This window comes from Aegilops tauschii, chromosome 7 (assembly GCF_002575655.3).
Source record: "Aegilops tauschii subsp. strangulata cultivar AL8/78 chromosome 7, Aet v6.0, whole genome shotgun sequence".
In the NCBI taxonomy this organism is placed as follows: Eukaryota; Viridiplantae; Streptophyta; class Magnoliopsida; order Poales; family Poaceae; genus Aegilops; species Aegilops tauschii.
Window position 1 is genome coordinate 384552981 of NC_053041.3, and position 71208 is coordinate 384624188.

At 43.8% G+C, this 71208-nt stretch overlaps 5 protein-coding genes and 1 pseudogene across 5 annotated transcripts; 2 read left to right on the forward strand and 4 right to left on the reverse strand.

Moving 5' to 3' along the window:
• Positions 1-8832: 8832 nt before the first annotated feature.
• LOC109750808 (uncharacterized) lies at positions 8833-9998 on the forward strand. Its single transcript, XM_020309755.3, has 2 exons — positions 8833-9068; positions 9234-9998. Exons 1-2 carry the CDS (start codon positions 8907-8909, stop codon positions 9831-9833), a joined length of 762 nt encoding a protein of 253 aa, XP_020165344.1. The 5' UTR covers positions 8833-8906; the 3' UTR covers positions 9834-9998.
• Positions 9999-14119: 4121 nt separating this feature from the next.
• On the forward strand, positions 14120-25250 carry LOC141026597 (uncharacterized; annotated as a pseudogene).
• On the reverse strand, positions 14356-17173 carry LOC141026595 (ABC transporter B family member 14-like). Its single transcript, XM_073503400.1, has one exon. It carries the CDS (start codon positions 16847-16849, stop codon positions 15455-15457), a length of 1395 nt encoding a protein of 464 aa, XP_073359501.1. The 5' UTR covers positions 16850-17173; the 3' UTR covers positions 14356-15454.
• LOC109750807 (ABC transporter B family member 19-like) lies at positions 16915-21422 on the reverse strand. The gene is made up of 10 exons (XM_073504168.1): positions 21114-21422; positions 20919-20973; positions 20075-20250; positions 19789-19917; positions 19427-19686; positions 19030-19343; positions 18592-18815; positions 17664-18016; positions 17071-17446; positions 16915-16935 (listed from the first exon to the last, which is right to left on the reverse strand). Exons 1-10 carry the CDS (start codon positions 21420-21422, stop codon positions 16915-16917), a joined length of 2217 nt encoding a protein of 738 aa, XP_073360269.1.
• Positions 25251-26899: 1649 nt separating the features above from the next.
• LOC109750810 (ABC transporter B family member 14-like) lies at positions 26900-31083 on the reverse strand. Its single transcript, XM_073503401.1, has 3 exons — positions 30572-31083; positions 29663-30087; positions 26900-29559 (listed from the first exon to the last, which is right to left on the reverse strand). The coding sequence occupies exons 1-3, from the start codon at positions 31081-31083 to the stop codon at positions 28082-28084; spliced, it is 2415 nt and encodes an 804-aa protein (XP_073359502.1). The 3' UTR covers positions 26900-28081.
• A 572-nt stretch (positions 31084-31655) lies between these two features.
• LOC141027189 (ABC transporter B family member 1-like) lies at positions 31656-34543 on the reverse strand. The gene is made up of 8 exons (XM_073504169.1): positions 34253-34543; positions 34113-34167; positions 33371-33546; positions 33083-33283; positions 32695-32954; positions 32222-32535; positions 31818-32041; positions 31656-31703 (listed from the first exon to the last, which is right to left on the reverse strand). Exons 1-8 carry the CDS (start codon positions 34541-34543, stop codon positions 31656-31658), a joined length of 1569 nt encoding a protein of 522 aa, XP_073360270.1.
• Positions 34544-71208: the final 36665 nt, after the last annotated feature.

The window sequence follows — 71208 nt, forward strand, 5'->3', positions numbered from 1 at the left end:
AAAGTCAAACGGCGAAAGAAACAATCTTCGTTTACTAATCTGGACCTAAGTCAAATTTTACAGTAGCAAAAACTTGTTTGAGTTGGTTAAACGGAAAAAGGTTTCGAGACGAAACTCTAGGCGCTTGAATCGCCTGATTCCGATAAACGAGCGAAAAGTTATACTAGAACGAAAAACAGATCGGAAATCGCGATCAGAAATAATCGCAGAAAATCCAAGAAAAAGAAAACGGACGAACAGGCTAACGAACGAACGTTCGCTGTCTGCGAAAAAATGAAAACCGTTCATTAAAACGAACGAACGAACGAGTGTTCGCTAAATAAACTAAACCGAAAAAACAGATCTAGGTTTTTTTTAAAACCGAACGAAAAACCGGACAGAAAACCGAACGGTTTTCTCGAGGAAAACCGCCGGCGGCGGGGTGGTGGTCAACCTCGGCGGGGCGACGGGCGACTCCAGTGGGGCGGCGGGGTCGGCGGCGGCGGGGTCGGCGGCGGGACGGCGGCGGGGCTCCGGCGTCGCGCGGCGGGACGACGGGCGGCTGCGGCTCGGGCGACGGCGGCGGATCGGGCTAGGGTTAGGGTTTTCGGCGGCGGGGGCGACTTGGGCTGACGGGGCCTCGGGGGCGCGCCTTATAAAGGCCTGGCCGGGCGGAGTCCTTGCCGAATACGGCCCAAGGTCGGTTCGCGTTTTTTTTAATAATTTCGCGCAGAAAAACAAATAAAAGAAATACTAAACATACTCCAAAAATCCTGAAATAAATTTTCCCCGACTTCTAAAATCAAGCTGGACAAGATGAACATTTATTTGGGGCCTAAATGCAATTTTGAAAAATGCGTATTTTTCCTAATTCAAATAATAATCAAATAAAATCCAAATAAAATCAAATATTTGTTTTTAATATTTTTCCTCCAATATTTCATTATTTGTGGAGAAGTCATTTTATCCCCTTTCATATATTTTGATATGAAATATTTTCAGAGAGAAAAATAATTAAAACAAATGATCCTATTTTCAAAATTTGAGAAAACCCAAAATATGAAAATAATGAAATCCCCAACTCTCTCCGTGGGTCCTCGAGTTGCGTAGAATTTCTAGGATCGCAAAACAAAATGCAATAAAATATGTTATGCATGATGATCTAATGTATAATATTCCAAATTGAAAATTTGGGATGTTACAAATACCCCTTTTCTTTGGAGTTGGCTTAGGAGTTGGTTCAGGAAGTGTCCAATCATTTTCATTACCCAACATATTATTCAATAGGAATTCAGCTTGATCAACAGTTCTTTCCCTGAAAACACAACCAGCACAACTATCCAGGTGGTCTCTGGAAGCATCGGTTAGTCTATTATAAAAGATATCAAGTATTTCATTTTTCTTGAGAGGATGATCAGGCAAAGCATTAAGTAATTGAAGAAGCCTCCCCCAAGCTTGTGGGAGACTCTCTTTTTCAATTTGCACAAAATTATATATTTCCCTTAAGGCAGCTTTCTTATGAGCGGGGAAATATTTAGCAGAGAAGTAATAAATCATATCCTGGGGACTACGCACACAACCATGATCAAGAGAATTAAACCATGTTTTAGCATCACCCTTTAATGAGAATGGAAATAACTTAAGGATATAATAGTAACGAATTTTTTCCTCATGAGTGAATAGGGTGTTATATCATTTAATTTAGTAAGATGTGCCACAACAGTTTCAGATTCATAGCCATAGAAAGGATCAGATTCAACCAAAGTAATTATTTCAGGTTCGACAGAGAAATCATAATCCTTATCGGAAATACAGATAGGTGAAGTAGCAAAAGCAGGGTCATATTTCATTCTAGCATTCAAAGATTTTTCTTTCAGCTTAGCTAATAATTTCTTAAGATCATATCTATCATTGCAAGCAAGAAAGTCTCTAGCAGTTTCTTCATCCATAACATAACCCTCAGGCACAATAGGAAATTCATATCTAGGGGGAGAATCTTCATCATCACTTTCATCAATATTATCAGTTTCAAGAATTTCATTCTCTCTAGCCCTAGCAAGTTGTTCATCCAGAAATTCACCTAATGGCACAGTAGTATCAAGCATAGAAGTAGTTTCATCATAAGTATCATGTATAGTAGAAGTGGCATCATCAATAACATGCGACATATTAGAATTAATAGCAGAAGCAGGTTTAGGTGTCGCAAGTTTACTCAAAACAGAAGGTGAATCAAGTGCAGAGCTAGATGGCAGTTCCTTACCTCCCCTCGTAGTTGAGGGATAAATCTTGGTTTTTTCGTCTTTCAAGTTCCTCATAGTGATCAGCAGATATAAATCCCAAGTGACTCAAAGAATAGAGCTATGCTCCCCGGCAACAGCGCCAGAAAATAGTCTTGATAACCCACAAGTATAGGGGATCGCAACAGTTTTCGAGGGTAGAGTATTCAACCCAAATTTATTGATTCGACACAAGGGGAGCCAAAGAATATTCTCAAGTATTAGCAGTTGAGTTGTCAATTCAACCACACCTGGAAAACTTAATATCTGTAGCAAAGTATTTAGTAGCAAAGTAATATGGAAGTAATGGTAACGGTGGCAAAAGTAATAGTAGCAGTTTTGCAGTAATTGTAACAGTGGCAACGGTAAAGTAACTAAGCAAAGATCAATATGTGAAAAGCTCGTAGGCATTGGATCAGTGATGGATAATTATGTCGGATGTGATTCCTCATGCAACAGTTATAACATAGGGTGACACAGAACTAGCTCCAGTTCATCAATATAATGTAGGCATGTATTCCGAATATAGTCATACATGCTTATAGAAAAGAACTTGCATGACATCTTTCGTCCTACCCTCCCGTGGCAGCGGGGTCCTATTGGAAACTAAGGGATATTAAGGCCTCCTTTTAATAGAGTATCGGACCAAAGCATTAACACTTAGTGAATACATGAATTCCTCAAACTACGGTCAACACCGGGAGTGGTCCAGATTATTGTCACTTCGGGGTTACCGGATCATAACACATAGTAGGTGACTATTGACTTGCAAGATAGGATCAAGAACTCACATATATTCATGAAAACATAATAGGTTCAGATCTGAAATCATGGCACTCGGGCCCTAGTGACAAGCATTAAGAATAGCAAAGTCATAGCAACATCAATCTCAGAACATAATGGATACTAGGGATCAAACCCTAACAAAACTAACTCGATTACACGGTAAATCTCATCCAACCCATCACCGTCCAGCAAGCCTACGATGGAATTAATCACGCACGATGGTGAGCATCATGAAATTGGTGATGGAGGAAGATTGATGATGACGACAGCGACGGATTCCCCTCTCCGGAGCCCCGAACGAACTCTAGATCAGCCCTCCCGAGAGAGATTAGGGCTTGGCGGCGGCTCCGTATCGTAAAACGCGATGAATCCTTCTCTCTAATTTTTTTCTCCCCAAACGTGAATATATAGAGTTGGAGTTGAGGTCGGTGGAGCTCCAGGGAGCCCACGAGACAGGGGGCGCGCCCAGGGGGTAGGCGCCTACCCCCTGGGCGCGCCCCCCACCCTCATGGACAGGGTGTGGGCCCCCTGGTCTTGATTCTTTTGCCAGTATTTTTTATATATTCCAAAAATATTCTCCGTGAAGTTTCAGGTCATTCCGAGAACTTTTATTTCTGCACAAAAATAATACCATGGTAATTATGCTGAAAACAGCGTCAGTCCGGGTTAGTTCGATACAAATCATGCAAGTTAGAGTCCAAAACAAGGGCAAAAGTGTTTGGAAAAGTAGATACGATGGAGATGTATCAGGAAGCAGCATCTACATTATGACATAGAGATTTGCAAAGTACACACGGATCTGAGTGTTGCAGCCCCGTTGACTAAAACCTATCTCATAAGCAAAACATGATCAAACCCCAGAACTCATTGGGTGTTACTCACATGACGATGTGAACTAGATTATTGACTCTAGTGCAAGTGGGAGACTGTTGTAAATATGCCCTAGAGGCGATAATAAAACGGTTATTATCATATTTCTTGTTCTTGATAAATGTTTATTATTCATGCTATAATTGTATTGACCGGAAACTTAAATACATGTGTGAATACATAAACTACATTGTGTCCTTAGTAAGCCTCTACTAGACTAGCTCGTTGATCAAAGATGGTTATGGTTTCCTAACCATAGACATGAGTTGTCATTTAATAATGGGATCACATCATTAGGAGAATGATGTGATGGACAGACCCAACCGTAAGCTTAGCATCAGATCCTTTAGTTATTTGCTATAGCTTTCTTCATGTCAAGTATCTGTTCCTTCGACCATGAGATCATGCCACTCCTGGATACTGGAGGAATGCCTTGTGTGCTATCAAACGTCACTTCATAACTGGGTGATCATGAAGGTGCTCTATAGGTATCTCCGAAGGTGTCTGTTGGGTTGCATGGATCAAGACTGGGATTTGTCGCTCCGTGTGACAGAGAGATATCTCTGGGCCCTCTCAGTAATAGAACATCATAAGAAGCTGCATGTGACTAATGAGTTTAATCATGGGATCTTGTATTATGGAACGAGTAAAGAGACTTGTCGGTAACAAGATTGAACTAGGTATGGAGATATCGACGATATTATCTCGGGAAAGTAACATATCGCTGGACAAAGAGAATTGCATATGGGATTGACTGAATCCTTGACATCATGGTTCAACCGATAAAGATCTTCATGGAATATGTAGGAATCAATATGGGCATCTAGGTCCCGCTATTGGTTATTGACCGGAGAGGAGTCTCGATCATGTCTACATGATTCTCGAACCCATAGGGTCCACGCTTAACGTTCGGTAGCGCTAGGGTAGTATTGAGATATTAATAGTGGAAAGACCGAACGTTACTCAGAGTCCCGGATGGGATCTGAGACATCATGAGGAGCTTCGAAATAGTCTGGAGGTAAAGATTAATATATGGAAAGTTGTTATCGAGGTTCCGGAAAAAGTTCAAGTTTTTTCGGTATTATACCGGGAAGGTTCTAGAAGTTTCTGGAGTGGGGCCCACCTGCATGGGGGACCCACGTGAACATGGGTAGTGGGGAAAGTCCCGACAACGCTGGTCTAGGCGCACCAAGATCCTCCCTTAAAAAGGAATAGTATCATATCCCAAAGGGATAAGATCAGGATCTGCAAAAAGGAGGGATGGCGATCGGTGGGGAAGGAAAGGAGGGATTTCCTTCCACCCCCTTTGACCAACGACCCTAGGGCCTTGGAGGGCAAGTCACCAGCCCCCTCCACGCCTATATAAAGGCGGGGAGGCGTTGGGGGCAGCCCCCCTTCGACCCTTGCCCGTTACCTCTCCCACGTTTCACCGGTACGCGCTTGGCGAAGCCCTGCCGGAGTATCGATGCCACCACCACCACCACGCCGCCGTGTTGGTCCCGATCTCATCTACCTCCTCTCCCTCGCTTGCTGGATCAAGAAGGAGAGGACGCCGCCGAGCCGCACGTGTGCTAAACTCGAGGTGTCGTCCGTTCGGCACTAGATCAGATTGGATCACGATAGGATCGTGAAGAGTATGACTACATCAACCACGTTATGACGCTAATGCTTTTGGTCTACAATGGTATGTAGACACACCCCCTCTCGTAGTTATACATCTCCTAGATTGGATCTTGGGTGTTTCGTTTTTTTGATTTTCATGCAACATTACCCATCATATCTCTCATACTTTGAACATTGTGGATGGATTGTTATGTATTCATGAGAAGTTTTATGATAATTCCTTGATGTTATAATAATGATCATGATGCTACCATGCCCGTATTTTGTTTTTCTCGATGCCTCTCTTCATAAACATGTGGTCATGATTATCGAGTTCGGTATTTGCTTGAGGACAAGCGAGGTCTAAGCTTGGGGGAGTTGATACGTCCATTTTGCATCATGTTTTCCTACTGTTTTTATAGTGTTTTTTATCATTATTTCACTTCATGAAGAAACTCTAATGCCTTTTCTCTCTTAATTTGCAAGTTTCACATGAAGAGGGAGATGTCGGCAGCTGGAGTTCTGGACTTGAAAAGGCTACAACAGAGATAGATATTCTCCAAAGCTCCAAATGATCGAAAAATATACGAATAATTATTTTGGAACTAATAAATAATATTGGAAGAACAAGACTTTCGTGACGAAGTACCATCGTCTTGAGGCGGAACCTTGGCAGGAGCACTTTTGCTCTCCGTCGGAGTGATTCCGCTGGGGATACTTCCCTTCGGGTGGGGGAAATCGAAGCCAATGACATCACCGACGTTCCTCTCATCATGGGAGGACCAATTTTTGTCAACATCTTCGCTAGCACCATCTCATCTCAAACCCTAGTTCATCTCTTGTATTCAATCTTTGCTCCAAAACCTCAGATGGTACGTGTAGATTGCTAGTACTGTTGATTATATCTTGTAGTTGATGCTAGTTGGTTTATTCATGTTCAAGATCAGAGGTGTATTCAATATGCTTGAGTACATGGGAGAAGTATTGTTATAAGTAATCATGTGAAGTTGGTATTCATTTGATATTTTGATGATATGTATGTTGTCTTCCTTTAGTGGTGTCATGTGAACGTCAACTACGTGACACTTCGCCATACTTGGGCCTAAGGGAAGTCATTGGGGAGTAATAAGTAGATGATGGGTTGCGAGAGTGACAGAAGCTTAAACCCGTTTATGTGTTATTCCGCAAGGGGCTGATTTGGATCCATATACTTCATGTTATGATTAGATTTATCTTAATTCTTCTTTCGTACTTGCGGATGCTTGTGAGAGGGGTAATCATAAGAGGGTTGTTTGTTCAAGTAAGAACAACACCGTAGCACCGGTCCACCTGCATATCAAATTATCAAAGTAGCAAACATGAATCAACTAAACATGATGAACGTGACTAGACGAGAATTCCCATGTGTCCCCGAGAATGTTTTGCTTATTATAGGAAAATGTTCCGGCTTGTCCTTTGCTATAAAGAGGATTGGGCCACCTTGCTACACTTTGTTACTATTGCTACTTGCTACTTGTTACGAATCACCTCGCTACAAAACTATATATTACCGCTACTTTCAGTACTTGCAGAGAACACATTGCTGAAACCCACTTGTCATTTCCTTCTGCTCCTTGTTGGGTTCGACACTCTTACTTATCGAAAGGACTACGATTGATCCCCTATACTTGTGGGTCATCAGGGCGTCATCTCGGCTGCTGAGGGTGCTCCTCCTCTGCGGTGCTGCAGCACTTGACGAATCCACGGCGAGGTGCAGCGACTGGCAGGAGGTGGCCATGGTGGGCCGACATCGGGTGTGTCCATGGGCGCCAACATGCTCGGTAACCCAGTGCGGGCACACAAGGGATTGGCAGGCACAGATCTGCCGTGTGGAGGTCGCGCAGTGGCGTCGGGAGGTGTTGCAACTCTGGAGCAGCCTTATGGTGATGGAGCAGGAAGGCATATTTGTCTGTCGGATCTGCTGTCTTCGTCCTTAGGTGGGCTCGCGTGATGCGTGTGCCCGTATGGAGCATGGTTGTGGCTGGGAACTGAGGTGTTTCTTGGCCTTGGGTTGACATCTCCGGTCCCTTGTCGGTATGGTGCTTGGCAAGGTTTGGTGGTTCGTATTGCATTCGCTGGCCCAGCTTTGACAACTAGTGCTAGTAGGTGGCTGCCACCGGCCTCTACAAGGTGCAGTTGGCTACTTGGCTTCTTTGACTGTGAGCTGGCTCGGTGGTGGTGCTTGGTGGACTTGCCGACGACGGTGCGGGTTGTGTGTTTGGGAGCTTGGGTGAAGACACTGTCTCTTCCTTTGGCCTGTGGCCGGTGATGGCGACGACAGCAGACGTCGTAGACCTTATTGGAGGCATCATCATATTGTTGCCACACTCCTCCTGCATGGATCCGACTCTGCGGAGAACCTAGATCATTTGCGATCGGACGATGGGGGCGCCTTGGCATCATTTCCCCTCTTGAGCGCTTAGTCCTTGGAGCTTGCCATCGGCAAGAGGGACCAGTGGATGGAGTTGGTGTTGGTGTCGACACTTCTATGGCAATGATGATGTGGGAGGGGGTTTTGGTTGAGGTAGTCATCCCTGGTGTGTCTGCAGGATTGCATCAGCTGGTTTGTTGTTGTGAAAGTCGAAACTGCGGTGGCGGGGTCCCAGTAGGGTACGATGACGCGCAGGAAGTGGCTCGTTCGTTGATCTTCTAGGGCGTCAACGGTGCCTAATTCTCCGTTGTAGTACTCCATCAGAGTCGTAACAACGTTTTCTGGTCGCAAGTGGTTGAGTGGCATGGAACGTCGTACAACTCCATATGGTCTCTACAGTGTGGGTTGAGTCGACGATTGCTTATGGCGAATTCAAAGTCGTTTGCTCAGGATTTAGGTATGATGATGACACGTGTGTGCTGTCTCGGCGAAGGCCTCTTTGAAGTGGCATGCGAAGTATCTTGTACTCCCTCCGTTCGGAATTACTTGTCTCGGAAATGGATGTATCTAGAACTAAAATACGTCTAGATACATCTATTTCCGCGATAAGTAATTCCGAACGGAGGGAGTATGTGTTGCTCGGCGACTGTGATAGTTTTGGTCTGGTTTTTTATAATTATTTGGGCAATCTAGCTTTTGCTCGGCCATTTTGAAGAAAGAAAATGTGACGCAACACCTTGAGCAAGCGCTTGCTCCTTTTTTTTTCTTTCTCTGACTTTTCGTTTTCTAAATCAGTTTTACTTTTTTTTTGTTTTACTGAAAAACGCAAAATTCATTTATTTTTATTTATGAAAACGGTAAATATGAAAAGCCCAAAAGGGACTAAAGTTGGGATTTAGAGTTGTGTGTGGCCCATTTGGCTCCTCACTGCGTCGTCATTTTCTTCCTTGGGAGGAACAGGGGAGAGGGAGAGGGGGAGAGAGATGGGGAAGGAGGCGCTGGACTACGTGCTGGTGCCTCTGGGGCTGGTGCTGATGCTGGGATACCACGGGTGGCTTCTCCTCCGTATCCAGCGTCGCCCGGCGACCACCGTCATCGGTGTCAACGCCATCAACCGCCGCATCTGGGTCCGCCACATCATGGAGGTCCGTCCGCCGTTAAGCATGCACCCACCCATTTCCTGCGATCGATCCATCATCGCGTTCATCCTCTACTCGCAGAGCCATTGTTTCTCCGGAGTTTTCTTTCACCGATTCACCTTCGAAATTTCGGTTTTTATTCAACTGATCAAGATCGATGGGTGCATGCAGGAGCCGTCCGGGAAGCACGCGGTGCTGGCGGTGCAGACGATCCGGAACAACATCATGGCGTCGACGCTGCTGGCGTCCACGGCCATCACACTCAGCTCGCTCATCGCCGTGCTCATGTCCGGCGGCGGCGGGGGAGGGCCAGGAGCTGGCGGCGGGGGCCTCCTCCCGGACGCGCCGCTGGTGGTGGGCGCCACGGGGGAGGCGGCTCTGTCGGCCAAGTTCTTCGCCATCCTCGTCTGCTTCCTGGTGGCCTTCCTCCTCAACGTGCAGTCGATCCGGTACTACAGCCACACCAGCACCCTGGTGAACGTCCCGATCCGAGCACACCGCCTCCGCCGCCCGGGCCTTGCCGTGGACTACGTCACCGGCACGCTCAATCGCGGCAGCTACTTCTGGTCGCTTGGCGTCCGGGCATTCTACTTCTCCTGCCCGGTCTTCCTCTGGCTCTTCGGGCCCATCCCCATGTTCGCCGCCTGCGTCGTCATGGTCTGCGTGCTCTATTTCCTCGACGTGTGCGAGGACTGGGAGGAAGAAGAGGGCGTGAGTGGTGGTGATGAGACGTCGGAACGAGGGAAGGATGTAGGAGACACGCAAGTTTAGGTAGGTGGCTAGCTGGAAATGCAAACTGAAGAAATTAATGGGCAGTCAGGTAAACTGGTTATAGATGGCTAGTGTCCTTTATAAATTACTCCCTCCGTCTCATAATGTAAACGTCTAGCATTATGGGACAGAGAGAGTATAAGATAACTAATGATAATTTGATGAGTTCGAATTGTCACTTAAGAAATTAAAAAATTTGGCGTCTGATTATTAAGCATGGCAAAACTGATGTCCAGGATTATGTTATTGCGAGCAGGATTTTCTTCAGCAACCATACAAAGATTTGTCATGCTTGCTGAAGAAAACTTCCGTGCTCGCAACAACATAATTTGCCATCCCGGACGTCAAATTTGTCATGTTTTAAAAATCTGACTTTGGCGTAAATGCACATCATTCGCTTCTTCTTCCTCCTCCGTCCACGCCCGTCGACACAATGACGACGACCAGCAGCGCGCTGTGGAAGCGGCTCTCGTCGGCGCAGAAGCACGAGATGGCAGACCCGGTGTGCGCGACACATGTTCAACGAGCTTGAAGGACGACGACCGCACGATGGAGGAGGCGCCCGACGGCAAGGCCGAGCCCTCACCCGCTCCAGTTTCTAGCTTCACCATGGCGCAAGCCCAGGCGCACTATGAGGCCGTCATGGCGGAGGAGAAGCAGCCGACGTGGCTTGCGCCACCGATGTCCGAGTTCCAGACGCTGCAGGAGGAGTACTGGTACAACCTCCTACTCCTTGAGTATGTCGCCGCATCCATGGTCACAGAGAATCCGGGCTTCCTGTATGAGCAACGAGCGTTGTGCCAGTCCATGCACAACGCCCGTGACATCCGCTGAGAGCGATGGTGTATGCACGTTCTGTTGGCGGACACCAAAGCCATGTTCGGGGGGATTGATGCGGAGGCGGACGTAGAGGCGGAGCAGATGATCGCGGACAGGAACGCCTACGTCGACAACTTCATGTCTGTCGTGACCGGCTGCAACAACCTCAGGGCTGGCCCATCAACCTAGATCTTGGAGCTCACCTTGACCGACGACGTCTTGGCGGTGGACTATGAAAGGAAGGATAGAGCATGAGAGACAGAGATGTTTGTGTGCCATGTGGGCACATATGTGTCCCATGTCTTACTCTTCCACAACAGCGACCCACAACTTAACTTTCCGGAGCTCAAGACCGGCAAAGATGCTGGACATGGGGAACAATAAGGACTTAGGACACGGACACCGGCGAAGAAGACTAGGTTTATTTTTGCTAAGTTATAAAATGCCTTGCCAGTTTCTGTTTAATGAAATATGTTGAAAAAGCCATGAATTTGGTTTGGTTTGCATGAAAATCATTCAGTTTATTTAAATTTTGTTTGAGATGTGTCCAGATATTTAAGGTACACAGTTGGATGGCCGTGTCATTTATCCATGTCTACCGACGGATATGATTTGAAGATGCCCTAACTTCTCGAAGTTGCAAATGTGTACGGCCAGAATGTGAATATCTTGTACTCCCTCTATTTTTGTATACAGGCCATTCGTCTTTTGTGTCAATCTTTGACTTATAATTTTGATCAATAAATATGAATTATATGTCATCAAAAATTTATCATTGGGAAATTCTTCGAAACATGAATTTAATGAAATACTCCCTCTGTTCGAAAATAAGTGTCCATTTTAGTTGCCACACTTATTTTCCATCGGAGGAAGTTCTTTTTATGGCATACAACTCACTTTTTTATTGATAAAATATTAAGATCGGTGTTATATAATACTTCCTTTCCTCCATTCTAAAATAACTATCTCAGGCTTAGTATTTGGGACGGAGGGAGTATTAGATAAAAACTAGATGAATACCCCGCGCGTTGCGGCGGGACATCTAGTAGGCTTCTAAATGCTTAATGGATTGGTCTCAACAACCATTGAATGGTTGTTTTATTTTTTACTAATGGGCCACTGATCTCCTTTTGGTTGTTTGCAAGAAGTCGGCATGCAGTTAAGTACATGCTAAATAGGATAGAGGATTTGCAATTAGTATTTTGAATATTAGTCATACTTCCATATAGCTTTTAACACTGGTTCTCATATACAAAAATACGAAAAATGATTTGATGAAGATGAGTATTTGTCAAAGGCAGATGTATTTTTGGGACTCAAAGGCAGATGTTGGTTAGGTGATTTAGTTTTGCAAGTTGAAGATTGAAGTAACACAGAGATGGAGTTTGTTCAACAAATAGTGCAGAACTGCAGATACAGCAAGCAAATGAAGTTAGTTTTCAGCAGCAGGTCAACTCCTTAATATTGCTTCAAAAAGTATTATTGCAAGTAGGCACTGACATAAGCCAAACGAAGCTACTAATTCTAGATTGTGAGTTTTGAGTAAAAATATATATATTATTATGGAACCTTATTCACGACAATCACTCCATTGACGGCGACAGCCTATAGAGATTTATTTCAGCCTCTGCTTTATGATGAATAAAAAATTTAAAATAGATCGACGCCTTAGGAAAGACAAATAAAATAAACTTCAATGGGACCGGCAAAATTCACAGAATTGTTCACACCTTGTTAAACCGAGCTCCGCTGCAATTCACAGAATAGTGGATATACTGATTCCCACTTTGGTTGAATGCTTGAGAAAATTTGGAGACCAGATTGGAGGTGACAGGACTGACAAACATGCTAGCGTTACTCTTCGGCAATATGGACTACAAAGACGTGCGGGTAGACAGCTTTTGTCACCTTGATCGGGTTGCCTGCATGTGCCCAGTGCCAGTGGTAAGGAGCAGGAAGCAGTAGGAAGATGCCACCTATAGCTCCTGCAATGGTATCTATATATAAACGATAGGGAGTTAAAATGCATCCATATGAAATGTAAAGGAAATTACCAACTTGCAAATTCTTGAGTTAGGCTATGCACACCGTATGGAGTAATTAAGTTGGAGCCTAGTTGAACAATACAAATATATAATCTGCAAGAAAACATAATCAAAATGGACTAAACAGTAAGCATTACAGATTCTATAATTTTCTCAACAAAGTATGTTGAAAGATGCGACGTGCCAATAAAATTAGTTAAATAGAATATGCAAGCAAACAACAAACTATGGACTTCAAATTTTGGCATCAGGTCACTATAAGCCTACAAAGTAGAAGGTACCTGTGATTTTCTTCTGGTTTTGCATTGATCTGAACTGCAGCACCAGAGTCCTAGGAGCAGCTACACGGGATGGACCCACCGTAATTTTCAGCGCCTTTCAGCAGCATAAACTGAGAGATGAACATGTCTGTGTCCACGACCCCGCCGTCCGCAGCATCCAACGACGCCGCAAGCCAAGATATACGGTCCCTATCGGGCGGACGACAAAGCCCCCGACTACTGTTGTGCATGTTCTCGGCAGAGTGCTCGTGTCTCTGGGCGTGAACTGGCACCGTGTGTTGTCTCAGAACTGCACCCACATGTCAACAAACACCCTGTGTCAAGTGCAGCCGCAACACGCGTCGGGGTTGGAAGTCAAGTTGACCATAGGTAGATGGCCATGTCCTGAGCGTCGGACGGCATGGTCAGGTTCTATCTGAGCGCATCTCCACCGAGGCTGAGCAGCACCTTGACGTGATTGGCTGGTGTCTCGTACTCTCGTGTCACCGTGAGTACGCGTTCTCCGCCGAGGCTGAGCAGCACCTTGACGTGATTGGCTGGAGTCTCGTAGTCTCCGCACCTGACGGGACTCCGAGGCTGAGTGAGGAACTGAGGATGACACGAGCCGCCACTGATCCCAAACCTCGTGCCACCGTGAGCGCAGCACGCCGGTGTGGATAGCTGACTTGCGGCAACAGGCTCAGGATCTGCATCTGCGGCATGTTGGGGAGCTCCGAGATGCAGACCTCACATCGCCTGCACACGCGCGGCACGGTGCCATTCTCTCTTTGTTCTGCCTCTCCGTATTGGATTCAAGGTGGATGATGATACGACCTGAAGGCGCTGGCCAAGTTCAGATTAAAGGTTTCGAGATGCCACAATTTGGTAAATAAAGGTGGGTCATGTCTATTTGGATGCCTTCGTTGGTTCCGGAAACTGAGTCGATGCGACGGAGGATCTTTAATCCCAACTAAGCGTTCGGCTGGAAGATCAAGAGTCAAAGGACGCGAGGTGCAACGTTTGGGACAAAGTTTTCCCGATGCAAAAAAAAAGATGACATCAGCAGATGATGTGGCTTGACCACAGCTAGTCAACCAGTGGTGGGTTCACCCTGTAAGCCTATAAAGAAAAGATGATGTGGCTGGGCTGCTGACGTGGATAGCTTGCATGTTTAGAGAAATAGGATAGCGGGGTGAACTATAGATATAGATATGTCTCTAAATTAAAAGACCGTGGAAAAGGGTCGATAGAATATATAGAAGGATCTATGTGCGCATTCCCTCTGATGTTCCGCCGCCGCATTTCCGAACTCCGGCGACGGCGCCGCTCTGGGCCGTTCCGAACAAGTAAGGGGGCGAAACGGAGGAAGGCGGAAGCGACAGCGCAGCTGGTGAGTTCAATCGCGTCATCCCGCACTTCTCGAGGGCACGGGTTTCCAAATTCATATCCTACCACTATAGCATATGCATCATGTGGGGGCGAAATCTTCTCGGAAGTTTTCCAAAGCTAGATTCGGGTATGCAAATTGGCAAAACATGCATCTTCTGGAGAATTGCATCCCAGGACAGGGTTTTCGTTGGCGAATTGGGGGTGGACATACACCAGGAGTCTCAAGGACTTATAATTCGAGTGCGAACGAATTTGTTTATAACGCTCGGTGCTACATTTCGCCTCGCCTGTAAACTGGACTCATATTAACAACTCCATATATCCTTGGATTGTATCTGCTGTATGTCAGTGGTGTGGCACCAGTGCCAAACAATCATTTCCCTTCGATTTGGTCGTGAATGCAATTATGGACAATAATAACCCACTGTCCGTAGTTCCTCGCAAACTCAAGACTAGGATATGCATAATGTGGATGAGAAATCTTGGTGGAATTTTCAAAAAAAGAGAAGGGGGGAATTTTTCGTGGCTATGGATTATAGGTTTGGATTTTCTGGTGATGTTTTAGTTTCTCTATCGATAGTTGCGGTACATCATTGACTTACCAAATGGTTTCTATACTTTGTTGAAGATTTGGATATGTAAATAAGCAAAACATGCGTCTGCCGGAGAAATGTATGTGTTGGAACATGGGGGGTTACACATTCCCAAAAGCTTTTTATTCAAGTAGAAATGAATTTACAAAGCTAAGATTGGTAAAAGAACTGGAAAATAGTTTTATGGCACTGGCGCTACATTGCACCTTGCCTAGAAATTTGACTCAAAGCAATAACTCCATTGCACGTTGAAGGATCGCATCTGTCACATTTACAGTGTTCCGCTGGTGCCTTATTATTTTCCTTAGATCTGGTTTGTGAAAACGCAGTTATATAAACATTAGTACAGTGACTTATAGCTAACAACTTTCATATATTATAGCATTTGCCCTATTTGGAATAACCAACTTATTCAGTAGGCACAAAAACAGTCAAACTCTGTCTTTACATTTTCCCCCCATCTGGCATCAAATGCTTGAAAAATGATGCTACCAGCAAAAGGACTGATCATGAGATCAGTCTTTCCCTGCTTTGATTTGCATATTGTACAGTCTCGAGTAAACACCATTGCTTGCTGAGACTAATGTTGCGTGGCTACCCGTCTCTACCACCTCACCTTTGTCCATCACGACAATTACATCTGCGTTTGTGACTGTGGACAGCCTGTGGGCAATCGTGATACTTGTGATCTTGCTTGAGAGCTCACCCTTGTTTTTCCACCCTTTTGCACCGAGGGTGTTCATTACCACCCTCTCAGATTCACCATCTAGAGCACTTGTCGCCTCATCTAGTAGCAGTATGACGGGCTTCTTCAGTATAGTTCTTGCCACAGCTATCCTCTGCTTTTGTCCTCCGGAAAGTTGGCCTCCTTTGTCCCCGACCACGGTATCATACCCTTTTGACAGGCTGCTTATGAAGTCATGGATGTTTGCCTCCATTGCGGCCTCCACTATTTCTGTTTCTGATGCGCCTTCATTTCCATAGCTGATATTCTGTCTTATAGACAGGTTGAACAAGATTGGCTCTTGCTGCACCAGTCCTATCTGCTTTCTCAGGCTCTTGAGGTTGTAGCCTCTGATGTCCTTCCCGTCTATAAGTACTCGGCCGCTGCAAGGATTGTAGAATCTTAGCAGCAGAGCCAACACTGTGGATTTTCCCGAACCACTTGGCCCAACCAATGCGACCCTTTGACCTGATTCGATAGCTAGACTGAATCCATCTAGTATGATCACTTCTGGTCTCGAGGGATAGCTGAAACTGACATCTTCGAACTCAACATTACCTACAATTCTGTCCTCACAGTTCAATTTTGGTTCATCCGGCACAATCTGTGTTTCTCTGTCGAGAATGTCTAGTGCAGGATCCAATATCGCAATGGCGGACATGACCATAGGGATCAAGGACCATAGCTCTGTGATGGAAGGTATTGTCATTGCAAATGCTTGGTATGATCGTACACAGTTTTCAAATGTTGCTAGTTTCCTGTCAAGTAGCACAATGGTATAACTCAATGCAATAGCATGTGTCATATGCCACAAGCAGAGGGAAATCCCCTGTACCACACCATACTTGATACTCTCAATCCTGCTTATCCGCATCGGTTCTTGCAATGCCAAATCTGCTTTCCTGAGTATTTCTTCTTCCTGAACAAAAGAGGCCACAGTGCGGATGTTGCTAACAGCCTCTGAAGTGAGTGAGATGAGCTTCCGGTGAGACTTAGAGTTGTCAGTGGCAAAACCTTTTGCTGACCTGACCTGTACAAGGCCAGCGATGAAGTGACATGGCATCATAGCCCATGCAACTAGACCCATCCTCCAGTTCACTGCTATGCTTAACGCTGTTGCTATAATAATTGAAGAGATGCATTGAACCATGACAGCCATTCGATCAGATATAATCGTTTTTACCATGGAGGTGTCACTGACAACACGTGAGGTCAGGAAGCCAACACTGTTTTTTGGTTCCTCGAACCAACCTATTTCACTTCGAAGAACAACTGCATTTATTAAAGAGAATTATTGTTACATTGAAAACAAGAACACAGTATATACTTTATTAAGTGCAACTCATGACTTTGTGAGATACCTGAAAACAGGGCCTCCCTTAGGTTATTCATTGCCCTTTCACCGACCAGGCCGTAGATATAGTGCTGGAAGATGTTACTGAAAAATGTTAACATCCCTATCAGGAACAAAATAATTGAGTACTTGCTGACTTTTTTATTTGCATCTGCATCGAAGTATGCTATGCCAACTGTCATGATATAGAAAGCAAATAGAGGCCTTGAGATCCCAGAGATTGCTGCTGCTGTGGAGCCCACCAGAACCTTTCCTGGCACCAGTTTAAAAGTTCCGAGGAATATCCTGTTGAAAGCAGACGTTCTCTTTCTGATACTTTGCTTCGATTGCTTTGAGGTCGGTTCTGGTTTCTTCTCTTGTTCATATGCAGCAAAAGATTGTTCTTTATACGTTGCACTGTCTTGTTCTTCTTCGACCTGATCAGTAAATCTATTTTAACAAAATAAACAAGTGAGTAAACTATACTCTTATTCATCATTGGTTTAGTTGCAGAAAAAACATATTTTCAACTTTACACTGATGCATCTTCTGGCATGTATGGCATCGAATAGTTTTCATTCATAATTCCACATGTACAATGCGATTATGGATTCCATGAATAAACATTATACAGTGTGAAAAGAAGTGTGCAATTGATTGCATTTACCTGTCTTCACTCTTGCTGGATTTCTTTTCTAGACTTTGCATACTGCATACACTCGAGTAGAATGTACTTCTCTCCAACAATTCTTCATGTGTTCCGTGTTGAGCTACTCTCCCATTCTCCACAATAACAATCTTGTCTGCATTTATTATTGTTGACATTCTGTGGGCAATCAAGATAACAGTCCTCCCTTTCATAGCTCTGTCAAGAGCATCCTGAACTAGCTTCTCTGATTCTGAATCAAGTGCACTTGTGGCTTCATCAAGAAGAAGAATGGGGGGATCTTTTAGTATAGCCCTTGCAATAGCTATTCTCTGTTTCTGACCTCCTGATAGTTGCACACCTCTTTCTCCTACCTTAAGTGGTTCGCAATAAAGCATATGAGTGATGCCTACTATTATATAGACTTGGTACGTAACTAAATTCTGTACAACTAGCTATGTTTGGTGCAACAAATTGATGTTGTCCTAAGTAATTTGGTGGTGCATACGTACATGCTCTGTCTCACTATGCACTATGTGACAAAGGAAACACTAAACCTAAGAATTTTTTAATACAAGATAACCTTAGATAACATACTACAACCAATCAGAAATTCCTGAAACAATTTAATAGGGGCACAGAGTGAAAACATTGCAACAACTACACTCTTGATTCCCTCAATGGACGGATATATTAAAACAGAGCTTCCCGAGGCCAGCCGCGAATAGTCAAACGGAGGGAGTAACGCATTGCATGAACTCCTTTCCAAAAAACAATGCATGAACTAAAACAATATACCAGTGCCGAACTCAAAAGTATAGACCACATTTCTTAAGGCTATTTAGACCTATCTGTTAATAACTTGAAATTACTTGATTCACAACCATACAAAATAGAGAAATTTGTGAGGTTGTCACTAGTCTTTTGTTTCATAAACATAAAGTCTTACCTCAGTCGAGTATTGATCTGGAAGTTTGGATATGAAAGAGTGCACATTAGCTGTTTTTGCTGCTTCAATTATCTCTTCATCAGTTGCATCCAGTTTTCCAATTCTCAAGTTATCCATGATAGTACCAGAAAATAGTGCTGGTTCTTGAGAGACTGAGCCTATATTTCTCCTCAGGGACTTCAGGTCAAGTTCCTTAATGTTTTGACCGTCAACAGTAATGCCACCTGTGTTGTTACACGCAAAAAAAATCTGAAAGTTACACTATGAATCATATGATTTTTGTTTCTATGGAAAACTGTATTCTGTTTGAAATGCAAACATTTCATCACTGTGTATGTAATCTAAAAGCACTCGTGAACATAATCGAACACAACAAATGAAGAATATAGACCTCAGGAAATATTTATGCAGGGATAGCGTTCTCTTCTAGAAGCCTACCTGATATAGGATCATAGAATCTTTGAACCAGAGAAATCACAGTGCTCTTCCCACATCCACTGCTCCCCACAAGAGCCACCACTTTGCCTGCTGGTATAACTAGTGTGAAACCTTGAAGAATCAGCTTGTCTTTACGGGACGGATATGTGAAATCCACCTCTCTTATTTCAATATGTCCGGTGACCTTTTCTAAGATTCTTCCGTTTGATTCATAATTTATCGCTGGTTTTCTTTTGATAACCTTAAATACTTCTTTACCAGCAGCTTTTGCTTGGCTGAAGGTCTGAAGATCCGGCGCAGCGTTTGAGAGATATCTGAAATTGCAGATAAAAATATCAGCTGGAGTGACATCACATGGTATATGCTAGATTGCTGGAAATATAATACTCAGTATTACATTGCAGCGGAGAGGATATTAATGACTGCAGCAATCGTTTCACCCCCTTTTGCAGATCTTCTAGTTACTGCCAATGCTCCAATATAGATGGTCAATGAGTATGAACAGAAGGTTGCAATCTGTAACATTCCCAAACCTAGTCCTTTTGTAATTGCCTCTTTCTTGCCTAGCTTGTATTGCTTGTCCATGCATTCGATGAAGGATTTCATCGCCGAGTTTTCTCCAACAAATGAGAAGACGGTCTTGATATGTGAAATAGTCTGTGCACACATTGTATTGGTATGCTAAAAATATTAGTATGGCACTAACAAATTTAATATGGCAGAGGCTTAGTTCTAACAAGGTATTCATTTACGTAGTACCTGTTCTACAACTGAGGTTACTTCAGAGACCAAAGCTATCCTTGTCGCCGACATGCCAACCATCATTTTCGCATATGTTGCTCCAACCACGAGGAGCATCGGAACTACCAAGAATGCCATCATACCCACCTCCCAGCAACACACAAAGGCAATAATGACAGCAACTAAGAATGTGGAGAAGTTGGACATAAAGTGACCCATCTGAGGGGAAAAAAAGTAAGGCATGATTGCGGTTTGTTATCATAAAAAGACATTTTAGTGCTTCACTTGCTGAAACATGCAATACCTTCTCTCCAATTGCCTCTTTTATGGTACTCATGTGGTTGGTTGCTCCAGCCATGATAGTCGCGGTGGTCAAGTCAGTGTCAAAAGCTCCGATATCTTGACTGAGCAGTGATGTCAGATATGCCATCTGCATGCGTGTCATTTGTCTTTGACTTGTATACATCCAGCATGCGATTTCTGCGGCAGGATCATTGTGACAAGAAAGGTAAGACTGTTTATTGGAATAACACTAATTCTATTCATATTGCTAGTGCTCCCATCATGCGGTGTTCTCTTGTTACTGTACATGAGGGCAAGTAACCAAATGAGGACTGGTGTTATTATGAAATCTGTCACCATCATAGCATATCTTCAGGTGTCTACTAGATGATGTTTGGTTAAGGAATTCGACAAAAAGATAAAATTCTAGCCAGCTTGAACCATTCTCTTTGTAACTTCACTGATATATTAATGAGCCCCCGATCCACACTTTTCCGCAAGCTCAACCCAAATTCACTTGGTACACCAGCCTTAGTTTCTGTGAACTTACTCGAACTCTGGTTTACATGCAACTCGCCAAGAATGTCAGGCAGAAGGTAGTTGAAGTTACTTTAGGTTATATCTAATTTGATTGACCATGATTGTATGCAGCTTTTTTTACGAACAGTTGTTAGAAGTTTTTTCTTCTGAATGTATGCTGTCAGGTTTTACTAGTGCTGTTGTTCTCATTTCTCCAGCCTGAATACTTGAAATATTCTATTGTTCTTCACATACACTCGTGCTTTTTAAATACTAGTTTAGTTCACTGTGATTTTCAAATTTTCATAGATTTCTTAAAAATAGCAAAGGTAGAAGCTTGTACTCACCAATTATTCCAGCAGGGAGTGTGATAAGTGCCAAGAACCACATATATGGAACTAACTGCAACAGAAAAACAAAAATACACTGTCAATAACATGACAAATAATTTTTCGTCCAATAAAATGGAAGAAAAGCATTTAACCAAACCAAATAATAATTATATATATAATAGCTTGAAACTATTCTGGGTAGAAGGTAACCTTAGAAAATTCATGGACCATGGCGTTCAGATCGTTTATGTTGTTCCCGAACGCATCAACAGTTTTCCCGAGTATGTAATAGGACATCGAAGGCGCCATGCCATGCACAAGGGAGCCCATGGTCCCCAACACCATGAACATCCAATCTAGTGCATCAGCGTAGCAAAGCAAGCCAAAGAACGGGAACGGCTCGTCCATGGCCACCTTTTCTGGCGTTGATGGTGCTGGCGGTGATGTGTTTTTCTTGTCAACAGCACTGTCGGGTGTACATGATTCGACGGGGAAGTCATTCTCTTGGATGGATGGCATTGTATTTGTGAGCATTCAGATAATTTGCAGGAGAGTAGCAAAGAGCACCGAGCAAATATGTAGAGTAACAGGAGTAACTATATAGTTACAAGATAGGACAAACAATTGTTACTCCCAAGGTTTATATTATGTATGCACTACATCAGCATGGAATCAAATATCAATAGTTATTGAACCGATCCTAGCGGTTGACGTTTTAAATTAAAACTAGGTTGCTGGCATGAACAGATCAACCTCTTGTGAAAATTCACAAGAAATAAATTACTTGTTTTTAGTGACGCGTGGAACTCAGTTATTCGTTTGATGTCACATCATTGTGAAATACTAAGCATGAATCTTTTGTTGTTGTGTCAAATGCTACGCATGAATCTTTTGTTGTTGTTGTAACCAAATTGAGGGACACGAGGGCAACCTTGCTTTCATCCACGACTTGCATAGAGTTAGGCCAGCTGCAGACTAGTCCAGATTGGCCATGACCAGTGCTATGACATTTGGTGAAAGCTACTCTAGCATACTTTGATATTACTTTGCAGGTTTCTTGTTTCCTTCCAGATTTGATTAAACAAACTGTCTAGCCTCGTTGCATAAATACACGATGCTCTGCTAAAACATTTTTCCAGTTTCTGTTGCAAAGTATTTTACAGATTAGGTCAACATATAGAGTTGTCTAGTAAATCAAAATAATGGATACCTTGGAGGAACTAGTTATCAGTTTAACAAGAAGAACAGGCACCCCAAATTCAACTTGAAGAAGACTTGAACTTGGGTGGCAGTCTGTCCATTCGCTTCCCGATCCTATAGTTCTAGTAATAGGCGGTAGTTTCTGCTCAAGTCCATGTCTTAGGTGATATGTCCACAAAAGATACCAAATCATTTTGTACAACCATGTTCTTGTGGCGTATCTATTTACTTAGATTATGCTCCTTGTACTCACCAAATCTGGTGATCTGGCATGCCTCGGTTTGCCAGTTTTGTTTTCTATTGCCTATAGGAGTAATACGACACTTATTATTGATCGGAGGGAGTACATATCATAGAGGCTCATTTGGTTGCGGCCTACTAGTAGGATTTGTGATGCATGAGGCTCATTTCTCTACATTTTTTTTAATTTGCCCTTGGGGCAGCCATGTGCGACAATTTATTTGTTGAACTGTATTATGGTTGGATGATGAACTTTGATCTGATAAATAAAAGGCTGTGTGCTGTTAGAGTTATAATATAAGTCATGTACCCCTTTGTATTTATCCCGTTGTATAAGGGGTTTCCTGCATATGTTCCACACCTGTACATGTATATATATCGGCCTATGGCCTCATGGGAATACAAGTTGCTTATTCCTAACATGGTATTAGAGCTAGGTCAATTTTTTGCACGCTGCAACTCGTGCTATTGATCCGTCTCGATCGAGTCCGGCTCGTCTTCCTCTCGCTCGAAGCCTGAAGCCGCCGAAGCCCTCCCGCTCGAAGACTCCCTCTCGCTCGAAGCCGCTCGAAGCCGCCGTCGCTCGCAGGTTCCCGCCCGCTCGAAGGCTCCCTCCACCCCTGCCGTCCGGCGCGGCCCCTGCTGGAGCTGCCGCCTAGTCGCGTGCGAGGCCTGGCCGCCGCCTGCGCTCCTTGTGGAGGAGCTCGCCTTCGAGGCCTATCTCCTCGCTCCGCGCTGCTCTCCTCGTTCCGAAGCGCTGGCACAGCAACCCACCTCCCGTCCTCCCCTGCCTCCTCTCGTCCGTGCTCCCGTGCCAGATCCCGCTCCCAGCCGCCGTCCTCGTCCGGCTTTCTCCTGATTTCGGATCTTTGCTAAAAAAAAATGTCTGCTGCATCGGGCTATGTTGCTGTCCCTCGCTATCCGGTGATCTTCGATGGTACCAACTACATCGAGTTCGCTGGCTTCATGCGCATTCACATGCGTGGCATTCGTCTCTGGGGTGTTCTTTCTGGCGAGGTCTGCTGTCCGCCACGTCCGGTCCCTCCGGTGGCCCCTACTCCACCGACTCCACTGGTTCTTCCTACGGACGCTACTCAGGCCGCCAAGGATGCGGCTAAGCTTGCCGATGAGACTGCTGATCGTGTTTATGATGAGAGGGTTTTGGCTTATGAGGAGGCTCTTCAGACGTATCATGGTGCTTTGTCTGTTTACACCCAGTGGCTTGATGATGATGCTCGTGCTGCAGCTGTTCTCACTGCTAGTGTTCTGCCTCAGTTTGCTTCTGAGTTTCTGGGTCTTCCTACTGTCTTTCAGATGTGGACCTGTCTTCGTCAGCGCTATGAGCCCTCTGGTGATGCCTTATACCTTTCTGTGGTTCGTCAGGAGCATGCTCTTCAGCAGGGTGACTCTACTGTTGATGACTTTTATGCACAGAGTTCTGCTATCTGGCGCCAGCTTGATTCTCTCCGCAGTGCTGGTTGTCGTACTTGTCCCTGCTGCCAGGCTGTCCAGGCCAACTTGGAGTTTCATCGCGTCTACGAGTTCCTGTCTCGGCTTCGTAAGGAGTTTGAGCCCCGGCGTGCTCAGTTGTTTGCTCGTGGCCGTATTTCTCTCATGGAGGCGCTTTTAGAGATTCGTGCTGAGGAGACTCGCTTACGTGGTGCTGGTTTGCTGGAGGTTCCCTCTGTGCTTGCTACTCGGGCTTCTTCCACTCCACCTGCTGCACCGCTCCATTCTCGCTCGAGTGCTCCACCGCTCTTGCCCACTCCTTCTGGAGGCTCAGGTCGCCCCCGTCCACATTGTGACTACTGCAACAATGATGGTCATATTGAGTCCCAGTGCTACACGAAGCGGAAACACCTGCGCAAGGCGCGATCCTCCTCCTCTGGGACTTCGTCATCTCCCTCGACAGCTTCAGCCATTGCTTTGACTGAGCAGGATATTCTGAGACTTAAGCGTCTGCTCGCGGCTTCAGGTTCTTCCTCGACGGGTACTGCTGGTTCTGTGACTGATGCTTCCCGCACTGAGCACCTGCCCTCTACACAGTCAGGTACATCCCCATGGGTTCTGGACTCTGGAGCTTCTTTTCATATGTCTTCTCATTCTTCCGCTTTGTCCTCTCTTCGATCGCTGGATTCTCCTGTTCATGTCTTCACTGCTGATGGTACTCCACTTTCTGTTGCTAGTAGAGGCCATCTTTCCACTCCTTATTCTGTTCCTGATGTTGCTCATGTTCCTCGACTTACCATGAATCTGTTTTCTGCCGGTCAACTTACTGATTTTGGTTGTCGTGTCATCCTTGATGTTGACTCTTGTTCTGTCCAGGATCGTCGCACGCACACTCTGGTTGGGGCTGGCCCTCGCCGCCGTGATTCTTAGGGTCTTTCGAAGTTGGACTGGCTTCATGTTCCTTCCGCTGCCACCACCATCGCGAGTCCCTCCGCTGCTGTCGCCTCTGTTACTGGTTCCTTCAAGCAGTGGCATCATCGACTTGGTCATCTGTGTGGTTCTCGGTTATCGTCTTTAGTTCGTCGAGGTCTTCTGGGGTCTGTCTCAGGAGATGTCTCTTTAGAGTGTCAGGGTTGTCGTCTTGGCAAGCAGATTCAGTTACCATATTCACATAGTGCGTCAGTGTCTAAGCGTCCTTTTGATTTAGTCCATTCTGATGTATGGGTTCCGGCTCCTTTCGCTTCGAAAGGTGGTCATAAATACTATATTATTTTCATTGATGATTTTTCTCGTTACACATGGCTTTATTTCATGACTTCTCGTAGTGAGGTGTTGTCTATTTATAAGCGTTTTGCTGCCATGGTTCATACTCAGTTCTCTTCACCCATTCGTGTTTTTCGTGCTGACTCCGCAGGCGAGTATATCTCTAAGATGTTGCGTGGTGTCCTTGCTGAGCAGGGTACTCTTGCCCAGTTCTCTTGTCCTGGTGCTCATGCTCAGAATGGCGTGTCTGAGCGCAAGCATCGTCACCTTCTTGAGACGGCTCGTGCGATGATGATCGCCGCCTCTCTTCCCCCTCATTTTTGGGCCGAGGCTATCTCCACTTCCGCCTATCTCATCAACCTTCAGCCGTCCGCTGCTTTGCAGGGTGGTGTTCCTTTTGAGCGTCTTTTTGATCGTTCTCCCGATTATTCGATGCTTCGCCTGTTTGGTTGTGTTTGCTATGTTCTTCTTGCCCCTCGCGAACGCACCAAACTGACCGCTCAGTCTGTTGAGTGTGTCTTCTTAGGCTACAGTGATGAACATAAGGGCTATCGTTGTTGGGATCCTATCGGTCGTCGGATGCGTATCTCTCGAGACGTGACTTTTGATGAGTCTCGTCCTTTCTACCCACGCCCATCTTCCTCGATCTTTTCCGTGGAGGGTATCTCTTTCCTCACTTTTCCTGACTCACCTATCACCCCCGTCGCGCCTGTTCCTATTCGTTCCACTCCCTCTGCTTCTCCACCCCTCGTCGATTTACAGCCACCATCTTCCCCGGTCTCCTCACCTAGCATGTCACCGGATTCTCCACCTTCATCTCCGGTGACTTCTTCGTCGCCACCCCCCGATTCTACCTTGGCGATTCCTCCTTCTATTGTTCCCTCTTTTCCTCAGCATTACACTCGTCGTTCACGACCTGTGGATACTTCCTTGGATGAGTCGTCCTCTTCCTCTCAGCCTACTTATGGCTTGCGTTCTCGTCCTCGTCCGCCTGTTGATCGCTTTGGATTTCCCACCGCTGGTGCTGCTGTTCTTGAGCCGACTTCTTACCGTCAGGCTGTTGTTCATCCTGAATGGCAGTTTGCGATGGCAGAGGAGCTTGCTGCTCTTGAACGCACTGGTACCTGGGATCTTGTTTCTCTTCCTCCCGGAGTTCGTCCCATCACTTGTAAGTGGGTCTACAAGGTTAAGACTCGCTCCGATGGTTCTCTTGAGCGTCACAAAGCTCGTCTTGTGGCTCGTGGTTTTCAGCAGGAGCATGGTCGTGATTATGACGAGACTTTTGCTCCTGTGGCCCATATGACCACTATTCGTACACTTCTTGCTGTTGCCTCTGCACGCCACTGGTCTATATCTCAGCTTGATGTTAAGAATGCCTTTCTTAATGGTGAGCTGCGTGAGGAGGTGTACATGCAGCCACCCCCTGGGTATTCTGTTCCTGATGGCATGGTATGTCGTCTTCGTCGCTCTCTCTATGGCCTTAAGCAAGCCCCTCGCGCCTGGTTTGAGCGTTTTGCCTCTGTGGTCACTACTGCTGGTTTTTCAGCAAGTGCTCATGATCCAGCCTTGTTTATTCACCTTTCTCCTCGTGGTCGGACTCTTCTTCTTCTCTATGTTGATGACATGGTCATCACTGGGGATGACCCCGAGTATATTGCCTTTGTAAAGGCCCGCCTTAATGAACAGTTTCTTATGTCTGATCTTGGACCTCTTCACTACTTTCTTGGGATTGAAGTCTCTTCTACCTCTGATGGCTTTTTTATATCCCAGGAAAAGTATATCCAGGATCTTCTTGCTCGTGCTGCTCTTACTGACGAGCGCATTGTTGAGACTCCTATGGAGCTCAATGTTCACCTCCGTGCTACTGATGGTGATCCTCTCCCTGACCCGACGCGTTATCGTCATCTTGTTGGCAGTCTTGTCTATCTAGCTGTCACTCGTCCGGACATCTCTTATCCGGTTCATATTCTGAGTCAGTTTGTCTCTGCTCCCACATCGGTTCACTATAGTCATCTCCTTCGTGTTCTCCGATATCTTCGGGGCACGATCTCTCACCGTCTATTCTTTCCTAGCTCCAGTTCTTTACAGCTTCAGGCCTATTCGGATGCTACGTGGGCTAGTGATCCTTCTGATCGCCGTTCACTTTCTGCTTACTGTGTTTTTCTTGGTGGTTCTCTCATTGCCTGGAAGACGAAGAAACAGATTGCAGTTTCCCGTTCGAGTGCTGAGGCTAAGTTGCGAGCCATGGCTCTTTTGACGGCAGAGGTGACTTGGTTACGGTGGTTACTTCAGGATTTTGGTGTTTCTGTCACTACACCGACTCTGCTCTTATCTGACAGTACAGGTGCTATTAGCATTGCGCGCGATCCTGTGAAGCATGAGCTCACCAAGCATATTGGTGTTGATGCTTTCTATGTGCGCGCTGCTGTGCAGGATCAGGTTATTGCTCTTCAGTATGTGCCTTCCGAGTTACAGTTGGCAGATTTCCTGACGAAGGCCCAGACTAGAGCACAACATGGCTTTTATCTCTCCAAACTCAGTGTTGTTCATCCACCATGAGTTTGAGGGGGGGTGTTAGAGTTATAATATAAGTCATGTACCCCTTTGTATTTATCCCGTTGTATAAGGGGTTTCCTGCATATGTTCCACACCTGTACATGTATATATATCGGCCTATGGCCTCATGGGAATACAAGTTGCTTATTCCTAACATGTGCATCACTCGATGCAGAGGCCGAGGGATGTCCCCTCTTTTCGAAAAAAAATCAGAGGAATGACCTAATTGATAGAAAAGAGTACTTCAGTATGATACCCCAAAATGTGGCAAATATTAAGTTGGATGGAGGACAATGTGACCCATTTTTTTAACTCATGGATGAAGCATCTTGAACATATGAAGAGATAGCTATGTTATTACAATCTGTCAACTGGCAGTAAATGCATCTGAGCAATACTGCAAATGCTGGCAAAGCACCTAAATATATTTAGATCGGGTCTCGTGGCTACAATGGGGCTTGATAGAGCTATCAATCCTTCATGTTGCTTTGCAAGTGAAACAGCCTTGAGTAAACACCATCATCTGCAGATATCAGTGTTTGGTGGTCACCGGTTTCAGCCACCTTCCCTTTCTCCATCACAACAATCATGTCTGCATTTATGACTGTGGACAATCTATGCGCCACTGTGATGCTTGTAATATTGCTTGATCGCTCACCTCTGTTGTTCCACTCCTTGGCCCCTAAAGAAGTCATCACCACCCTCTCAGACTCACCATCGAGTGCGCTAGTTGCCTCGTCAAGAAGCAGAATGTCTGGCCTCTTTAGTAGAGTTCTTGCGATAGCTATGCGCTGTTTCTGCCCTCCTGAAAGCTGACCTCCTTTGTCTCCAACGACTGTGCCGTACCCTTCTGGCAAACCGCTGATGAACTCGTGAATGTTTGCGTCCATGGCAGCCTGGATGATTTCAGTTTCTGAAGATTCTTCACTTCCATAACTAATGTTATCTCTGATGGATGTGTTGAACAGAATTGGTTCCTGTTGAACTAATCCAATTTGCCTCCTGAGCCATCTGAGGTTGTAGTCCCTTATATCTTTGTTGTCAACTAGCACTGTACCTCTGTGCGGATCGTAGAATCTCAGTATGAGAGCCAGGACAGAGGATTTTCCTGCACCGCTTGGGCCAACCAATGCTACCCTTTGGCCAGGCTCGATGACTAGATTGAAGCCATCCAGAATGGTGATCTCTGGGCGTGATGGATAGTTGAAGTTCACACCCTGAAACTCAATTCTCCCCACGAGCCAGCAGTCACTTGTCGCTTTTGGTTCATCTGGCACAATCTGCGTCTCTCTGTCAAGTATGTCAAATGCAGGATTCAGTATTGTTATGGCTGACATGACCATGGGAATCAGGGTCCATAACTCTGTGATGGAAGGCACCGTGAGCGAGAATATCTGGTATGACCGTATGCTGTTCTCAAATGATGCTTGCTTTCTCTGGACCAGAACTGTGGTGTACCAGAGTGCCACTGCATGTGCGATGTTCCACAGGCAGAGCGAGATCCCTTGGATTATCCCATACTTCATGCTCTCAATCTTGGTGATTCTCATGGGTTCTTGCAGCGACAGTTCTGCTTTCTTCATGATTTCATCTTCATAAACAAAGGATGCCACGGTCCGGATGTTGCTAGCAGCCTCCGAAGCAAGGGACACGAGCTCCTGGTGAGCAATAGCAGCGTCGCCGTAAAATCCCTTGGCTGACTTGGCTTGGATAAGGCCGCCGATGAAATGGCATGGCATGACTGCCCATGATACTAAACCCATCCTCCAGTTGACGAACATGCTTACCGTTGTTGCTATCAGGATTGAAGAGATGCATTGCACAATGACTGCCATCCTATCAGATATGATGCTCTTTACTGTTGATGTGTCACTGACAATGCGTGAGGTAAGAGATCCTACACCATTCTTTGGCTTTTCAAACCAACCAAGCTCATTTTGGAGCACAGCTGCAGTGTATTAAAACAAAAAAAAAACTTGTCATATTGTGAACAATGAAAACTCGTGCAAGATATTGACAAGACCAGTGAAGAAAGTTTTCATATGGCATACATGAAAAGAGGGCCTCTCTTAGGTTTTTCATTGCCGTTTCTCCAATAACACCATAAATGTAGTGCTGCAAGATGCTACTGGCCAGTGTGACCATCCCAGCCCCGAAGAAAATCAAAGAATATTTGCTGACTTTTCTTTTTGCATCTTGATCATAGTATGCCACGCCAATTGTCATGATGAAGTAACCAAACAAGGGCTTTGAGATTCCAGAGATGGCCGCTGCTGAGGATCCTAATAGAATTTTTGCAATGTCGTCTCTGCGTAGCCCATACCAAATTCGGAAGAAAGGAGGTATTTCCTTTCTGACCTCTTGCTTTGATTGCTTTGAGTTTAGTGGTTCTAGTTTGTTCTGTTGTCCTTGCTTCGTGGAGGGCTGTCTGTTGTATGCTTCATCAGTTTGTTCTTCTATTACTTTATCAGAAGGGCTGTTTCATAAATCAACATAAACAGATTAGTAAATTCTTATGGAGTAATCCTACTTGCTATATTATCACTTAACTTCTGTGCCGTAGATTTTGTGAGCATCACCTAACCCTTAAAAATGGTATACAAATTCTTGTTATCAGCATCTTGGTAAAAGTGAGTTCAGTTACATTTTGGGAAATCTTTAGCAAGTAATCACTAAGGGCACAACTCCGGAGTAAACGTTTACCAATTTCTTAACTTGTAAGTGATACAGTGGAGACACGTGAATCAACTGCATCAAGTCAACTACGCGAAAAAATGCAGTTGAATCAACTGAACGAGAAAACACATCAACGGTATCTGCACCGTTTACTAGTTTCTTATGGGGTAAATGTGCACTACTTAGCAAAGCACGTCATGAAATACCTAACATGCATATACTGTTTTTTCAGCAAGAATAAAACGTTGGTGAAGCAAGCTTTCCCTTGGCTAAAGTTAAGTTACCTTGCTACCATCTTTCCAGATTCCTTCTCAATATTTTGCATCCTGCATACGTTTGAGTAGAATGTGCTTTTCTGGAGCAACTCTTGATGTGTCCCGGTCTGTGCCACACTTCCATTCTCTACGACAACAATGGTGTCAGCATTTACAATTGTGGACATCCTGTGGGCTATCAGGATAACTGTCCTTCCATGCATGGCTCTCTCAAGTGCATCCTGCACTAGCTTTTCTGACTCTGAATCAAGGGCACTTGTCGCTTCATCCAGAAGGAGAATTGGTGGATCCTTCAGCATTGCCCTTGCAATAGCTACTCTTTGTTTCTGGCCTCCTGACAACTGCACACCTCTTTCTCCTACCTGATGAACCAAGATGTTGTAAGGAACAAGGGGAGTTCTTTCAAAAAAACTTGATATACATAATGAACTATTACAGAACCACCCATGATTCTCCAACAAGATCAAGTTCTGTCTATTATATATTTTTGAACTTCTAATTATAATATATCGACTACTCATTGTACTTTATTCTTGGAATTTTCTTGATCATAAGATAACAGGAGTTTTATGATTTATCTTGAACTTTCAAATGGTTCCTTGGAATAGGCATTCATTGCGCTTAGTTTACTAACTGTACAACTAAAAAGGATTTGTTGTGATTTTTTTTTCTACTAACCTCTACTTCTGTTGTTCTGGCTTCCATTGCAAGTTGTATGCACATTTGATTTTCAGCCAAAGCTCTGTGTGTCTTTCATGTTTAAATTTGGAAATTCATATGCGGTATTACTATTGGAAGGTCATTTGCATACTACTCATTATTATCTATTTACTTTACCAGCCAATTCCGTTGTAATATACTGCATCCGATCCATATTAATTGTCGCTGACTTAGCTGATTTAGTACAAAGTCAGCGACAATTGATATGGATCGGAGGGAGTAAAATTATTGACAGAACGTTGTTGACAAAGTGCCAACTATGAGTCTGATAAAAGGCAATGCAATTGGCATGATCATAATAGTGCCACGTTATTGTCAAAGCGCCAATCACAAGTCTGATGAAAAAAGAAAAACTATTGTCACTGTAATAGTATCACAATGTTTTTGTTTTAACTTTCAATGGTCTTAACCTTTTCGTGTCCTAATAAAAACCATAAAGGAAGACAATTCATGTTTAAGTGCAGAACGTAGCTAGCCTTCAGTCAAATATACAGAATTACCCTTTTCTTGCATTCCTTGCTGAACACATATGTACCTCTGTTAAGTATTCATTGGGAAGTTTAGATATGAATGAATGCACATTAGCTGTTGTTGCTGCTTCAATTATCTCTTCATCAGTTGCATCCATTTTACCAATCCTTAAGTTGTCCTTGATAGTACCAGAAAACAGCGATGGCTCCTGAGATACTGAAGCTATATTTCTCCGCAGGGATTTCAGATCTAGTTTCTTAATACTGTGGCCATCAATGAATATGTCACCTGCAACATTATGTCTCATCACTGACTGAAATATTATGACTAGTTTAGCTTGCAAGTACATAGGCATTTTTATTGATGACAGCCAAATTCTAACCTTAATTCTGACATAGAACTTAATAATATATACTTATTGACTTAGAGCACACATACAGTTGCACCAGGCAAATGATGGAAGCCTACCTGAGGTTGGATCATAGAACCTTTGAAGTAGTGAAATAACTGTGCTCTTCCCAGAGCCGCTGCTTCCTACCAGAGCAACAACTTTGCCTGCGGGGATTGACAGTGAGAATCCTTGGAGAATTGGCTTATCCTGGCGGGAGGGATAGGCGAAATGCACCCCATGCAGTTTGATCTCTCCATAAACCTTTTCTAATATCGCTCCACCTTTTGTGTAACTTATGGATGGATTCCTTCTGATCACCTTGAAGACCTCTTTTCCTGCAGCCTTTGCTTGATTAAAGGTCTGAAGATCTGGTGCAGCGTAGGTAATTGATCTGCACTCCATGCGGTGAAATCAGTCAAGTCTATTGATTATAATTCATGGAAAAGGAAAGAATATGCATGCATACTACCTATGTACCTTGCAAAAAATCATATTTGAATGAAAATTGTTTAGGCGATTGAAGCAATCAGATAGGGTGTAGTTTTATTACATTGCGCCAAAGAGGATGCTCATGATGGCAGCTATCGTGCCACCTCCTGTTGCTGTCCGGTTGCTTACTGCAACTGCCCCAATCCAAACCATCAGTGCCCATGAACAAAAGGTCACTGTTTGGAACAAGCCCAGCCCTATTCCCTTTATCATCGCCTCCTTCTTGCTTAATTTGTATTGATTGTCTGTGCACTGCACAAAGGATTTCATGGCCCAGTTCTCTCCGGCAAAGGAGAAGACAGTCTTGATATGTGACAAAGTCTGCCCACAAATGCACACAAGGATTACATAGTTAATTTTTTTTCTAATAACATTTTTATTTTTTATATTTCTGTTTATTCAAATAACCTAGCTTCAGGTACGGAGCGTTGACTCATCTACGTGGTTACCTGTTCTACGACAGATGTTGCTTGTGAGACAATAGCATTGCGTGACAATGATATGACATTCATCTTTTTTGTGTATGTGGCTCCAATAGCGAGGATCAGAGGAATGACCAGGAAGGAGAGCATCGCGACTTCCCAGCAGCTGGCAAATGCAATTATTATACCAGCAAAGAAAGTGGAGAAGCTTGCGACGAAATGACCGAGCTGCAGAAATTGAGCTCAGATGCAACTTCTCCACAGGACTTTAGAAATCATACAGTTATTGTTCGATATGATTGTGAAATGCATTACCTTCTCACCAATTGCATCTTGTATGACATTCATGTGGTTGGTTACCCCGGTGATGATGTTTGCAGTGGACAAGTCTGTATCGAAGGCCCCAACCTCTTGATTAAGGACTGATCTCAGATATTCCAGCCGCATGCGTGCTAACTGCCTCTCACTCGAGTATATCCAGCAGGAGATCTCTGCAGCCAGTTTATCAGGGGAAATGTAAGCAATGTTTTGCCAGCCAATATTGCTACCATTAGATCTCCTATAATTCTCATTTTTTTTCGAACATAACCAAGTACTCCCTCCATTTCATAATAAGTGTTGTGGTTTTAGTTGTTTTAGTTCAAATTTGAACTAAAACCACGGCACTTATATGGAATGGAGGGAGTATTATGTTTCTAATATATCATTCATCCTGCACATTAGTGTACTTCTATTAGATTTTAGGATGTGCTTTTATGTCCTTAAAAAAATCATGGATTTTGAAGCAATAGGGGTTGGGCAAACGTGCGATCATAAAAAAAGTTCTCTTTTGAGCAATCAATGAGCGAAGTGTATAAAATCAGACCATAAATCAATGGAAAATATTTAAAGAAGTTGTGGAGTCTATATTTTCCATTCTTGTCTCTCCATATTAGTTCCTCTTTGAACCACTACAGGAGAATGCAAATAGTGTGTGGCTTGTTATCATTTCTTTTTACCAAACTTAATGCAACATGCATCATCGAAGAAACTAAAGGTCCCTTGAGTCTTGACTTACCAACCATTCCAGCAGGAAAAGTAGCTGCCGCCATGTACCACACATACGGAACCACCTTCAAGCATAAACAATGGTGTTAAAAGCAATTGTAGACCAATACAACCCAAGTTCAGGAGGGTAATATGTGCATGCATGTTTACCTTGTACAATGCATGGACCATGGCCTCCTGATTATTTATGTTGGTTCCGAAGGCATCAAGTGCTTTCCCGAGAAGGAGATATCCGATCGGGAATGCCATGCCATGGATGGCAGACCCGACGGTTCCCAGGGCCATGAGTAGCCAGTCCACCTTATCAGCGTAGCAAAGCAGCCCGAAGAACGGGAATGGCTTCTCATCAGCACTAGCTGCTGGGATGGTGCTCCTCCTGTCATCCGTGTCATCATGCTGAGATGATGAAATGGAGTGGTCTTCGTCATAGGCTGTGGCCATTGTTTCCGGTGGTCTTGGTTGCGCTTTTACAGCAGGGAACCATGGAAGAGGAGGTGCGTAGATGGCATGGTATTATAGGCGTAGGTGTTGCATACCTATGTGCATGTTTACATGTAGGTGCTGACGAACATGTTTCCAAAAATGGTGTGAAACAATAAACGTAGGTACTCTCAAGGTTGAAAACAAAATATGCCGAGGTGGTCAAGGTATACATTAGCATATTACATCGATTTTATATAGCAGTGTTTGCTTTAGTTTTGGCAGGGTAAGTGTGCTGCCAAGTTCATTTTTCATTGGAGAATGAACGGCTCGAAATAATATGGGTGTTGGTTCTGTTGGAATAGAGAAAGCATGTGATACATTAATGATGTTTTGCATAGTTTTCTGTGTGAAACAACTCAATTTTTTCCTTCACCTTGACTTAGATGTATCTGGCAACCAGGTTAATAATGTCCAGGATCTCACTTGAGAGATCCCCAAGGCTGCCAGTTAACTAATATTTCTGGCATCCTGGAGGTGATATGATTCCTCAAAATAGTTGAATATGTAGTTAAGATCAAGAAAATTTTGATGTGCATAATAATATGTTAATGAGTGCTTACATAACCAATGTTGGTGTCTTGGAATAACTGGGGCATAATTCGAGCATATGCCTTTTCAGACTGCAGATAAAAACTCGAGGTTGTCGATGTCTAGACTGTCCGCAACCAGCTCGGGGCGTTTGTTTGCACCTGCACCAGTTTGCTGATGCACCTGTGTCCAAGAAGGAGCGTCCAAAGAGATAGAATGCAAAGCGAGCATGAAATTCTATGTGTTATCAGAACTCATGTGCTCATTTCTCATCAAATTTTGGCCGAAGCTAACATCTGCGCCGTACCGCATTGTGCGGGCGTTCGGCACGGCAGCTGGGCGGTTTGTTCTCGGATTTTGGGGGCGAAAGCGCGTATGTCTTGCAGCTAGCTTTTCGAGATGCAATCCAGAAGGCCGACTGGAAGCTACAGAGGAAACAAGTCTTGGGCAAGCATGTGTTGTTTCGGCAGTTATTTGTTTCTTTCCCAGGGGAGTGCAGGCGGATTAGACCTTTCTAAACACGTCATCGTCCATGACATTTTCACTGATGGGATAAGCGGAGAATATCCGAGTGACGTCCTGAAGACGCCAAGAGTGACCGGTTCAAATGCCCTGTTAAGAATTCAGATTGCCGTCTCATGCGTCTGTCTGTATTCCAAGTTCTCGTCTCCGCTCTGCATGATTTTGTCTGCAAATTTACCCGTAGCCACTATATGATGGAGTTATGTGGGCTTATGTGTAGATTCTCTTATTATAACCAGAAAGAGAGCGATGTAACGATCTGGAAAGAATTTGTCACCATATGATGGTGTTTATTAGGAGCGACTGTCTGTTTACAGGCCTGATATTTTTTGCCGTTCAATCAAATTTGTCGTTGGATTCAAATCCAACGGATGCCATCCTCCGTGCCACCCCCTGCCTCGCGTCCAGCGAGTTCATGTCGGGGCTCTCTGCCGCGTCACCGTCTCATGGCTCCATCTAATCCGAGCTTGAATCAAATACTAAAAGGCCCCACATCTGCACTTGTCAAGCCGTCAACTCGACTCCGTCTTCAGCGTCTCTGGCTATAGCTCGCCTCCTGCTCGGCCTGAAGAGCTCCGCCGCTGCGCTTTGGGGAAGGTGATTGGCGCCTGAAAAATTACAGGCGCCTGTCAAATACTATCTCTGTATCAAATATAAGACGTTTTTGCAGTTCAACGGAGGGAGTAGCAAACATGGTATTTATTTTATTTTGATTTTTCTTTTGCACGTGTAGATTAATAAAGAGAGTTTCTTTTGAAAATCCTAAGAGGGTGATCGCCAACCTGAACATTTTCATTAAATCACGGTTAACACGACAAGGGTAAGTGTAGCATACAGGGGTGGGCGGAGGTCGGCGTGCATAAAACGCAAGCTCATGCTACAAGGGAGAAATTTTGGACCCAAACCTTCAACATGCTCTGATGGACCAAGACATCAGCGGTGATGTTGCGAGCAACTACCAGGAGGGCAGTGATTTGGCGGAAGACCATGGAGTTCCTGCTCTCCCAAATCCCTCATCGGGTGGTAGTCGCCACTATGGACCGCATGTGAAGAGATGGGGAGTACGCCATCGGGGAGCACCACGTCCCACATGCCTTGCGCGTGCACGTGCCCGAAGAACGTGCCAGGTGGTTTTGTCGACATCTAGAAGGCGCGGGCGGGCGAGTTGATAATGTGGCGGTGATGTAGGAGCGACACACAGGGCAAGCGAGTCAATGGCAGAGCCACAGGAAGAGCCTGCGTGATATCGTCGATAGGGAGGGAAACAAGTTGGAGGTGATACACCCCACTGATGGCGAACACGGCATGGGAGCTGGAGAGCCCGCGTTTTTCTGCGACGAGGGGGCGCAGCGTCATCTGCTGCAGCTCGATGGACAGATGACAGAGCTCCTCGACCGCGATGGAGGAGAGTCGAGGTTGGAGGTGGGCAGGGAGCTTGGAGAAGACCACCGCGACCAATAAACTGGGGCGGAGGGAGTGCGAGAGGAGAGCACGGAATTGGACCAAGCATGGCTCTGCCCGAGCCCATCCAGTGATCCAGCCAGAAGGCGGTGTTCCTCCCTTCTCCGATTACCATAGTGGTGCAACACCTAAAAGCAGGGAGGACGACCAACAGGCATTTCCAAGTGGGCATATCCAGGCTCCCAACATCGTCGAGATCTATGTCCTCACCATCGCCCCATTCGTAGAGGGTGGCGAACCAACTTTACCACATGGTGGAGACGGGCTTGTAGATCCTGGTGAGGATCTTCATCAACATGTAGGAGTTTGCAGACATAGGTCACAGACCACGAGCCCTGCGAGCGTGCGTGAGAGGCAGACTTTCGACAACGCGGTCTTGCACTAAGCACCTGAGATAGCGGTGTTGTTGGCCCAAAAGAAGGCCAGACAGCGACACTCGATGGCGACGTGGCTACCCTCGAAGAATTGTAAGGCCGCCATGGCATAGGTGAGAAGTGCGGAGAGGACGATGTTAAAGAGGATCCCACGACCATCCGCCGTGAGAAGGGTGGCATGTCAGTCGGCCAGATATATGTCGATCCAGGCGATCAGGGTTAAAAATTCATGATGTGGAGCTTGGTCGGCGAGAGCGGCAGTCCCAAATACTGTTGTGGGAAGGAGGCAACCTGGCATCCAAAGACAGCAACAACAAGCCTTGGTTGATCGGGCTCGACGTGGATAGGCATGGTTTCCATTATGTTGCTTGGGGGTAGAAAACAATCGGTGGGTGACGAGGTGAGACATTGGAAGGGGGCATGTACACGGTGGGAGGAGGTCAAAGCGATGGAAGCAACAAGTGCAAGCTCCCCTTTAGATGTTAGTAGTAGAAAAATGGAAACACACGCAGCTCCAATGCACGAGAGAGCTTTATTTCCAAGGTGTTGGGAAATGTAGTAGAAAACAAACGAAAAAGAATCGCCCCATGATCACTCAAGAACACTATGAACGTGCAATGAATGGTTTGGATCAGATCATTACTGACTCCGAGTTATAGCGGAAGAAGACGAGTCGGTGTTGATCGTACTTGAAGTCCCTCGAAACGTAGGTGAACGATCCCGCGAACCGCCCACAAACAGTCTCTCGAACGGAAGACCAAAAGCACGGCCTCTCTATGAGTTGCAAGTGTACGGTCAGCGTTTCGCCGTCTAGAGCTAATCATCACCGGAGAATTAGAGGAAGGAGATTAGAACCACACTGGGCTTCTAATTATGAGGATGAGAGGATCTAGGTATAGATCTAATCGTTCAACTAGAGCGAACTAGAACTAGAACTAGAGAACTAGAAGAGACTCCAAAACTTGTGCAGAGAAAAAGTGCCAAAGCCTCTAGTATATATAGGTTGGAGGGAGAGGAGGGGGCACCACACAAGTGGGGAAAGTCCCCTCCCCCCTGAGTCGGCCTAGGGGAGGGGGAATCCCTCCCCAATTCGGCCTCCTCTCTCCTTTCCATGTGAAAGGGGGCGTGTAGGATCGTAAGTAGGTCCAGAGGGGGTGATTAGACTACTTGACCAAATAAAACGTAGCCTTTTTCCAATTTTAGTTGTAGGCAAGTTTTAGCAACAATCACAAGTCAAGCAACACCCTACACATGCAAGTCTAGATAGTAGGCAGCGGAAAGTAAAGACTTTGCATATGAATGTAAAGGAGGGGATCGGAGATATCAAACACAATGAAGACACCGAGATTTTTGGCGTGGTTCTGATAGGTGGTGCTATCGTACATCCACATTGATCGAGACTTCAACCCACGGAGGGTAACGGCTGCACAAGTCCACGGAGGGCTCCACCCATAAAGGGTCCACAAAGAAGCAACCTTGTCTATTCCATCATGGTTTACGCCCATGAAGGGCTAGCCTCACTCGGGGTAGATCTTCATGAAGCAGACGATCTCCTTGCCCTTACAAGCTCCTTGGTTCAACTCCACAAGCTTTGGAGGCTCCTAAGTGACACCTAACCAATCTAGGAGACACCACTCTCCAAAAGATAATAGATGTTGTTGTTGATGATGAACTCCTTGCTCTTGTGCTTCAAAAGATAGTCTCCTCAACACTCAATCACTCTCTCATAGATTTGGCATGGTGGTGGGAGAAGGATTGGAGTGAAAAGCAACTTGAGGGGGCTAGAAATCAAGGATCAAATGGTTGGAGTGGAATGCCTTGATCTCAATACAAGTAGTGGCTCTCTCTGAGGAAATGGATATGGAAAGTGTAGTTTCGTCCTAGTTGCTCTCTTTGAGAGTATGTGGTGGGGTGGGGTATTTATAGCCATCACCAAAGATCTAGCTGTTACACACTTTATGCACAACTCGGTGAGACCGGGTAAAAAACTCGGTGAGACCGACTAGTATAAAAGATTCGAATGTTAGATCTTTCAATGAGACCGGATGCATCCACTCGGTGGTTCCCATATGTGATGACCTAAGCACTTGCATCGTTTTGGTAATTCCGACCGGTTTCACTCTGTAATTACGAAATGAACACGATGGGTTATAGAAAGTTTGCAGTGCACTTCGGTGGGACCGAATGCCATCTCGGTGGAACCGAGTTTCTAGGGTTTAGGCTGTGGCTGTGCCTTGTGTATCTCGGTGGGTCCGAGTGTATATGTTTCTGTGGGACCAAGAATGTCTTTAGGGTTTTGGACATATTGGATAGTGAGAATGTGGCTGGGTTTTTTGGTATCTTCAAGCACTTGAGCAAATGACTCATGATCAAAACCTCATCCCCTTTTAATAGTATTGGCTTTCCTATGAACTCAATGTGATCTTTGATCACTCAACCAAAAATAGTCTTGGAGCTTTTGCCAATGCATGTCCTTTGCATTTTGAAGGGTCCACAATCACATATCTTTGCCATGCCTAATTGAACTTGCCTGAAATGATCTTTGTATAGGAATTAGTTCAATGATATATATGTTGTTATTAATTACCAAAACCACCCGAGTATTGGTTGCACTTATCGAAAAAGGCTTTCGCCCCGCTGATAGAGGCCAAGGTGTCCTGATGTTTCGATGAGAGAGCAATCGTTTTCTGTGGGAGTCGACTTTGACGATCCGACTACGAACGTGCGAAGACGTCGCGCCTTAGCAATCGCTAAACCAACTTCCGAGGGGTTATTGACCACGCCGGAGCACGATCAACCTGACCACGAGGGTCTATTTCCTGCGAGCAAATGAAGAACAAGCAAGAAACTGAGATTGCAATCTGGATATTGCGAATAAAAGAGGAAAGCTTTATTAATGAAGGTGGGGTTCTGTGACGCCTTTGTCTGGTCGTTGAACACAAACGAAGTACGCGAAGTTGCAGCTATGGCGAACTTTTAATCTAAACAAAACCCAAAGTCTAAACGATGCCCTAGGGGCTATATATATGGAGGAAGAGGGGGGGGATTCCGTGGCCCTTGGATAAGGGGTCCGAAACCCACCCTAACTCTTGTTTCCCCACACATACGGACTCTAAAATCAGCCTATATTGAAGTATTTCGAAATTACATGGGCCTGGCCGAAAAATAAGGTGACGCAACACCTAGAATAGCCTCTGGACGAAAATTATGAAGTGGCATCTTGTATATTTCGTTCAAGGCTTCATGCACTCATTATGGTGGCTTCAAAGTCCTGAAATCATCACTTGAAACTCTGTTCTTGTCTCCCTTGCGCATCCCATCAACTCCATGCTTGTTCTTGCTCCAATGTTCATCCTTCTCCAAGCTAGGCCCTTCATTTGTAAGCAAAACAAATGTATCCAATTTAGGCAGCATCATATTCTCATGAACATTAGAATCATTACCAAGAAACGAAAGTACCTGGTAATTTAATTGGCGTGCGTGAGCTCTAGTAATCGGTCCAGTGTGTATAGTAGCAGGGGTTGTGGGTGTAACAATGGTATTGATGTCCTCATCATCCTTCCCTTCTTGAAATGAAGTCGTCCTCGACTGAAGCTCATCTTCCTCACCCAAATAAGGCTTCAAATCTGCAATGTTAAAAGTGGGACTAACCCCAAAATCTGCAGGCAGCTCAAGTTTATATGCATTATCATTTATTTTCTCTAACACCTTAAAAGGACCATCAACACGTGGCATTAGCTTTGATTTGCGCAAATTAGGAAACCTATCCTTACGCAAATGTAACCAAACAAGATCTCTAGGTGCAAAGACAACATGTTTTCTACCCTTATCTCCAGCAAGTTTATATTTAGCATTCGTACGCTCAATGTTTTCCTTAGTTAACTCATGCATTTTTAAGATCAATTCAGCACGTTGTTTAGCATCAAAATTAACCTTCTCCGAAGATGGAAGAGGCAACAAATCAATGGGTGCACGAGGTAGGAAACCATATACAATTTCAAAAGGGCACATCTTAGTAGTAGAATGCAACGAACGATTATAAGCAAATTCAATATGAGGCAAGCATTCTTCCCACATTTTCTTATTATTTTTCAAAACAGCCCTAATCATAGTAGACAATGTTCTATTAACTACTTCAGTTTGACCATCAGTTTGGGGGTGACAAGTAGTACTAAAAAGAAGTTTAGTCCCCAACTTAGCCCATAAACATCTTCAAAAGTGGCTAAGAAATTTAGTATCATGATCTGAAATAATAATATTTGGCACACCATGCAAGCGAATAATTTCACGAAAGAACAAATCAGCAACATTAACAGCATCATCGCTTTTATGGCATGGTATAAAGTGTGCCATTTTCGAGAACCTATCCACGACAACAAATATGCTATCCCTCCCCTTCTTTGTTCGAGATAAACCTAAACAAATTCCATAGATATATCCTCCCAAGGAACACTAGGTACAGGCAAAGGCATATATAAACCATGAGGATTGAGTCGTGACTTAGCTTTTTGACATGTAGTGCAGCGAGCAACAAAACGCTCAACATCCCGTCTCATCTTTGGCCAAAAGAAATGTGTAGCAAGTATATCCTCCGTCTTCTTCACACCAAATTGTCCCATTAGTCCTCCTCCATGCGCCTCCTGCAACAACAAAAGACGAACGGAGCTAGCTGGAATGCATAGCTTGTTAGCACGAAACACAATCCATCGTTAACGACGAACTTGTTCCATGTTCTACCTTCTTTACAATTCTGCAATACATCTTTAAATTCAGCAACATGCACATATTGATCTTTGATGGTCTCCAAACCAAATATTTTAAAGTCAAGTTGTGAAAGCATAGTATAACGACGAGACAATGCATCAGCAATAACATTTTCTTTACCCTTCTTGTGTTTAATGACATAAGGGAAAGTCTCAATGAATTCAACCCATTTAGCATGTCTACGGTTCAGTTTTGCTTGACTTTTAATGTGTTTCAAAGATTCATGATCAGAATGTATAACAAATTCTTTGGGCCATAAATAATGTTGCCATGTTTCAAAGGTCCGAACAAGAGCATATAATTCTTTATCATAAGTAGAATAGTTCAGACTAGGCCCACTCAATTTTTCAGAAAAGTATGCAACAGGTTTGCCATCTTGTAATAACACACCTCCTAATCCAATTCCACTAGCATCACATTCAAGATCAAAAGTCTTATTAAAATCAAGAAGTTGGAGTAAAGGAGCATGTGTCAACTTATCTTTCAATATTGTGAAGGCTTCTTCCTTTGCGGTACCCCAAACAAAAGGCACATCCTTCTTTGTAAGCTCATTGAGAGGTGCAGCAATGGTGCTAAAATCTCTCACAAAACGCCTATAGAAACCAGCGAGTCCAAGAAAACTCCTCACTTGTGTGACCGTTTTGGGCTGCGGCCAACTCTCAATAGCCTCAATCTTGGCTTTATCAACTTCAATTCCCTGTGGAGTAACAACATAGCCAAGAAAAGATACTCGGTCGATGCAAAAGGTGCACTTCCCAAGGTTACCAAACAAACGTGCATCACGTAGAGCAATAAAAACATCACGTAAATGTTCCAAATGTTCTTCCAAAGATTTGCTATAAATCAGTATATCATCAAAATAGACTACCACAAATCATCCAATGAAAGCACGTAAAACTTCGTTCATTAGTCTCATGAAAGTACTAGGTGCATTAGTTAACCCAAAAGGCATGACTAACCACTCATATAAACCAAACTTAGTTTTAAATGTTGTTTTCCATTCATCTCCCAATTTCATACGAATTTGATGGTATCCACTACGCAAATCAACTTTGGAGAATATTGTAGAGCCACTCAATTCATCAAGCATATCATCTAGCCTAGGAATAGGATGACGATAACAAATAGTAATATTATTAATGCCTCTACAATCAACACACATACGCGACGTACCATCCTTTTTAGGCACTAGTATAATAGGAATAGCACAAGGACTAAGAGATTCGCGTATATAACGTTTGTCGAGCAGCTCCTGTACTTGACGCATAATCTCCTTCGTCTCCTCTGGATTGGTACGGTATGGTGCACGGTTGGGCAGTGATGCACCGGGAATTAAGTCAATTTGATGCTCAATCCCTCGAATAGGTGGTAATCCCGGTGGCACGTCTTGTGGGAAGACGTCAGCGAACTCCTGCAAAATGTTAGTGACAGCAGGGGGCAAAGAGGAAGGCACGTCCTCGAATGAAAATAATGCCTCTTTGCACACAAAAGCATAGCAAACAGATTTGCTAAAATCTAGCTCATCAATATCAGATTTGGTGGCAAGTAAACATGCACTTTTCAATTTAATTTCAGAAGCAACACCAGATGGTTTATTATTAGGCTTCATTTGTTGCTCAAATTCTTTTGCCACAATCTGATTTTTCACTCTTATTTTTCTCCTGTTTTGCTTTATTAGCTCTATTAATATCATCTTTCAAAATGGAATCAGAAGTCATAGGAAGCAAAGTAATATTTTTATCCTTATGAACAAGAGTATACTGATTGTTTCTACCATGGTGTACAAATTTTTTATCAAATTGCCATGGTCTACCAAGTAATAAGGAACATGCTTACATAGGTACCACATCACAATCAACATAATCAGCATATGTAGAGATACTAAAATGCACATGAACAATACGTGTTACCTTAACCTTGCCGCTGTTGTTGAACCATTGGATGTAGTAAGGATGTGGATGTGGTCTTGTGGTGAGAGATAGCTTCTCCACCATCTCCATGCTAGCCAAGTTGTTGCAGCTCCCTCCATCTATGATGACACGAATAGAACGTTCCTTCACAACTCCCTTTGTATGGAACAAATTATGCCTCTGATTTTGCTCAGCTTGTGTAACATGCACACTCAAAACACGTTGAGCAACTAAACATTCATACCTGTCAGCATCTTCAGCAGCCATGTATTGCGTCTCATGATCAGAATCATCCCCACCGTGTTCTTCATGTGTAATAAGAGCCAAAGTCTCCTCATCATAGTCACTAGCAGACTCATACCCACCATCCTCAGTAGCAATCATCACACGCTGAGATTTGCATTCTCTCGCAAAATGTCCTCTTCCCTTACAACGACGACAAATAATATCACTTGTGTGCCCTGTTGACGCCATGGAAGAAGAAGAGCTCTGCGCAGGCCCAGCAGGTGTGCTCTTAGCAGAGAGTGGTGGTTGTGCCTGCTTTCTTATATCACGGCTGGAGGTGGCACCTGATGGAGGTGATGGTGCAGTGGAAGTAGAGGATGCACGTGGTGTCCATGATGAAGGTCGATCTGCAGAAAAGTTAGTTCGCGCCAATGCCTGTCGATCCTGCACTTCACGTTCAGCTTTACAAGCAAGATGGAATAAACGAGTGATATTATTATACTCCTTATACTCTAGAATGGTCTGAATCTCTCTATTTAATCCACCCATAAAACGTGCAAGCATAGCTTCATTCTCCTCAACAATACCACATCTAATCATGCCAGTTTGTAATTCCTGATAATATTCTTCTATAGAATTTTTTCCTTGTCTTAAACGCTGCAATTTTTGAATTAATTCACGTTGATAATATGGTGGAACCCAACGAGTACGCATAGCAGTTTTCAAAGCAGCCCAAGTAGCTGGAACAGGATATAATCTACAATGTTCAGACCACCAAACACATGCAAAGCTAGTGAAAGCACAAACAGCAGCAGGAACACGTCTCTCCTTAGGATATTGTAAACATGTAAATTGTTGTTCAGTTTCTAACTCCCAAGTAAGATATATATCAGGAACATATCTACCCTCAAATGGTGGAATATTCAATTCAGTTTAGGGAGATGGTCATGATCTCGTACCTGAGGGGGAGCCCTAACATTGCCATTATTTGCATGTGGACGACCTGGTGGTTGTGGTGCTGGTGGTTGCACGTAGTTCTGATTTTGATCAACCTCATCCTCGTAATCTCCCGCATAATCATCCTCCGCATCAGCAGCAGGAGCCATAGAAGTATCAACAGCAGCACCAACAGTTTGGCCAGGCTGAAGAAGGACACGGCTCGCTCGGCGGAGGGCTGTTTCGCGACGTGGAGGTAGTTGTTCTTGTTGTTGTTGCAGAGGTGCGGCAGGTGCAGCCGGTGGTGGAAGACGCGCAAGCAGTTCATTAAATCTGTTATCGAGCTTTGTTTCGAACGTCTTCTCAAGTCCAGTGATCTTCTCCATGGCCTCTTCAAAATTGTTCAGCACATTTGCACCTGTTCAGTCATCATTTGCTGAAACTTATCATGAAGCTCCTTGTTCGTTAAGTTCTCCCAGTCAATCTCGTCGGCTTGTGATCCTGGCATGGTTAGCAGCAATGGAAACACACAAGAATATGATCCTACAGACTACTAACAAGTGGTGGTGGTGGTGGGTGTCACAAATCCGTCAAGCAAATCTCAAATTCTTACCAGTTCTTACCCAGCAGCAGGCGGTGATCGGCAACCGTTGTAGTCAAAACTCTCAAAGCTTGGATAGAGCGATTACCAGGGAGAGTCAAATGCACGACGTAGATGTATGTGGAGCTGGGAAGGCTTATAATATGGTAGCAAAAAGGGTCAGCAATAATCAATTCAGAGATGCAAAGTTGAATAAACGCTCAACGACGGTACTGTGCTGGTCCTAGGCTAGACCGTGCTAGAGACGCGAGCCTAGAACACTAACAAAATCATGGCGCTGCACGTAAACAAGGGAAAAGCACACTCTGGAAAAAAAATTGCTCTGTTTTTTTTCGGCGCTCTTTTTTTTGCAAAAAATCACTATAATGGCGAGTGTCTCAAAACTCTTCCCAGGTCAAACTGACAGGATGGGCACGAATTGTTTTTGACTTTTTTTCAGAAATCAGGGCAACAACGACGGAAAAGTGCGACAAAAAATCACTATGATGGCGCGTGGCTCAAATGACTCAGAAAAGCCTAAAAATAGGATAGGAAAAAAAATCCGGGAAGCCGAAATTTTGGCCTAAAAACTGGCCGATTTTTTCCCAAGACCTACTCAGGCAAGAAAACACGAAACGGAAAAAAAGATGGATCTCGAAAACAAACCTAATATGAAAAGAACTTGGATTGGTGGTGGATATATGGTGGTAGGATATGGCAGCGGTGGTGGTATATGGTAGCGGTGGTGGTATATGGATACAGATTGGTGGTGGTATATGGATACGGATTCAGAGCGGTGGCGGATAAGCGGTGGTGGTAGCTGGCACGGGCGATGATGATGGTGCGGTGGCGGCGTGACAACTTATGACCAGAACTCGAAACTCTAAAAGACTAGACTCTAAGACCAGCAACTTGACACGACGATGCAACCGCAAATTCAACAAAGCAAAAACCCTAAAAAGATTATGCAAAGGCTCAGATTGGTTCGGATATGATGAACTAACCCTAATTTTTTTGTGGCTTTTTCGTGGACTATAGGTATGAAGAACATACTCGATCTAAACTACGAAAAACTGTAAAATCTCACCGAGCAACCTGAAAATCTGATACCACTTGATAGAGGCCAAGGTGTCCCGATGTTTCGATGAGATAGCAATCGTTTTCCGTGGGAGTCGACTTTGACGATCCGACTACGAACGTGCGAAGACGTCGCGCCTTAGCAATCGCTAAACCAACTTCCGAGGGGTTATTGACCACGCCGGAGCACGATCAACCTGACCACGGGGGTCTATTTCCTGCGAGCAAACGAAGAACAAGCAAGAAACTGAGATTGCAATATGGATATTGCGAATAAAAGAGGAAAGCTTTATTAATGAAGGTGGGGTTCTGTGACGCCTTTGTCTGGTCGTTGAACACAAACGAAGTACGCGAAGTTGCAGCTATGGCGAGATTTTAATCTAAACAAAACCCAAAGTCTAAACGATGCCCTAGGGGCTGTATATATGGAGGAAGAGGGGGGGGGATTTCGTGGCCCTTGGAGAAGGGGTCCGAAACCCACCCTAACTCTTGTTTCCCCACACATACGGACTCTAAAAACAGCCTATATTGAAGTATTTCGAAATTACATGGGCCTGGCCCAAAAATAAGGTGACGCAACACCTAGAATAGCCTCTGGACGAAAATTATGAAGTGGCATCTTGTATATTTCGTTCAAGGCTTCATGCACTCATTATGGTGGCTTCAAAGTCCTGAAATCATCACTTGAAACTCTGTTCTTGTCTCCCTTGCGCATGCCATCAACTCCATGCTTGTTCTTGCTCCAATGTTCATCCTTCTCCAAGCTAGGCCCTTCATTTGTAAGCAAAACAAGTGTATCCAATTTAGGCAGCATCATATTCTCATGAACATTAGAATCATTACCAAGAAATGAAAGTACCTGGTAATTTAATTGGCGTGCGCGAGCTCTAGTAATCGGTCCAGTATGTATAGTAGCAGGGGTTGTGGGTGTAACAATGGTATTGATGTCCTCATCACCCGCTTTATATATAAATCAAACCACCACAAGCACATGGTCCAACAAAGTTCATACCACACACATGCCCAAAGGGTAGCACGACACAAAGTACATGGGTTCTGCTGAGGGCACAGTTCAACAAGCCCTAAAAATAAAACAAAGGCAGGATCAAAGCTAGCTTCCCCTTTCAATCTGCCCCTTTTTGGTAAATGATGACAACATATAGAACAAACCTTCGACATTATCAATGAATAATATCACCGCTTCGAAAAGTATGTGATAAGTAAGAGCTCCCCCTAAAGTTATGCATTATTTAAAATTTGTGTTTGAATGCAAATCCATAATCGATTAGGATCATGAGTAACTCGTCCATATCACATACATCTTGGTGGAGCACACAAAATGATATGAATGAAATACATCAAGCACTCATCACCAAACGTACAAGTGAATGATCATAGCAATAATCACAAATGATGGATAAGTGGCATGCATAGCAATGAAGTACGGTATGATCAATCACAAATGTAGCATAATATCACACACAAGCACCGGCAAAGTAACCAAAGTAGCACAAGCACGAAACAAACGAGCAAAAGCGAAAGACACACACACTCTCTCAAAGCCCTATGATCTATATTTACTCCCCCCCTTGGCAACAAGTTACAAAACGTTTGAACAAATACAGAGCTAAGCTCTGGGATCGATCTCTGGCTCCTGGCGGTGAAGTCCTCTGGCTTGCAGCTCCGATGTGTGTCGACGGAGTGGAGAGAAGTGAAGGAAATGTAACATCCCAAATTCTCAATTTGGAATGTTATACATAGGTCATTCATGCATATCATATTTTATTGCATTTTCGTTTGCGATCCTTGAAATTCTAAGAAACTCAAGGACCCACGGAGAGAGTTGCGGATTTCACGATTTTCATATTTGAATTTTATCAAATATTGAAACAAGGATCACTTTGGTTTTAATTAATTTCTCTCTCCGAAAATATTTCATATCAAAATATATATGAGAGGAGATAATATGACTTCTCCAAAATAAATGAAATATTGGAGGGAAAATATTAAAATCAAAAATTTGATTTCATCAGGATTTTATTGCAATTTTATTTGAATTAGGAAAAATACGTGTTTTTCAAAATTGCATGTTAGGCTCAAATAAATGTTCACCTTGTCCAGCATATTTTTAGAGGACGGGGAAATTTATTCGGGATTTTTGGAGTCCGTTTAGTATTTCTTTTCTTTCTTTTTCTGTGCGTCAAAATAAATTATTTTTTTAAGTCAACCGGCTTAGTCGGGCCGTAACCGACTAGGACTTCGCCCGGCCGGCCTCTTATAAGCCGCCAGCCCACCCCACCCAAAACCCTAGCCCGACCCCGCCACCAGCCGCCGCCGCTCGCGCCGCCACCACTGCTTGCCGCTGGAGCCGCGCGCCGCCGGCTCGCCCGGTCGCCACCGGAGCCGCGCCGCCGCCTCGCCCGCTCACCGCCGGAGCCGCCCCGCCCGCCGCCGCCGCGCCGTTCGTCGGTTTTTTTCTCAAAAACCGTTCGGTTTATTTCGAATCGTAGCCGTTTTTTATTTAGAACGGTTTTTGTTTCGGTTTACTCGGTTCGGTTAAACAGCGGACGTTCGTTCATTCATTCGTTTTAACGAACGCCGTTCACCCGTTAGTCACAGACAGCGAACGTTCGTTCGTTAGCCTGTTCGTCAGTTTTTTCCAGGGTTTTTCGCGATTATTTTCGATCGTGATTTCTGAACCGATTTTCGTTTTAGTTTATCTTTTCGCTCGTTTATCGGAAGCAGGTGATTCAAGCGCCTAGATCTTCGTCTCGAAGCCCTCTTTATGTTTAAACAACTTGAACAAGATTTTGGCATTGTAAAAATTTGACTTTAGTCCAGATTAGTAATCGGATCTTGTTTCTTTCGCAGTTTGAGTTTCGTTGCTCCGTTTGATTTGATTCTTTTTGCAAACCGGAGTTCTTAAGTTGAACTTTTTGGTTAGATCTTTTTATTTGAGTTTTACCCGTGCATCTTTGCTTGATTGCTTATGAATGCTATTGTTTGTTTGCGATAGAATTCCCGGAGTGCGAAGCGTGCTACTACGAGTCTCTAGGTTTTGCGGATCGTCAGCAAGGCAAGTAACACTTTGATCATATTCCTTCCATACCCAGATTTTATGCATTAGTTACAATCCTCAAAACATTGCATGGATAGGATGTGTTTAACTTGTGGGTTTGGGAAGTAGATGATGAGGTAGAACCTAATACATGTTTTAATATCAAACCCTTGGGAGTTACTTCTACGTTATGCTTATATTGCTATGCTATGCTCGTAGACGTGGATTGGGTTTGAGTGTATCCATGACAGATGTGAGTTGTTAATTAATGGTTCAACTTCAGGTGGCAACTTTAATACACATCTGGGCGGATTGCTTGTTTGGGCACCTGGGGATATACCAGTGTTGTCCTAGGAGATCCCGGGGATATACCGTGTGATCCTCCTACGGTCCGCCACCCAGGCTCAAAGGGATCGTGAGATATTTCATGCTAGAAACTTCCGTGTGCAGCCACAAGCCATTATGGGCTCTGGCATAGTTGAGTATGCTGTGTGACCTCTTTCAGTGGTGGGCTAGCAGATGTAGAGGGAAAGTAGGTGTAACTGTCCACCCGGAGTAAAGAGTTAATGCTTCTGAAAGACTGTGTCTCGGTCATCCGTTTCTCAAACACCATGTAGTGCGAGAAATCCAACGGAGGAGATCGAGCCTTGTGGGGAAAAGTGCGCAAACCTTTGCAGAGTGTACAAACTAATCATGGTTAGCCGTGTCCCCGGTTATGGACATCTTGAGTATCTAGTACTTGGATTATCCTATTGTGTCTCATCACCTAATTTAATTTGTTGGGTTGATAATTACTTTTAATTGGGATTGAGTTGGAGGTACCTTCTCAATGATGTTTCAACTACCATGATAGTTAAATAAAATTTATTCCTTTGTTGTAGGGAAAAATTGGCTTTTCGCAAAAACTATATAACCATAGAGCCTCCAACAGCCATATATGCATGTAGTGATAGCATTTATCCGTTCATTGTTCTACTGTGTTATATTGCCAGCATATTCCATGTGCTGACCCGTTTTCGGGCTGCAACGTATTATGTTGCAGACTTTTCAGACGACGAGTAAAGGTGCGATAGGTCGTTGTCATGCACTCAGCTATGCCGTTGGAGTTGATGGACTCACTTTATCTTCCAAGCTTTCCGCTGTTATTGTGTTAGATGGCCTTAAGCCTTATTTATTGTAATAAGTTCTCTTTTGAGACATTCGATGTAATAAGTGTGTGATTGCTACTCTTTTATAAATCCTTAGAGTATTGTGTGTGTCAGCATTACCGATCCAGGGATGACACTGAAGCACAGAGACTTGACCGTCCGAGGCCGGGTCGCTACAAGATGGTATCAGAGCACACGCTGAATGTAGGACACGACCACTAAGAAAGCCATAGGTCACTCTTCTCTACTCATTTCTGACCCTCTCCATATTCTACTCTTTAGGATGGCGGACCCGAGGAACAAGTTTGCACAACCGGATGAAGACGCACCCTTTGGACGACACTTGAAGGAAGTCACTAGATACCTGAATATTGGAATACCAAGCTTCACCGGGACCTACAACGCCACATTACCAGAAGAGGAGCGCTGGATGATTCAAGTTCAAGTTCCAGGAAGGACATTCACGCCAGTTACGGAACCTATAGAGTTTTCCTTTGATGCCCCAACCTGGAGTCTAGGAAAGAGCATGGCAGCCCACATCACCATGGGACGCATCGGCGAAGTTTACCACAAGGATCTCAAGGATACTATCTACCAGATATGTGGGCGCAGAGATGAGCAGTGGGAGATAGTCAGCACCAGGAGGGACAGGTCCATTGCAGCATTCATCCAGGAGCTAAACCAGCACATTCGACGCCAGGAGAACCAGATGTGCGCAGGCATGATAGATTTGAAGAAGGTGATGACAAGGATCACCGAGCTTGAAGAGGAACTCAAGGCTACACGCGGCGATTATGAGGAGGAAATCATCATACTCGTGGAGAAGAACGACGACCTGACAAGGAAGCTAGGAGTTTTCATGGGAGACCCTGCGCCAGGAGGAGAGGACGACGATTCCACTTGTCCGGAGAACTACATCATCATCGACGACACCGACTCCGACCCTAACGATAGTGATGATGATTATGAAGACGAAGCTGGAGCGGATCTCATGGAGTCTTCCACCGATCAATATTTCTAGATGACCACCATATGACTAGTAGTATTCCCCCTGTACATAGTAGTAGTCTGAGCACTTTTTAACGATAGTTCTAGACCGATTGTATGCCCTTGCTTGCTTGATTGAGTGATATGATATGATTGTGTTTGTCTCATGTGCATATGGGTAGTGCTTTCTCACTAGACCGTTTTCTATTCTAATCTCTCCCCTCTAAACCCATCAGATGCCTCCGAGACGTGACACCGGATTTGTCTTCCCACCGGAGATCACCCAGTTGATTCAGCAGCAGAATGCCTTGATGCAGATATTAGTCCAGAACCAAGGCAACAACAACAACAACAACAACAACAACAACAACAACAACCCACTGCCACCACCTCCAGTTGACAACTTAGCCCTCTTTCTGAGGTTACAGCCGCCGGTGTTTTCCAGTAGCACCGAGCCCATAGTTGCGGATGACTGGTTACGCAAGATTGGAAGGGAGTTGACCACCGCAGGTTGCACAGATGCTGAGAAGGTGCGTTTTGCCACACACCAATTGGATGGACCAGCAGCATCATGGTGGGAGAATTACACAGCCACTTTCCCTATAGAAAATATCACTTGGGATCAGTTTCAGCAAGCATTCCGCATAGCTCATGTCTCAACTGGAGCTATGAGCATGAAGAAGCGTGAGTTTCGCAACTTACGCCAGGGAAACCGTAATGTGGCTCAGTACGTAGATGAGTTTAGTAAGTTGTCTCGTTATGCCCCTGATGATGTGGCCACAGATGCCACGAAGTAGGAGACGTTTATGGAAGGGCTGAATGATGAGATGAGCATGCAGTTGATGGTGGCAACATTTAACAACGACCAGGAGTTGGTAGACAAGGCTCTTATGATTGAAGGGAAGCAGCAGCAGATTGAGAGCCGCAACAGGATGTATGGACAAGGAAAGTACAATTCTGGAGCTCAGCAGAAGCCTCGTTTCACCCCGAACTCGGGAGGACTTATCCATAACCATGGAGGCCACACTCACAATGGAGGTAGTTCCCATAATCGCAATGGCCCCAAGAATGGAAACGGGAATGGAGCAGGCAGCAATCAGAACCGCTCTAACCCAGCCACACCCGCCAAGAAGGATCAAAGTCACATTACTTGTTTCAAGTGCGGGAAGACTGGGCACTACGCCAACGATTGTCCGGAATTGAAGAACGGCAATGGCAATGGAAGCGCTGAGAAGAAGCCCAACCCTTTCAACAGGGGACAAGTGAACCACGTGAACGTGGAGGAAGTTGAGGAGCAGCCAGATGCAGTTATCGGTAAGTTTTTGGTTAAGTCTTTTACTGCAATTGTTCTTTTCGATACTGGTGCATCGCATTCATACATATCAAGGGGATTCGTGGATAAGTATAAGTTGCCCACTAAGGTACTTAGGACACCAATGTTAGTAAGTTCACCAGGAGCGGAGTATATGGCAAGTCAAGGATGTTTTCAGATGCCATTGACCATTGGGAGCCATGTTTTCCCCTCAGACCTGATAATTTTGGAGTCACAAGGATTGGATGTGATACTAGGAATGGATTGGCTATCGATGTATGGGGGAAACATCGAGTGTGCGAGTAAGTCGATTTCACTCACCACCCCGGAGGGAAAAAGGATCAAGTATGTATCCAGGCATGCGCCGAGGAGGACTCAAGTAAATTCTCTCACGGGAGTTGTTCAGGAGGAAGTGTCGGTAGTAAAGGATTACCCAGATGTATTTCCAGAGGAGTTACCAGGCATGCCACCAGATCGAGACATCGAGTTTTTGATAAAACTATTGCCAGGCACCGGACCAATATCTAAGAGACCATACCGGATGCCCGCAAATGATCTGGAGGAGATTAAGAAACAGATTAAGGAATTGTTGGAGAAAGGTTACATTCGACTAAGTTCATCACCGTGGGGAGCCCCAGTGCTCTTGGTCGAGAAGAAGGATGGATCCTTAAGAATGGTGGTTGATTATCGTGCGTTGAATGAAGTAACAATCAAGAACAAGTACCCACTGCCGATGATCAATGATTTGTTTGACCAACTGCAAGGAGCACAGGTGTTTTCGAAGATCGACTTGCGATCGGGATATCACCAGTTGAAGATTCGGGAGAAGGATATACCTAAGACAGCTTTCACCACAAGGTATGGGCTGTATGAGTATACGGTTATGTCATTTGGACAAACTAACGCCCCTGCCTATTTCATGAGTATGATGAACAAGGTGTTCATGGAGTTCTTGGATAAATTTGTCATGGTGTTTATAGATGATATCTTGGTATACTCAAAGAATGAAGAGGAACACAAGGAGCATTTGCGTTTAGTTCTCGAGAAGCTCAGGGAACATCAGTTATATGCCAAGTTCAGCAAATGTGAGTTTTGGTTGAAGGAAGTTGGATTTCTTGGACATGTTATATCAGGAGAAGGTATAGCAGTGGATCCCACCAAGGTTCAGTCAGTCACTGAGTGGTTGGCACCCACCTTAGTTGGAGAGATCCGCAGTTTTCTTGGACTTGCGAGATACTACCGAAGATTTATTGAGAATTTCTCCAAGATTGCGAAGCCTATGACGGCATTGTTGAAGAAGGACACCAAGTTCCATTGGACTGAATAATGTGAAGCAAGTTTCCAGGAGTTGAAGAAATGTTTGACTACAGCCCCAGTGCTGATCCTGCCAGATATGCGCAAGGATTTCCAAGTGTATTGCGACGCCTCTCGCTTAGGACTTGGAGGAGTACTTATGCAAGATGGAAGGGTTGTTTTGTATGCCTCAAGACAACTTAAATCGCACGAATTGAATTATGCCACGCATGATTTGGAGTTAGCAGTTGTGGTGCACGCGCTCAAGACCTGGAGACATTTTCTCATCGGAAACCGTTGTGATGTATACACGGATCACAAGATTTTGAAGTACATCTTTACCCAGAAGGAGCTGAACCTCAGGCAGAGGAGATGGTTGGAGCTCATAAAGGATTATGACATGAAGCTGCATTATCATCCAGGAAAGGCCAATGTCGCAGCAGATGCTTTGAGCCGTAAGAGTTATGTTAACACCCTTGTAAGCGGAGGGATGCCAAAGGAGTTAGCCGAGGATCTCAGGAAGCTACGTTTGGAGATTGTTCCTAGAGGTTTTGTTACAGCAATGGAAGTTCAGTCTACATTGTTGGGAAAGATTCGAGAAGCTCAGAAGGATGACAAAGAGATTGCTGACATAAAGGAGAAGATGAGCGAAGGAAAAGCCAAAGGTTTTCGTGAGGATGAGCACGACACCTTATGGTTCGAGGACCATGTATATGTGCCCAATAATGTAGAGATCAGGAAGTTGATACTACAGGAAGCTCATGACTCACCATACTTGATACACCCCGGAAACACTAAGATGTATTTGGATTTGAAGGAGCGTTTCTGGTGGACTGGTATGAAGAAGGACATTGCCGAGTATGTAGCCGTATGTGATGTATGTCAGAGAGTGAAGGCAGAACATCAGAAGCCAGCAGGATTACTGCAGCCCATGCCGATACCCGAATGGAAGTGGGACAAGCTTGGCATGGATTTCATCACCGGTTTGCCCAGGACCCGATCAGGATATGATTCTATCTGGGTAGTAGTGGATCGCTTGACCAAAGTAGCCCACTTTATCCCCGTGAAAACCACCTATACCAGTGCAAAGTTGGCTAAGATATATATGACCAGGATCGTATGTCTGCACGGAGTTCCGAGGACCATCGTATCAGATAGAGGAACACAGTTTACTTCAAAATTTTGGCACCAGCTGCACCAGACCTTGGGTACCAGGCTGGAGTTCAGTACAACTTTTCACCCGCAGACAGATGGACGGACCGAGAGAGTCAATCAGATTCTGGAGGACATGTTGAGAGCTTGTGCTTTAGATTATGGATCTAGTTGGGATGACAACTTGCCCTACGCGGAGTTCTCTTACAATAACAGGTACCAGGCCAGTTTGAAGATGGCACCGTTCGAAGCCTTGTATGGAAGGAGATGCCGAACACCATTGATGTGGGATGAAGTTGGAGACCGTCAGTTGTTTGGTCCGGATTTGATTAAGGAGTCCGAGGAGAAGGTTAAGCTGATTCGAGATAGACTGAAGATAGCTCAGTCCTGACAGAAGAGTTATGCAGATTCAAAACGCAAGGATGTAGTCTATGAAATCGGAGACGGAGCATATCTGCGAGTGTCACCCTTGCGAGGTGTTAAACGTTTTGGAGTTAAGGGAAAGTTAGCCCCGAGATTTGTAGGACCGTACCGTGTTTTGGAACGCATGGGAGAAGTTGCCTACAAGTTGGAGTTACCCGAAGGACTGTCAGGAGTTCATGATGTGTTTCACGTTTCCTAGTTGAAGAAGTGCCATGCGGAGATGGCCGATATTCCTCTGAGAGATACAGTGCCCATGGAAGCAATACAGTTGGATAGTGACTTGACATATGAGGAGAAACCTGTCAAGATTCTAGAGTTTGCCAGCCGGGTTACTCGCAGCAAGGTTATCAAATTTTGCAAAGTTTAGTGGAGCCACCATACCGAGGATGAACCTACCTGGGAACGAGAGGATGATTTACTCAAAGACCACCCGCACCTATTTTCTAGCCAACCCGAATCTCGAGGACGAGATTCATCTTAAGGGGGGTAGGTTTGTAACATCCCAAATTCTCAATTTGGAATGTTATACATAGGTCATTCATGCATATCATTTTATTCTATTTTCGTTTGCGATCCTTGAAATTCTAAGCAACTCAAGGACCTGCGGAGAGAGTTGGGGATTTCACGATTTTCATATTTGAATTTTATCAAATATTGAAACAAGGATCACTTTGGTTTTAATTAATTTCTCTCTCCGAAAATATTTCATATCAAAATATATATGCGAGGAGATAATATGACTTCTCCTAAATAAATGAAATATTGGAGGGAAAATATTAAAATCAAAAATTTGATTTTATCCGGATTTTATTGCAATTTTATTTGAATTAGGAAAAATACGTGTTTTTCAAAATTGCATGTTAGGCCCAAATGAATGTTCACCTTGTCCGGCATATTTTTCGAGGACGGGGAAAATTTATTTCGGGATTTTTGGAGTCCGTTTAGTATTTCTTTTCTTTCTTTTTCTGCGCGTCGAAATATTTTTTTTATAAAAAAATTCAACCGACTTAGTCGGGCCGTAACTGACTAGGACTTTGCCCGGCCGGCCTCTTATAGGCCGCCAGCCGCCAGCCCACCAACCCACCCCACCCGAAACCCTAGCCCGACCCCGCCGCCAGCCGCCGCCTCGCCCACTCGCTGCCGGAGCCGCGCCGCCGCCTCGCCCGCCGCCGTCGGAGCCGCCCCGCCCGCCGCCGCCGAAGCCGTCCCGCCGCCGACGCCGACCTCGCCGAGGTAGCCGCCGTCGCCGCGCCGTTCGTCGGTTTTTTCTCGAAAACCGTTCGGTTTATTTCGAACCCTTGCCATTTTTTTATTTAGATCGATTTTTGTTTCGGTTAAACAGCGGGCGTTCGTTCATTCGTTTGTTTTAACGAACGCCGTTCACCCGTTAGTCACAGACAGCGAACGTTCGTTTGTTAGTCTGTTCGTCAGTTTTTCTTTTTCCAGGGTTTTTCGCGATTATTTTCGATCGTGATTTCTGACCCGATTTTCGTTTTAGTTTATCTTTTCGCTCGTTTATCGGAATCAGGCGATTCAAGCGCCTAGATCTTCGTCTCGAAGCCCTCTTTCTGTTTAAACAACTTGAACAAGATGGGCACTGTAAAATTTGACTTTAGTCCAGATTAGTAATCGGATCTTGTTTCTTTCGCAGTTTGAGTTTCGTTGCTCCGTTTGATTTGATTCTTTTTGCAAACCGGAGTTCTTAAGTTGAACTTTCTAGTTAGATCTTTTTATTTGATTTTTCCGCGTGCATCTTTGCTTGATTGCTTATGAATGCTATTGTTTGTTTGCGATAGAATTCCCGGAGTGCGAAGCGTGCTACTACGAGTCTCTAGGTTTTACGGATCGTCAACAAGGCAAGTAACACTTTGATCATATTTCTTCCATACCCAGATTTTATGCATTAGTTACAATTCTCAAAACATTGCATGAATAGGATGTGTTTAACTTGTGGGTTTGGGAAGAAGATGATGAGGTAGAACCTATTACCTGTTTTAATATCAAACCCTTGGGAGTTACTTCTACGTTATGCTTATATTGCTATGCTATGCTCGTAGACGTGGATTGGGTTTGAGTGTATCCATGACAGATGTGAGTTGTTAATTAATGGTTCAACTTCAGGTGGCAACTTTAATACACATCTGGGCGGATTGCTTGTTTGGGCACCTGGGGATATACCAGTGTTGTCCTAGGAGATCCCGGGGATATACCGTGTGATCCTCCTATGGTCCGCCACCCAGGCTCAAAGGGATCATGAGATATTTCATGCTAGAAACGTCCGTGTGCAGCCACAAGCCATTATGGGCTCTGGCATAGTTGAGTATGTTGTGTGACCTCTTTCAGTGGTGGGCTAGCAGATGTAGAGGGAAAGTAGGTGTAACTGTCCAGCCGGAGTAAAGAGTTAATGCTTCTGAAAGACTGTGTCTCGGTCATCTGTTTCTCAAACACCATGTAGTGCGAGAAATCCAATGGAGGAGATCGAGTCTTGTGGGGAAAAGTGTGCAAACCTCTGCAGAGTATACAAACTAATCATGGTTAGCCGTGTCCCCGGTTATGGACATCTTGAGTATCTAGTACTTGGATTATCCTATTGTATCTCATCACTCTAATTTAATTTGTTGGGTTGATAATTACTTTTAATTGGGATTGAGTTGGAGGTACCTTCTCAATGATGTTTCAACTACCATGATAGTTAAATAAAATTTATTCCTTTGTTGTAGGGAAAAATTGGCTTTTCGCAAAAACTATATAACCATAGAGCCTCCAACAACCATATATGCATGTACTGATAGCATTTATCCGTTCATTGTTCTACTGTGTTATATTGCCAGCATATCCCATGTGCTGACCCGTTTTCGGGCTGCAACGTATTATGTTGCAGACTTTTCAGACGACGAGTAAAGGTGCGATAGGTCGTTGTCATGCACTCAGCTATGCCGTTGGAGTTGATGGACTCACTTTATCTTCCAAGCTTTCCGCTGTTATCGTGTTAGATGGCCTTAAGCCTTATTTATTGTAATAAGTTCTCTTTTGAGACATTCGATGTAATAAGTGTGTGATTGCTACTCTGTTATAAATCCTTCGAGTACTCTGTGTGTCAGCATTACCGATCCAGGGATGACACTGAAGCACAGAGACTTGACCGTCTGAGGTCGGGTCGCTACAGGAAATATGCCCTAGAGGCAATAATAAAGTTATTATTTTATATTTCCTTATTCATGCTAGAATTGTATTGATCGAAAACTTAAATACATGTGTGAATACATAAACAAATACCGTGTCCCTAGTAAGCCTCTACTAGACTAGCTCGTTGATCAAAGATGGTTAAGGTTTCCTAACCAGGGACATGTGTTGTCATTTGATACCGGGATCACATCATTAGGAGAATGATGTGATGGACAAGACCCATCCGTTAGCTTAGCATATTGATCGTTCAGTTTATTGCTATTGCTTTCTTCATGTCAAATACATATTCCTTCGACTATGAGATTATGCAACTCCCGGATACCGGAGGAATACCTTGTGTGCTATCAAACGTCACAACGTAACTGGGTGATCATAAAGATGCTCTACAGGTATCTCCGAAGGTGTTTGTTGAGTTGGCACAGATCAAGATTAGGATTTCTCACTCCGAGTATCGGAGAGGTATCTCTGGGCCCTCTCGGTAATACACATCATAAGCTTGCAAGCCAATGACTAAGGATTTAGTCACAAGGTGATGTATTACGGAACGAGTAAAGAGACTTTCCGGTAACGAGATTAAACTAGGTATAGGGATACCGACGATCGAATCTCGGGCAAGTAACATACCGATGGACAAAGGCAATTACGTATGTTGTCATAACAGTTCGACCGATAAAGATCTTTGTAGAATATGTAGGAGCCAATATGGGCATACAGGTTCCGCTATTGGTTATTGACCGGAGAGGTGTCTCGGTCATGTCTACATAGTTCTCAAACCCGTAGGGTCCGCACGCTTAACGTTCGTTGACGATATAGTGTCATATGTTTTGGTAACCGAATGTTGTTCGGAGTCCCTGATGAGATCGCGGACATGAAAAGGAGTCTCGAAATGGTCGAGAGGGGGGCACGGCTTGGGAGAGACCCCAAGTAGGATTCCCCCTACTTGGGTGCCCCCCTTGGCTGCTCCTCCCTCCCTCCCACCTATATATATGTGGGAGGGGGGCGCCTAGCACACAACAGACAATTGCCTAGCCGTGTGCGGCGCCCCCCTCCACCGTTTACACCCCCGGTCATATTTTCGTAGTCCTTAGGTGAAGCCCATGCAGAGATCACTTCACCATCACCGTCACCATGCCGTCGTGCTGCCGGAACTCATCTACTACCTCGCCGTCTTGCTGGATCCAGAAGGCAGAGGATGTCACGGAGCTGAACGTGTGCAGAACGCGGAGGTGTCGTACGTTCGGTACTTGATCGGTTGGAGAGCGAAGAAGTTCGACTACATCAACCGCGTTATTAAACGCTTTCGCTTATGGTCTACGAGGGTACGTAGACACACTCTTCCCTCTCGTTGCTATGCATCTCCTTGATAGATCCTGCGTGTGCGTAGAATTTTTTTGTTTTCCATGCAATGTTTCCCAACAGTGGCATCCTAGCTAGGTCTATGCGTAGATGATATGCACGAGTAGAACACAAAGAAGTTGTGGGCGGTGATGTTCATACTGCTTACCACCAACGTCTTATTTTGATTCGGCGGCATTGTGGGATGACGCGGCCCGGACCAACCTTACATGTCCACGCACATGAGACCGGTTCCACTGACTGACATGCAACTAGTTTTGCATAAAGGTGGCTGGCGGGTGCATGTTTCTCCTACTTTAGTTTAATCGAGTTTGACTGCAGCCGGTACTTGAAGAAGGTTAAAACTGCAAACTTTGTAAATCATCATTGTGGTTTTTGCCATAGGTAAGAACGGTTCTTGCTAGAAACCCGTAGCAGCCACGTAAAACTTGCAAACAACAAACTAAAGGATGTCTAACTTGTTTTTGCAGGGTATGTTGTGATGTGATATGGTCAAGACATGATGTGATATACGTTATTGTATGAGATGATCATGTTTTATAATTTATCGGCAACCGGCAGGAGCCTTATGGTTGTCTCTTTATTGTATGAAATGCAAGTGCCATGCAATTGCTTTACTTTATCGCTATGCGTTAGCAATAATTGTAGAAGCAATAGTTGACGAGACGACCACGATGCAATGATGGAGATCAAGGTGTCGAGCCGGTGAAGATGGAGATCATGACGATGCTTTGGAGATGGAGATCAAAAGCATAAGATGATGATGGCCATATCATGTCACATATTTTGATTGCATGTGATGTTTATCTTTTATGCATCTTATTTTGCTTAGAACAACGGTAGCATTATAAGATGATCCCTTCACTAAATTTCAAGATATAAGTGTTCTCCCCGAGTATGCACCATTGCGAAAGTTCGCCGTTTCGAGATACCACGTCATGATCGGGTGTGATAGACTCTACGTTCACATAGAATGGGTGTAAGGCAGTTTTGCACATGCAGAATACTTGGGTTAAACTTGACAAGCCTACAAACATGGTCTCGGAACACTGGAGACCGAAAGGTCGAACATGAGTCATATGGTAGATATGATCAACATATAGATGCTTTACGGCCTAGAACCGGGACTTCAAAAATGTTTTGAATGCCGCGGAGTATATGAGATGTTCCAAAAGCTGAAATTGGTATTTCACACTCATTCCCGTGTCGAGAGGTATGAGACCTCTGACAAGTACTTTGCCTACAAGATGGAGGAGAATAGCTCAACCAGTGAGCATGTGCTCAGAATGTCTGGATACTACAATCACTTGAATCAAGTGGGATTCAATCTTCTAGATAAGATAGTGATTGATAGAGTTCTCTAGTCACTATCACCAAGCTATTAGAACTTCGAGATAAACTATAATATGCAAGGGATGACAAAAACGATTCCCGAGCTCTCCGCGATGCTGAAATCAGCGAAGGTAGAAATCAAGAAAGAGCATCAAGTGTTGATGGTTAATAAGACCACTAGTTTCAAGAAAAACGGCAAGGGAAAGAAAGGGAACTTCAAGAAGAATGGCAAGCAAGTTGCCACTCCCGTGAATAAGCCCAAAGCTAGACCCAAGCCTAAAACTGAGTGCTTCAACTGCAAAGGAAATGGTCACTGGAACCGGAACTACCCAAAATACTTGGCGGATAAGAAGGATGGCAAAATGAACAAAAGTATATTTGATATACATGTTATTCATGTGTACTTTACTAGTGTTCGTAGTAACCCCTGGGTATTTGATACCGGTTCGGTTGCTAAGATTAGTAACTCGAAACAAGAGTAGCAGAATAAATAGAGACTAGTTAAGGACGAGGTGATGATGTGTGTTGGAAGTGATTCCAAGGTTGATACGATCACCATCGCACACTACCTCTACCTTCGCGATTAGTGTTGAGCCTAAATAAATGTTATTTGGTGTTTGCGTTGAGCATGAACAAGATCATATCGTGTTTATTGCAATACAGTTATTCATTTAAGTCAGGGTATAATTGTTGTTCTGTTTACATGAATAAAACCTTCGATTGTCATACACCCAATGTAAATGGTTTATTGAATCTCGATCGTAGTGATACACATATTCACAATATTGATGCCAAAAGATGCAAAGTTGACAATGATAGTGCAACATACTTGTGGCACTGCCGTTTAGGTCATATTGGTGTAAAGCGCATGAAGAAACTCCATGAAGATGGACTTTTGGAATCACTTGATTATGAATCATTTGATACTTGCGAACCATACCTCATGGGCAAGATGACTAAAACTTAGTTCTCCGAAACAATGGAGCGAGCTGATGACTTATTGGATATAATACATATCGATGTATGCGGTCCGATGAGTGTTGAAGCACGCGACGGGTATCATTATTTTCCGACCTTCACAGATGATTAGAGTAGGTATGGGTATATCTACTTAATTAAACACAAGTCTGAAACATTTTAAAAGTTCAAAGAATTCCAGAGTGAAGTGGAGAATCATCGTAACAAGACAATAAAATTTCTACGATCTGATCGCGGACGCGAATATTTGAGTTACGAGTTTGGCCTTCATTTAAAACAACGTGGAATTGTTTCACAACTCACACCACCTAGAACACCACAGCGTAATGGTGTGTCCGAATGTCCTAACCATATTTTATTAGATATGGTGCATTGTATGATGTCTCTTACCGATTTACCACTATCATTTTGGGGTTATGCATTAGAGACAGCTACATTCATGTTAAATAAGCCACCATCTAAATCCGTTGAGACGACACCGTATGAACTATGGTTTGGCAAGAAACCTAAGCTGTCGTTTCTAAAAGTTTGGGTATGTGACGCTTATGTCAAAAGGCTTCAGCCTGATAAGCTCGAACCTAAATCGGAAAAATGCGTCTTCATAGGATACCCTAAGAAAATGAAGGAAATAGGCCCTATAGGCAATAATAAAGTTGTTTTTTATATTTCCTTATATCATGATAAATGTTTATTATTCATGCTAGAATTATATTAACCGGAAACTTGATACATGTGTGGAATACATAGACAAAACACAGTGTCCCTAGTATGCCTCTACTAGACTAGCTCGTTAATCAAAGATGGTTAAGTTTCCTAACCATATACATGTGTTGTCATTTGATGAACGGGATCACATCATTAGGAGAATGATGTGATGGACAAGACCCATCCATTAGCTTAGCATAATGATCGTTAAGTTTTATTGCTATTGCTTTCTTCATGACTTATACATATTCCTTTGACTATGAGATTATGCAACTCTCGGATACCGGAGGAATGCCTTGTGTGCTATCAAACGTCACAACGTAACTGGGTGATTATAAAGATGCTCTACAGGTATCTCCGAAGGTGTTTGTTGGGTTGGCATAGATCGAGATTAGGGTTTGTCACTCCGAGTATCGGAGAGGTATCTCTGGGCCCTCTCGGTAGTGCACATCATAATAAGCCTTGCAAGAAATGTGACTAATGAGTTAGTTGCGGGATGATGCATTACAGAACGAGTAAAGAGACCTGCCGGTAACGTTATTGAACTAGGTATAAAGATACCGACAATCGAATCTCGGGCAAGTAACATACCGATGACAAAGGGAATGACGTATGTTGTCATTACGGTTTGACTGATAAAGATCTTCATAGAGTATGTAGGAACCAATATGAGCATCTAGGTTCCGCTACTGGTTATTGACCGGAGAGGTGTCTCGGTCATGTCTACATAGTTCTCAAACCCGTAGGGTCCGCACGCTTAACGTTCGATGACGATTTGTATTATATGAGTTATGTGATTTGGTGACCGAATGATGTTCGGAGTTCCAAATGAGATCACGGACATGACGAGGATTCTCGAAATGGTTGAGAGGTAAACATTGAATATTGGATGATAGTATTCGGACACCGGAAGTGTTTCAGAATGTATCGGGTACATATCGGAGTACCGGGGGGGTTACCGGAACCCCTCGGGGAAGATATGGGCCATATGGGCCATAGGAGGGAGGCACACCATCCCACATAGGGGTGGCGCACCCCCCATAGGGAAGGAGGTCGAATAGGACTAGGAGAGGGGGCGGCGCCCCCCTTTCCTTCTCCTCCTCTCTCTCCTTCCCCCTTTCCCCCTCCGGTAAAAGGAAAGGGGGGCATAATCCTACTAGGAGCCCAAGTAGGACTCCTCCTACTTGGGGCGCACCTAGGGCCGGCCTCCTCCCCCTCCCTCCTTTATATATGTGGGGAGGGGGCACCTAGAACACACATCAATTGTTCCAAACCGTGTGCGGCGCCCTCTTCCACAGTTTACGCCTCTGGTCATATTCACGTAGTGCTTAGGCGAATCCCTGCGCGGATCACTTCACCATCACCGTCACCATGCCGTCGTGCTGGCGGAACTCTCCCTTGACACTTTGCTGGATCAAGAGTTCGAGGGACGTCGTCGAGCTGAACGTGTGCAGAACTCGGAGGTGCCGTACGTTCGGTGCTTGATCGGTTGGATTGAGAAGACGTTCGACTACATCAACCGCGTTAAGCAAACACTTCCTCTTTCGGTCTATGAGGGTACGTGGACACACTCTCCCCTTCTCGTTGCTATGCATCTCCTAGATAGATCTTGCGTGAGCATAGGAATTTTTTTGAAATTGCATGCTGCGTTCCCCAATAGAAACTATTGGGTACACCTTCTACCACAGATCTGAAGGCAAGATCTTCGTTGCTAAGTTTGGATCCTTTCTAGAGAAAGAGTTTCTTTCGAAATAAGTGGGTGGGAGGGAAGTAGAACTTGATGAAGTAATTGTACCTTCTCTCGAATTGGAGAGTAGTACATCACAGAAAATCTTTCCCGTGATGCCTACACCAACTAGAGAGGAAGCAAATGATAACGATCATGAAGCTTCAGATCAAGTTGCTACTGAACCTCGTAGATCGACCAGAGCAAGATCCGCACCAGAGTGGTACGGTAATCTTGTCCTGGAAGTCATGTTATTAGACCAAGGCGAACCTACGAACTATGAAGAAGCTATGTGATACGTCTTCAACATATCTATAATTTTTTATTGTTCCATGCTGTTATATTATCATTCTTGGATGTTTTTACCATCATTATATATCAACTTTATATCATTTTTTGGGACTAACCTATTGACATAGTGCCCATCGTCAGTTGTTGTTTTCTGCTTGTTTTTTACTTCGCAGAAAATCAATACCAAACGGAGTCCAAACGTAACGAAACTTTTTGTGGATTTCTTCTGGACCAGAAGACTCCTATTGGGCCAAGAAAGTACCTGAGGGGTGCTCCGAGAGGAGCACAACCCACCAGGGCGTGCCTTGGGGCCCAGGCGCGCCCAGGTGGGTTGTGCCCACCTCGGTGGCCTCCTGCACCGCCTCTTTGCTCTATAAATACCCCAATATTACAGAACCCCTAGGGGAGTTGACGAAAATCAATTCCAGCCACCGCAAGTTCCAGAACCACCAAATCCAATCTAGACACCATCACGGAGGGGTTCATCATCCTCATTGGTGCCTCTCCGATGATGCGTGAGTAGTTCATTATAGACCTACGGATCCGTAGTTAGTAGCTAGATGGATTCCTCTCTCTCTTGATTCTCAATACAATGGTCTCTTGGAGATCTATTTGATGTAACTCTTTTTGCGGTGTGTTTGTTGGGATCCGATGAACTTTGAGTTTATGATCAGATCTATATGTTTATCCATGAAAGTTATTTGAGTTTCTTTGAACTCGTATATGCATAATTACTTATAGTCGTGTATTTCTTCTTCAAATCTTTGGTTTAGTTAGGCCAACTAGATCGATTTTTCTTGCCACGGGAAGAGGTGCTTTGTGATGGGTTCGATCTTACAGTGCTTGATCCCAGTGATAGAAGGGGAACCGACACGTATGTATCGTTGCTATTAAGGATAACAAGATGGGGTCTATTTCTACATAAATATATCTTGTCTACATCATGTCATCGTTCTTATTGCATTACTCCGTTTCTCCATGAACTTAATACACTAGATGCATGTTGGATAACGGTCGATGTGTGGAGTAATAGTAGTAGATGCAGGCAGGAGTCGGTCTACTAATCTTGGACATCATGCCTATATAATGATCATTGCCTGGATATCGTCATGATTATTTGAAGTTATATCAATTTCCCGACAGTAATTTGTTTACCCACCATATGCTATTTTTCTTGAGAGAAGCCACTAGTGAAATCTACGCCCCCCGGGTCTCTTCTTTATTATATTTACCTTCGCGGTCTATTTTTATTTGCTTTTATTTTCAGATCTATTAATCCAAAAACACAAAAATACCTTGCTGCAATTTATTGTTATTTATTTTATATCGCGTTCCTGTGAGATCTATTTACCCAATCTACTACAATTTTATCTATCTTTTTACCCGTGAGGGATTGACAACCCCTCTCTTACGTCGGGTTGCAAGTATTTGTTCTTTATGTGCATGAGTTGTTTACATGGTGTTGCGTGGTTCTCCTAATGGTTCAATAACCTTGGTCTCATCACTGAGGAAAATACCTACCGTAGCTGTGTTGCATCATCCCTTCCTCTTTGGGGAAATACCGACGTAGTTCAAGCCGCATTAAAAGAAATTTCTAGCGCCGTTGCCGGGGAGACATCATCAACATCTACCAGGTTCCTAATCGCAAATCTCATTTCCTTGCAATTTACATTATTTTCCATTTGCCTCTCGTTTTCCTCTCCACCACTTCACAAAAATTTGCCGTTTTATTCGCCCTCTTTTTCGTTCGCCGTTTTCTCGTCAGATATGTTTTTGAGTGCAATCTTGTTGCGTAGTCACGATGACTCAAGAGAACACCAAGTTGTGTGATTTCTCCAATACCAACAACAATGATTTTATTAGCACTCCGATTGCTCCTCCCGCCACTAGTGCGGAGTCTTGTGATATTAATGTCGCTTTGCTGAATCTTGTTATGAAAGATCAATTTTCTGGTACTCCTAATGAGGATGTCGCGTCCCATCTTAACACATTCGTGGAATTATGTGATATGCAAAAGAAAAATGATGTGGACAATGATATTGTGAAATTGAAATTATTCCCGTTTTCTTTGCGAGATCATGCAAAATTTTGGTTTTATTCTTTGCCTCGCAATAGTATCAATTCTTGGGATAAGTGCGAAGATGCCTTTATTACTAAGTATTTTCCACCCACGAAAATCATTTCCCTTAGAACCCAGATCATGAATTTCAAGCAACTTGAACATGAGCATGTTGCACAATCTTGGGAAAGGATGAAATTAATGCTAAGGAATTGCCCAAGTCATGGGTTAAATCTTTGGATGATCATACAAAAATTGTATTCGTGGTTGAATTTTGTTTCTCAAAATCTTTTGGACTCCGCCGCAGGTGGTACTTTCATGGAAATTACTTTGGGTGAAGCCACCAAATTGCTTGATAATATTATGGCAAACTATTCACAATGGCATACCAAAAGAGCTCCTACTAGTAAAAAAGTTAATTCGGTTGAAGAAATTTCTTCTTTGAGTGAAAAAGTTGATGCTCTTATGAAATTGGTTGCTAATAAAAAATGTTCCTATTGATTTTAATTATGTGCCTTTGTCTACTTTGATTGAGAAAAATAGTGATGCCGTATATGTGAATTTTATCTCATGAAACTATTTCAATAATAATGCTTATAGAGGTAATTTTAATCCTAGGCCTTTTCCTAGTAATTCCTCTAATAATTATGGTAATTCCTATGGTAATCCTTCTTATAATAATAATAGGAGCACCTCTGATATTGAGAATAATATTAAAGAATTTATCAATACTCAAAAAGTTTTCAATGCTACAATCGAAGAAAAGCTGAATAAAATTGATGACATGTCTAGAAGTATTGATAGAATTTCTCATGATGTGGAAAATCTCAAGATGAAAAATTCTGTGCCTAAGGTTGAGAAATCAATTAAGGCTCTTTATGTTTCTATGGATGAAAGTAAGAAAAGAACCGCTATGCTTAGAGCTAGAAGAGAATTTTTGGAAAAAGCATTTTCTAGTGATTGCTTTCATAAAAGTGATGAAGATCTTAAAATGATTGGTGTTTCTTCTATTGATTCTTTGTTTAGTAAAATTAAGATTGATAATAAAGGTCCTGAAGAATAGTCAACTTTAGCTAGAAGGCATCCCGATAATTCGGAGGGTGAAAATCTTGTTGAGAAAATTGATAAAAGTGGTTTGAAGAGGTCAAAACTTTAATTAGTGATGTGCCCACTTTTTCGGATTACAATGACTTTAATTATGATAGTTGCTTTTTGATTGATTGTATTTCTTTGTTGCAATCCATGATAAATTCACCCCATGCTTATGAACAAAATAAAGCTTTTACTAAACATATTGTTGATGCTATGATGAAAGCTTTAGAAGAAAAGTTGGAATTAGAAGTTTCAATTCCTAGAAAATTACATGATGAATGGGAACCTACTATCAAAGTCAAGATTAAAAATTATGAGTGTTTTGCTTTATGTGGCTTGGGTGCTAGTGTTTCTACAATTCTGAAATCTTTATGTGATGTGCTTGGTCTTACCGATATTGAAGAATGTTCTTTAAATTTGCACTTGGCGGATTCTACTATTAAAAAGCCTATGGGAAGAATTAATGATGTTCTTATTCTTGCAAATAGGAATTATGTGCCCATAGATTTTATTGTTCTTGATATTGATTGCAATCCGTCTTGTCCAATTATTCTTGGTAGACCGTTTTTACGCACTATTGGTGACGTGCTTGATATGAAAGAAGGCAATATTAAATTTCAATTTTCACTAAGGAAGGGTATGAAACACTTCCCTAGAACAAGAATTAGTCCACCATATGAATCAATCATGAGGGCATCTTATGGATCTAGAAACAAAGATGACAATACTTAGATCCTTCGCGTTATGCCTAGCTAGGGGCATAAAACGATGGCGCTCGTTGGGAGGCAACGCAACTTGTATATTTTTGCTTTTTGCTTTTTCTTGCTGTTTTCAATAAAATACCCAATTATGCCTCTGTTTGGATGTGTTTTTGTGGTTTAAATTACTGATTGTGCCAAGCAAAGCCTTCGGGATGATTTGGGTGATAGTTGCTTTGATCTTGCTGAAAAACAAAAACTTTTGCGTCCAGTAAAATAAATTTTAGAAATCACAGAAGAGACGAAAAATTCTGGATTTTTTACAGGAGATTGATATACAAATTTCCCACGTTGTCCTATTTTTTTAGAATTTTCGGAGTTACAGAAGTATTCAAAATATTCAGATTGCTACAGACTGTTCTGTTTTTGACAGATTCTGTTTTCTTTGTGTTGTGTGCTTGTTTTGATGATTCTATGGTTTCCTTTGAAGAGTTTTTGCCGTAGAAAAGTTGGAATACAGTAGATATAATGCAAAAATAAAATATGAATGGGTTTGCAACAGTACTTAAAGTAGTGCTTTGCTTTCTTATACTAACGGATCTCATGAAGTTTTGTTGAGTTTTGTGTGATTGAAGTTTTCAAGTTTTGGGTGAGATCGTGATGGATGAAGGAATAAGGATTAGCAAAAGGCTAAGCTTGGGGATGCCCGAGGCACCCCAAGATAATATTCAAGAAGTATCAAGCAACTAAGCTTGGGGATGCCCCCGAATGGCATCCCCTCTTTCTTCTAACAACCATCGGTATTTTACTTGAAACTATATTTTTATTTGTCACACATTATGAGTTTTGCTTGAAGCGTCTTGTATGATATGAGTCTTTGCTTGTTTTTCTTTTTAATTTTTAATAAGTATCCTTGCTGCACACACCTATTTGAGAGAGCCCAAATTATGCTATGCTTTCTCCTATGCTTCACTTAAATCTTTTTGAGCTATGGAATTGCTCTAGTGCTTCACGGTGTGCTTTGTTATCTTTGCAGAAATTCTCTCTTTCTTCACTTAGATTAATTCGAGAGAGAAAAATATGATGCTCATGTTCTTCACTTATATTTGTTTGAGCTTATTAAAAGCAACATATGCAACTAGCTCCAAAGTGATAGATATCCAAGGAGGATATAATAAAAACTTTCATGAAGATCATTAGACAAAATAAACTTGATTCTTTGTAATAGTTTTGAGATATGATGATAGTGATATGTGAATCATGTTGATGAGTAATTATGCTTTAGTAAGAATATTGGTGTTAAGGTTTGTGATTCCCTATGCAAGCATGAAAGTCAATAGTTATGCAATGAAATTACATCCTACTTGTGGTGCATTATTTGGTGTTAGTTATGCTTAATGCTCGCTTATGAGATTTTTCGTTTCTTGGTTGGATGCTTCTCAATCTTTTG

Excerpts from the sequence above, each read along its gene's own strand:
- LOC109750808 (XM_020309755.3), top strand. The coding sequence starts at position 8,907 with ATGGGGAAGGAGGCGCTGGACTACGTGCTGGTGCCTCTGGGGCTGGTG. Across the intron at positions 9,069-9,233 it reads GGGTCCGCCACATCATGGAG|GAGCCGTCCGGGAAGCACGC; the intron begins GTCCGTCCGCCG and ends GGGTGCATGCAG.
- LOC109750807 (XM_073504168.1), bottom strand. The coding sequence starts at position 21,422 with ATGCCATCCATCCAAGAGAATGACTTCCCCGTCGAATCATGTACACCC. Across the intron at positions 20,251-20,918 it reads ACTCCCTGCTGGAATAATTG|AAATCGCATGCTGGATGTAT; the intron begins GTGAGTACAAGC and ends ATCCTGCCGCAG. Across the intron at positions 17,447-17,663 it reads TCCAGCAAGAGTGAAGACAG|ATTTACTGATCAGGTCGAAG; the intron begins GTAAATGCAATC and ends TTGTTAAAATAG.
- LOC141026595 (XM_073503400.1), bottom strand. The coding sequence starts at position 16,849 with ATGGTAAAAACGATTATATCTGATCGAATGGCTGTCATGGTTCAATGC.
- LOC141027189 (XM_073504169.1), bottom strand. The coding sequence starts at position 34,543 with ATGGCCACAGCCTATGACGAAGACCACTCCATTTCATCATCTCAGCAT. Across the intron at positions 34,168-34,252 it reads TGGTCCATGCATTGTACAAG|GTGGTTCCGTATGTGTGGTA; the intron begins GTAAACATGCAT and ends TTATGCTTGAAG. Across the intron at positions 33,547-34,112 it reads TTTTCCTGCTGGAATGGTTG|AGATCTCCTGCTGGATATAC; the intron begins GTAAGTCAAGAC and ends AACTGGCTGCAG.
- LOC109750810 (XM_073503401.1), bottom strand. The coding sequence starts at position 31,083 with ATGAGTAGTCGATATATTATAATTAGAAGTTCAAAAATATATAATAGA. Across the intron at positions 30,088-30,571 it reads TCTGGAAAGATGGTAGCAAG|CCCTTCTGATAAAGTAATAG; the intron begins GTAACTTAACTT and ends TTTATGAAACAG. Across the intron at positions 29,560-29,662 it reads AAGAGAGGCCCTCTTTTCAT|CTGTGCTCCAAAATGAGCTT; the intron begins GTATGCCATATG and ends AATACACTGCAG.